Source organism: Nicotiana tabacum, chromosome 22, assembly GCF_000715075.1.
Source record: "Nicotiana tabacum cultivar K326 chromosome 22, ASM71507v2, whole genome shotgun sequence".
Lineage (NCBI taxonomy): Eukaryota > Viridiplantae > Streptophyta > Magnoliopsida > Solanales > Solanaceae > Nicotiana > Nicotiana tabacum.
Window position 1 is genome coordinate 85,831,697 of NC_134101.1, and position 72,089 is coordinate 85,903,785.

General features: G+C 37.9%; 1 protein-coding gene across 3 annotated transcripts; it reads left to right on the forward strand.

Annotated features, from left to right (window-relative positions):
* The first annotated feature begins 18,663 nt into the window (after nucleotides 1-18,663).
* On the forward strand, nucleotides 18,664-47,269 carry LOC107812928 (sister chromatid cohesion protein SCC2). 3 transcript variants are annotated; one of them, XM_016638117.2, is made up of 28 exons: nucleotides 18,664-19,068; nucleotides 33,002-33,111; nucleotides 33,948-34,075; nucleotides 34,145-34,238; nucleotides 34,321-34,577; nucleotides 34,901-35,008; nucleotides 35,154-35,265; nucleotides 36,244-36,337; nucleotides 36,433-36,619; nucleotides 36,715-37,143; nucleotides 37,218-37,750; nucleotides 37,836-38,046; nucleotides 38,121-38,171; nucleotides 38,273-38,431; nucleotides 38,530-38,697; nucleotides 40,443-40,742; nucleotides 40,824-40,976; nucleotides 42,984-43,153; nucleotides 43,284-43,392; nucleotides 43,502-43,675; nucleotides 43,751-43,855; nucleotides 43,917-44,150; nucleotides 44,436-44,569; nucleotides 44,651-44,938; nucleotides 45,054-45,411; nucleotides 45,602-45,694; nucleotides 45,788-45,913; nucleotides 46,660-47,269. In XM_016638117.2, the coding sequence occupies exons 1-28, from the start codon at nucleotides 18,833-18,835 to the stop codon at nucleotides 46,879-46,881; spliced, it is 5,343 nt and encodes a 1,780-aa protein (XP_016493603.2). In that variant the 5' UTR covers nucleotides 18,664-18,832; the 3' UTR covers nucleotides 46,882-47,269. The 3 variants fall into 3 exon arrangements, with proteins under 3 accessions (XP_016493603.2, XP_075099014.1, XP_075099015.1); XM_075242913.1 differs by having other exon boundaries at nucleotides 43,502-43,660; XM_075242914.1 differs by lacking the exon at nucleotides 18,664-19,068 and having other exon boundaries at nucleotides 33,940-34,075.
* Nucleotides 47,270-72,089: the final 24,820 nt, after the last annotated feature.

Below are 72,089 nucleotides of genomic sequence, written 5' to 3' on the forward strand. Positions count from 1 at the left end.
TCAATATGTTTATTATTGATGTTGTTTGGGCTGTTTGGTGACTGTTTTGAATGGTGTGAGGTCATATATATAGGGGAGGTGTTGTCCGTTTCATCGTAAAATAGGTTGTGGTCGATACATAATAGTTATGACGCTTAAATGATAACGATAGTATCGTTTCTCTTATTGTAGACTAAGGAGTTTTGACAATTGCATAGCTTGAGATTGGGGCAGTATATACAAGGTATGTGAGGCTATCCCTTTCCTTCTTTTGCACGACTCCGATTGTACATAATGTAATGAACGAGCTTCCAAAGATACTCTACTCTTAGAAGCTAGCAGTACTTACATTGTTTTCCCTCTTATGGAACGATTGATGTTAATGTTGCTTCTCTTATTCTTATGTTATCAATGTTGTTGGTACTTCCTGATTCTTATAAGGTTCATAGTGAAGAGTTAGTCCTAATAACATGTATAGAGGATACCGACCTTACGTCACTCCGAAAGGTTTAGAATGTGATTCCATGAGTCGAGCATGCATTATATATATGTATCTATTTTACTCTACCGAGCCACGCTATAGTTGGCCGGGTATGGCACCTATTGTGCAACCACTGATCAGTTGGGTTTTACCGAGCTCCACGTGGCCGGGTACGATTCTACCGAGCCTTATGATGGCCGGGTACATTTTTTTTACCGAGCCTATTATGGCCGGGTACGATATGATGATGATGATGCCCACAGAGGCGAATGTTTTAAAGGTTTATGTATTTATACATATGTATCATGCATTTCATGTAAGTAGCCCTCAGAGGTACTAAGATGTTACAGGTTGTATATTCTCTATCCTTACTTACATTACTGATCGTATTTATGGTTCTTTGCCTTACATACTCAGTACTTTATTCGTACTGACGTCCTTTTATTTGTGGACGCTGCATGTCGTGCTGCAGGTCCTGATTGACAGGCAGGTGCAGCTCCCCCACCACAGTAGACTGTCCAGTTCAGCGGTGATTGGCGAGATCCCTTCTCCGGACTTGCCTTGGTCTTGGTATGTAATTTTTGTTATAGACATTATGGGTATGTCGGGGCCCTGTTCCGGCTATGTTGCAGCACTTATGTTCTTTTAGAGGCTCATAGACAGGTGTCGACTCATGTATAGTTTGGTATGCCTTGTCGGCTAGTTTTTGTTGTATAGTCTTTCATAGTAGCGTGGTAGCTCATACCTTATATGTAGTTTCTTGATTGTCTGGTCATCCCCTGCTATGTATGTTCATGCCGTCATATTTTTTTGCTGGTTGTCCATGATCCAGGTCTACCATTTATATTGATCTCGTCATCCTTAAAAGATAATAATAAAGGTTAGATGAAATGTACGTTGGTGCTCGGCAAGTGTGGTCGGGTGCTAGTCATGGCCCTCCAGTTTGGGTTGTGACAAACTTGGTATCAGAGCAAGTCTGTCCTAGGGGTTGTCTATGAGCCGTGTCTTGTAGAGTCTTGATTATGGATGTATAGCGCGCCACATTTATAATCAGGAGGCTACATGACATCTAGGGTTGTTACCTTCTTCCTGAATCTAGATCGTGCGTAGAGTTGAGTCGTAAGTGTTCGTCTCTAATATTCACCTTGTTTTTTTCCAGTGATGCCTTCGACTAGGAAGCAAACGATTAGTAAACGGCTTGATACAACAGCGGGAGAGGGTACCAGTCAGGTGCCCCAAGTTAGAGCAAGACAAAGTGAGGCTCAGAGTGAGATGCCCTCTCATACCTCATCTACTCCATCTCCTCCAGAGGATATTAGAAGGCACCCAGCGCCTCCAGTTCCTCCGTCTGGCACTCCAGACCAGGATATGCGGAGTGCTTTGCAGTAATTGGCTAGCTTGGTAGCTGCTCAGGCTCAGAGGCAGAATACAGGTGCTGCTGAGAAACCAGTTAGTATAAGAGTTCGTGATTTTATTAATTTAGACCCTCCAGTGTTTACCAGATCAGACCCCAAGGAGGACCCACAGACTTTTATTGACCAGGTTCAGGTTATGCATGTTAGTGATACAGAGGCAGTAGAGTTGGCTTCTTATTGGCTACGGGATTTAGCGGTTCTCTGGTATGATAGTTGGGAGAGATCCAGGGGTCCGAACCCTCCTCCAGCTGTGTGGAAGGAATTTTCTGAGGCCTTTCTTCGTCACTACTTGCCAGTTGAGATACGACGAGCTAGAGTTGATAAGTTCTTGAACCTTAGACAAGGTAATATGAGTGTACGAGAGTACAGTATGCAGTTTGATTTTTTGGCAAGGTATGCTCCCCATATGGTGGCCGAGATGAGTGATCGGGTGCATATGTTCGTGAATGGGTTGGGACCACATCTGATAAATGAGTGTACGACAACCTCCTTGGTGTATGGCATGGATATTTCCCGTATTCAAGCTTATGCCCAGACCCTAGAGGATCGTAAGCGCCAGCAGAGGGCAGTTAGGGAACAGGATAGGGGCCAGCATAAGAGGGCGAGTTTTGTAGGGTATTCTGATGACTTAAGAGGCAGCATCAGGCCACAGTTTTCGAGGAATTCGGTGCCACTTGTAGCTAGTGCTCCTCCACAGTTTTAGAGGCCTCGATATGATCGATCCTATTCTGGTCCAGGTCAGAGTTCGCGGGCATCTGGCTCGCAACATCACAGGGATACTAGTCAGATGAGACCCCCAACACCACATTGTGATCAGTGCGGCAAGGCCCATTTTGGACTGTGTCGTCGAGGTTTTGATGCATGCTATTCGTGCGGACAGCCTGGCCATATGATGCGGGATTGTCCTAATAGAGGAGGTGATGGTATGGCTCAGCCGACTGGATATGTGTCTGGTTCTTCCTCATCAGTTCGACCTCCAGCACGAGGTTTTCAGCAATCGACAGGTCGTGGTAGGGGTAGAGGTGCAGTGCCGAGTTCGAGTGGTGCTCAAAATCGAACCTATGCTCTAGTAGGTCGACAAGATCTTGAGTCATCTCCATATGTTGTTACAGGTATTATATCTGTGTTTTCTTATGATGTATATGCGCTGATTGATCCGGGATCTATATTATCATATGTTACACCCTTTGTGGCTAATAAGTTTGGCATTGAACCTGAATTGATAAGTAAACCCTTTGCGGTATCTACTCCGATAGGAGATTCTGTGATTGCTAGAAGGGTATATAGAGGTTGCACTGTGATGATTTGTAGTCGTCAAACCTCGGCAAATTTATTTGAGTTAGAAATGATTGATTTTGATGTGATAATGGGAATGGACTGGTTGGCCTCATGCTATGCAAATGTTGACTGTCGTACGAAGATGGTTAGGTTCCAATTTCCGGGTGAACCCGTCATTGAATGGAAAGGGAACATTGCTACACCGAAAGGTAGGTTTATTTCCTATCTTAAGGCAAGGAAAATGATCTCAAAAGGTTACATTTATCATCTCGTTCGCGTTAGGGATGCGGAGGCGAAACCGCCTACTTTACAATCAATCCCTGTGGTCAACGAATTCCCAGATGTTTTCCCAGATGAACTCCCAGGCCTTCCTCCTGAAAGGGAGATTGAGTTTAGCATTGATGTGTTGCCTGACACTCAACTGATCTCTATTCCTCCATACAGAATGGCCCCGGCAGAGTTGCGAGAGTTGAAGGTGCAGTTGAAGGACTTGCTGGATAAGGGCTTTATTAGGCCTAGCACTTCACCTTGGGGTGCACCAGTCCTATTCGTGCGGAAGAAAGACGGGTCGTTACAGATGTGTATCGACTATCGACAGTTGAATAAGTCTACTATAAAGAACAAATATCCACTTCCAAGAATTGATGACCTGTTTGACCAACTCCAGGGTGCCAAGTATTTCTCCAAGATTGATTTACGTTCAGGGTATCATCAGATGAGGGTTAGGGAGAAGTATATTCCAAAGACGGCCTTCCGGACAAGATATGGTCACTTTGAGTTCTTGGTGATGTCGTTCGGGCTAACAAATGCCCCAACAGCTTTTATGGATCTCATGAATACTATATTCAGGCCCTATCTTGATGTGTTCGTGATTGTATTCATTGATGACATTCTAGTGTATTCTCGTTCGGAGGCGGAACATGCGGGCCACTTGCGGATAGTATTACAGATGCTTCAGGATCGTAAGTTATATGCTAAGCTCTCCAAATGTGAATTCTGGCTGAACTCAGTAGCATTCCTTGGCCATGTGATATCTGATGAGGGTATTAGTGTCGACACTCAGAAGATCGATGCAATAAAGAATTGGCCGAGACCTACAGCACCATCAGAAGTCCGTAGCTTCCTAGGGCTATCAGGATATTATAGGCGGTTTGTAGAAGGATTTTCCTCTATATCATCACCATTGACTAAGTTAACACAGAAAGCTACCAAATTCCAGTGGTCTGACACTTGTGAACATAGTTTTCAGGAGCTGAAGAATCGATTGACATCTGCACCAGTGCTCACTCTTCCTAAAGGAACAGAAGGTTATGTGGTATATTGTGATGCCTCAGGTATAGGTTTGGGGTGCGTATTAATGCAGCGTGGGAATGTGATTGCTTATGCATCAAGACAATTGAAGAAGCATGAAAAGAATTATCCAACCCATGATTTGGAATTGGCTGCAGTAATATATGCTTTGAAGATATGGCGGCACTACTTATACGGCGTCTATGTTGACATCTACACAGATCACAAGAGTTTACAATACATCTTCAAGCAGAAAGAGTTGAATTTGAAGCAGCGTAGGTGGCTTGAATTATTGAAAGACTACGACGTTGAGATATTGTATCATCCCGGTAAAGCCAATGTTGTGGCAGACGCTCTCAGTCGTAAATCAATGGGAAGCTTAGTACAAATTGAGGCAGGTAGATGGGGGTTGATTAAAGAGCTTCATCAGCTAGCCAATATGAGAATCAGATTGTTAGACTCTGATGACGGAGGTGTTACTGTACAGAATACATCAGAATCATCTTTGGTAGCCGAGGTAAAAGCACGACAATATGAAGATCCTATCTTAGTACGATTAAGAGAAAGCATTCAACAGTGTAAAAGTATGGCTTTTGGGATCGGAAAAGACGGGGCACTGAGATACCAGAGCCGATTGTGTGTGCCTAATGTGGCAGGGTTGCGAGAGAAGATTATGAATAAGATTCATCAATCCCGATATTCCATCATCCCGGCTCGACAAAGATGTATCATGATGTCAAGGAGCAATATTGGTGGGATAATATGAAGAAGTCTATTGCAGAATTTGTAGCCCAGTGTCCCAATTGTCAACAAGTAAAGATAGAACATCAGAAACCCGGTGGATTGCTTCAAAATATAGAGATTCCGACCTGGAAGTGGGAGGTGATTAATATGGACTTCATTATTGGATTACCTCGCTCTTATCATAAGTTTGACTCCATCTGGGTGATAATTGATCGACTTACAAAATGTGCCCATTTTCTACCAGTGAAGACAACTTACACGGCTGAAGATTATGCGAAGTTGTATATCAAGGAGATTGTTAGGCTTCATGGTGTGCCCATATCTATTATATCAGACCGAGGAGCTCAATTTACGGCTAACTTTTGGAGGTCTTTCCAGAAGGGTTTAGGCACACAGGTAAATCTCAGCACTGCATTTCATCCGCAGACTGACGGACAGGCTGAACGTACCATTCAGACACTGGAAGATATGCTACGAGCATGTGTTCTAGATTTTAAGGGGAATTGGGATGATCATCTTCCACTCATAGAATTCGCCTATAATAATAGCTACCATTCCAGTATTAAAATGGCCCCATACGAGGCACTATACGGGAGGAGATGTAGATCACCAGTTGGATGGTTCGAAATCGGTGAAACAGAATTATATGGGTCAGATTTGATTCACCAAGCTATTGAGAAGGTGAAAGTGATACAGGAGCGAATGAGGACGGCACAAAGCATGCAAAAATCTTATTTTGATGTTCGACGTCGTGATCTAGAGTTTGAGGTTGGTGATTGGGTTTTCCTGAGGATATCACCAATGAAGGGTATTATGCGTTTTGGGAAGAAAGGTAAGCTGAGTCCAAGGTATATCGGGCCGTATAAAATTCTTCGACGAATTGGACAGGTTGCTTATGAGTTAGAATTGCCATCCGAATTGGAATTTGTCAACCCGGTATTCCATGTATCTATGTTGAGAAAATGTATTGGAGACCCTTCTCGAGTCGTCCCTATCAAAGATGTACAAGTTACAGAGGACCTATCATATGAAGAAGTGCCAGTGGAGATATTAGATCGGCAAGTCCGCAAGCTGAGAACAAAAGATGTAGCTTCCGTCAAAGTATTGTGGAGGAACAAAAATATGGAAGAAATGACATGGGAAGCAGAAGAGGAGATGAAGTCTAAATACTCTTACTTATTCCAGAATGAAGATAACAAGGATGCTGGTGGAAGACAGGATACATTGGAAGGTGAAACGGCTCTATGAGGTAAGCAATAATTTGAGAATACTCCTCCTTAATACAAAATGGTGATATGTAGATAATGTAAATACGCATAATGCTTTGTGTAGCCTTGTGAAGCCATATGTTGGGCTTAATTACTTGCAAGTTTTGCTAGTGACCATTTTATAGGGGAAAATTGATCGGAAATTTCCATTGGAATCCACGATGATTTAAACTCCCCATAAACCTTTACATTCGAGGACGAATGTTCCTAAGGGGGGGGAGGGTGTTACAACCCATATCCACATGTGTTAGTTCATGCCATATATTAGTTAACATAAATCCAAGAAGGAATTAGCTTTGAGATGATAAGAAGTCAATCCTATTGGTCTTAAGTGATACAAGAGTGTATAAGGGTGATTAACCAGTATTAGAAGTTAAATGAATCAAGGATATTGTAACTCATATTTTTAGGCAATCTAGCGGTGCTTAATACACTCAAGAGGTCATTTATTAAGTTATTTTAATCATATAATATCTGTATCATAAGTCTTGAAGTCAAATGAGTTATGAAACAAAAGTCGACAAAAGTTGTCGCAACTTAGGTTCATAATTTTACTTAAACATTAGGTCAAATGTTTCTATTCTTTTATCATAATTTAAAAGGAATTACTGGGTTATATACCAACCAAATTAAAGATCTATGAGTCTAGTTTCCAACGCATTAAACCGTTCATCGATACGATCTCGGATTAGAGAGATATTCACGTTTTCGCGAGACTGCGCCAAACACCTCTCTATGGGGCCCACTAAGGCAGTTTAAGATATTTGGACCTATATAGGATGCCTCCAATCCATTTTAAGTCATTTCTTCTCACTATTTTCATACCTTAGAACCCTAGGAACATCCTCTCAAGGTTCTCTCAAGATTCAAGACCCAAAAAAAGGGCAAACAACACAAATCAAGTATCGGGAATTCCGTGGCGCTAGTAAGTCTCTTGTTCTTCTTGTTGTTGCTCATTTTTGTGTCGTTCCAGCTCGTTTGGGAGGTTGTTTTAAAGGGTTTATGTTCTGTAAATACTCCCTCATGTTCTTAATATCAATCCTAGGTGATTTCAAGCCTTCTAAAGTGATTCTAGTGCCGAAAAACACTAATTGATCGCTAGTTTCGTTTTTTTTTTTGTGGCAGCATTGGAGGGATATTTCATGGAAATTTAAGGTCAAATTGGAGTTGTTCTTTCTATATAAAGGTAAGGAACCTCTTACTCTATATGTATTTAAGATTATCCAAGTTGCGGCTAAGCCATTGAAGCTAGAACTTGTGAAATATATATCGAAAGGCTTGGTAGTAATGTTATTGTTTTGTGGACTGTTTTGCGTTGTTGTTGGGATGCGTATTTTACTACTATTTTGTGGAGTTTTGGAGGAGGAAGTGTGTGGAGAAACATCATATATATGTAGGGTTATGGGCTGATAGTTATTCGTAACATTTCCAAGTTGTTTGACACGACTACGGTGGTCGTCGTATGTATGGAGTGATTAGGCTGTGTGTGGACTATTTTGGGAGGCTCAATATGTTTATTATTGATGTTGTTTGGGCTGTTTGGTGACTGTTTTGAATGGTGTGAGGTCATATATATAGGGGAGGTGCCGTCCGTTTCATCGTAAAATAGGTTGTGGTCGATACATAATAGTTATGACGCTTAAATGATAACGATAGTATCGTTTCTCTTATTGTAGACTAAGGAGTTTTGACAATTGCATAGCTTGAGATTGGGGCAGTATATACAAGGTATGTGAGGCTATCCCTTTCCTTCTTTTGCACGACTCCGATTGTACATAATGTAATGAACGAGCTTCCAAAGATACTCTACTCTTAGAAGCTAGCAGTACTTACATTGTTTTCCCTCTTATGGAACGATTGATGTTAATGTTGCTTCTCTTATTCTTATGTTATCAATGTTGTTGGTACTTCCTGATTCTTATAAGGTTCATAGTGAAGAGTTAGTCCTAATAACGTGTACAGAGGATACCGACCTTACGTCACTCCGAAAGGTTTAGAATGTGATTCTATGAGTCGAGCATGCATTATATATATGTATCTATTTTACTCTACCGAGCCACGCTATAGTTGGCCGGGTACGGCACCTATTGTGCAACCACTGATCAGTTGGGTTTTACCGAGCTCCACGTGGCCGGGTACGATTCTACCGAGCCTTATGATGGCCGGGTACATTTTTTTTACCGAGCCTATTATGGCCGGGTACGATATAATGATGATGATGCCCACAGAGGCGAATACTTTAAAGGTTTATGTATTTATACACATGTATCATGCATTTCATGTAAGTAGCCCTCAGAGGTACTAAGATGTTACAGGTTGTATATTCTCTATCCTTGCTTACATTACTGATCGTATTTATGGTTCCTTGCCTTACATACTCAGTACTTTATTCGTACTGACGTCCTTTTATTTGTGGACGCTGCATGTCGTGCTGCAGGTCCTGATAGACAGGCAGGTGCAGCTCCCCACCACAGTAGACTGTCCAGTTCAGCGGTGATTGGCGAGATCCCTTCTCCGGACTTGCCTTGGTCTTGGTATGCAATTTTTGTTATAGACATTATGGATATGTCGGGGCCCTGTTCTGGCTATGTTGCAGCACTTATGTTCTTTTAGAGGCTCATAGACAGGTGTCGACTCATGTATAGTTTGGTATGCCTTGTCGGCTAGTTTTTGTTGTATAGTCTTTCATAGTAGCGTGGTAGCTCATACCTTATATGTAGTTTCTTGATTGTCTGGTCATCCCCTGCTATGTATGTTCATGCCGTCATATTTTATTGCTGGTTGTCCATGATCCAGGTCTACCATTTATATTGATCTCGTCAGCCCTAAAAGATAATAATGAAGGTTAGATAAAATGTACGTTGGTGCTCGGCAAGTGTGGTCGGGTGCTAGTCATGGCCCTCCAGTTTGGGTCGTGACAAAAATAATGGACAAATGTATGACAAATAAAAAATTAAGTGTCATAATTGTTATAAATTTGGTCATTACTCTTGGGAATGTCGTAGCGATATTGAAGAAAAAGCTAACCTTGTTGACGACAAGAAAGAAGAAAATGAGCCAACATTGTTGTTGGCACTCAAAGAAGAAGACAAAGATGATTGTAGCTTGTGGTATTTGGACAATGCAGCAAGCAATCATATGTATGGATGCAAAGAGAAATTTGTGGAGATCAATAAAATGTTGAGAGATAATGTGTCCTTTGAAGATACCTCAAAGATTCAAATCGAAGGGATATGTACGATTCTGATCTCCTGTAAAGATGGTAGTCACAAGTTAATTCAAGGTATTTATTATATACCAAAATTAAAACATAATATTTTGAGTTTGGGCCAACTTCTTGAAAAGGAATATGACATCCACATAAAAAATATGCATATTTTGTTTAGAGATTTAAGTGGAGTTCTAATTGCTAAAGTTTATATGGCAAATAATAGATTATTTTCTCTGAATCTTAAAACAACTGATGCAAAATGTTTGAAGGTTAACGTGTAAGATGAATCATGGTGTTGGAACATGCGATTTGGGCACTTGAATTTTGAAGAGCTCAAATCAATGGGAGAAAAGAACATGGTGCATGGGATACCATCAATAAACCATCCCAATCAATTGTGCGAAGCTTGTCTTCTTCGAAAACGTGCAAGGATGAGTTTTCCGAAGGAGGCCATGCCAAGGTCAACCAAACTGCTCAGCTTGTTCACACTGATGTGTGTGAACCAATCAATCCACCTTCCTTTGGTAAAAGTAAATACTTTCTGCTTTTCATTGATGACTTTAGTAGAAAGACTTGGGTTTATTTCTTGAACCAAAAACCTGAAGCTTATGCTGCTTTTAAAAAATTTAAAGTACCTGTGAAAAAAGAAAGTGGCTATGAAATAAAAGCTTTAAGGTCTAATAGAGAAGGCGAATTCACCTCAATAGAATGTAATGACTTCTGCTAGTCTCATGGAATTCGTCGCCCTCTAATGGTAACTTATTCACCCCAACAAAATGGAGTTGTATAGAGAAAGAATCGAACTATTCTTAATATGGCTAGATGTATGTTGAAAGTTAAAAGTATGCCCAAAGAATTTTGGGCCGAAGCTGTTTCTTGTGCAGTTTATTTGAACAACAGGTCTCCAACAAGGAATGCTGGAGATCAAACCCCTCAAGAAGCATGGAGTGGAAGAAAGCCTAGTGTCAAGCACTTGAGAATCTTTGGGAGCATAGCCTATGCTCATGCGCCACATCAAGGGAGAGCGAAGCTTGATGATAAAAAGTGTCAAGCACGTGTTTGTTGGCTATGATACGAGTTCAAAAGGCTATAAGCTATACAACCCAAGTAGAGGCAAGGTGGTGGTGAGTCGTGATGTTGAATCTGATGAAGAATTGGCATGAAACTGGGAAGCTCGGGAAGAAACTTCATATGATTTTCTTCCACACTTTTATGATGATGAAGAGCCAGAGATAGTGAAGCCTGTGCAGGATACAACTTCGCCTCCTTCTCCAACCACTGTTGCATCTCCCTCTTCTCAATAAAGTTCAAATGAACACCCTCGAAGGACAAGGATTATTCAAGAGATATATGAGGACACAAAGAAGTTACTAATTTTGATTTTTTTATATCGTCTTTTTGCTGACAAGGAACTAATGAACCTTGATGAAATTACAGACAAAAGGTGGAGATAAGCCATGGAGGAGGAGATCAAGTCAATATAGATGAACAACACTTGGAAGTTAACAACTCTTCCCAAGGGTCATCAAGCAATTGGAGTGAAATGGGTATACAAGACAAAGAATAATATTGATGGAGATGTGGAGATATACAAGGCACGACTTGTGGCTAAAGGTTAAAATCAAAGGCAAGGCATTGAATATGAAGAAATCTAGGCACCTTTTGCCCACATGGAGACAATTTGTTTTCTGATCTTTTTGCCGGTGCAAATGAAGTGGAAAACCCATCAAGTAAATGTCAAGACAGCCTTCTTGAATGGCTATCTTGAATAAGAAGTTTATGTTGAACACCTATTGGGCTTCATAGTCAAAAACCATGAAGATAAAATACTGAAGTAGAACAAAGCTTTATATGGATTGAAGCAAGCCCCACGAGCATGAAGTAGTTGCATTGATAAGTATTTTCAAGAAAATGGGTTTGTTTGTTGTCTCCATGAATATGCTCTTTATCTTAAAGTTCATACTAATGAAGATATCTTGCTTGTTTGTCTTTATATTGATGATCTTATTTTCGCGGGTAATAACCCAAGTTTGTTTGAAGCTTTTAAGAAAGATATGTCCCGTGAGTTCAAGATAACAGACGTAGGGCTCATGTCATACTACCTAGGCCTAGAAGTGAAGCAGATGGAGGATGGAATTTTTATCTCTCAAGAAAGCTGTACAAAAGAGATATTAAAGAAGTTCTACATGCTCGATTGCAACCCCGTGAATACACCGATGGAGAGTGGGACAAAATTGTCCAAGTTTGATGAAGGAGAAAAAGTGAATCCCACATTTTTTTAAAAGTCTTGTGGAAAGTTTGAGGTACTTAACTTGTACCATGCCAGATATACTCTTTGTAGTTGGAGTAGTAAGTCGCTTTATGGAAGATCCTCCCTCCACTCACTTGAAGGTCACTAGAAGAATTCTTCGCTACCTAAAAAGTATGATTGCGTTTGGGCTATTTGATTCTTCTTCTAGTGATTTCAACCTTGTGAGATTTTATGATAGTGATTATGGGGGAGATATTGATGATAGAAAAAGTACAACCGGTTTTGTATTTTTCTTGGGCGATTATGTTATTTCTTGGGGTTCAAAGAAACAATCAATTGTTACTCTCTCGACTTATGAAGCTGAATATATAGCAGCAACATCCTGTACATGTCATACTATTTGGTTGAGAAGATTGTTGAAGGAGCTCAATTTGCCACAAATTGATGCTACAAAGATTTGTGTTGACAATAAATCCGCACAAACACTCGTGAAGAATCCAATGTATCGTGATCGAAGCAAGCATATAGACACATGGTATCACTTCATCAGAGAATGTATTGCCAAGAAGGAAGTCGAGCTCAAATTTGTGAAATCTCATAATCAAGTTGCAAATATTTTCACAAAGCTTCTCAAGCTTAAAGATTTTCAGAGATTGAGATCAAATTTTGGAATGAAGAAGAAAAATCAAAATTAAGGGGCAAATTTGTGGAACTCACTTAAACAAAAAGAAATAAAAGAAAGAAAATGATAACAAGTTGCAATGGGCGGCATAAACATAATGTCACGACCCAAACTACCATGTCGTGATGGCGCCTATCGTGGTACTAGGCAAGCCGACTCTTTACCAAAAACAACACGATATTTCTTTTCAAAGATAAATTCAAGCTATTTAATAATAAAACTTCATAAAGGAAAACCTGAACAACGAAAGTGTGGAAAGAAAAGCCCGACATCGGGGTGTCACAAGTCATGAGCATCTACTACAATCCATCCGAAATACTAAGACTAAAACAGTCTAGAAATAACTGAATACGACTAAGGGAAAATAAGGAGGGAGGAAAGCAGGGCTGCGATCGCCAGACAGCTACCTCGCTAACTCCGATGGATCTGCAACTGAACAATCAGCACTTGCTACCGCGTCTAGAAACGTCTGGATCTGCACACAAGGTGCAGAGAGTAACGTGAGTACGCCAACTCAGTAAGTAACCAAAGTAAATAAAGGCTGAGAAGTAGTAACGATCAATAAAGCATATAAAGTCATGAAATATCAGTAAAAATACAAAAGGCTTTTAAAAGCAGAGTTTAAATCAAATCATTTCTTTTAAGCTCAGCTCCAGTGAAATCATTTGAAGATATTTCAATAGTTCTCAAATGGAGGTTCATTGCAACAGTGAGTAAGAAAATGATGAAATCATAAACAGCCCCTCGGGCAAAACATCACTCATATACAGCCCCTCGGGAAAACCTCACAGTCATTCATATACAGCCCCTCGACCATACCTCACCATCACTCATGTACAACCCATGGGGCAAAACATCACTCACAGTCAGGGTACCTGCGGTCACTAGGGGTGTGCATACTCCGAAGGGGCTCCTTCAGCCCAAGCGCTATAACAAGCCACCTTGTGGCATAAATCAATCAGGCCCCTGACCTTACTCAACCATGAATCAGTAACAACATGTTGCGGCATGCAGCCCGATCCCATAAATATCCTCACCAATCAGGCCCTCGGCCTCACTCAGTCATAAACCTCTCAAGCCACTCAGGCTATCAGTATAAAAAATAGGATACTCATCCCAAAACAATATTTTTATAAGCATCAAAATAGAGTAATAAAGACTGAGTTATGAAATCAATAAGTATAACATGACTGAGTATAGATTTTCAACCAAAAATAGTGAGAGGATAATAAGAAAAAGGCCTCTAAGGGTCCAAACAGTTATGGCACAAGGCCTAAATATGATATTCAACCCAATTTACAGAAACTACAACACATAAGTATCATATAGTTTCAATCAAATACGTAACTTATAGTTGCTACGGGACGGACCAAGTCACAATTCTCAGTGGTGCATGCCCATATGCCCATCACCTAGCATGCACGTCACCTCAAAATAGTAAACGAGACGAAATTCAGGGTTTCATACCCTCAGGACTAGATTTACAATCGTTACTTACCTCAAATCGATCGAAATCCTACTTCGTGATGCCCTTGCCTCTCGAACCGGCCTCCAAAAGCCTCGAATCTAGCCATAAACAATTCGATACAATCAACACGAGCTAAAGACATCAATCCCATAAGAATAGCTTTAGGTCAAAGTCAAAAAGTCAACTCAAAAGTTGGGCCCGGACCCATGTCTCGAAATCGGACAAAGGTCGCAAAATCCAACAATCCATTTGATTATAAGACTGACTATACTAGTTTCACTCAAATCCGACTTCGAATCGGCTTCCAAATCCCAAAAGTTCATTTTATGAAACTTTACCAATTTTTTCAAATTTCATCCCAAATCACTAATCGAATGATGAATTCAATGATATATTCATGATTATTAGCCAAAACCGAGTTAAAATTATTTACCTAGATGATTTCCTAGGAAACTCCCAAAAAATCGCCTCAAACCGAGCTTCCAAAGTCCAAGATGTGAAATAAAACCCTAAACCTCGCTTATATAGTGCTCTCTGAACCTTCACTGCGCGGTCCGCATAAATCCGTCGCGGCCGCACACTCCTCACCGCAGTCCGCATAATTCTGCCGCGGCCGCGGACCCTGAGCCATACCTTCCGCGGCCACATAGTACCTCTGCGGTCCGCACCAATTTTGTGCGGTCCTCACTTCCTACACTAGAGACCAGAGATCTGACAACTTCCAAAGCCAACTAATGATCCGATAACCAGCCGAAACTCACCCGAGGCCCTTGGGACCTCAACCAAATATACCTACATATCCCATAACATTATTCAAACTTAGTCAAACCTTTGAATCGCTCAAAACAACAACAAAATAACAAATTACCCTTGGATTTCAAGCCTAAGAACTTATAAACTTCCAAGTTCCGCAAAAGACGCCGAAACCAATCAAATCATGCCCGAATGACCCCAAATTTTGCACACAAGTCAAATATGATGCCACGAATCTATTCCAACTTCCGGAATTCTATTCCGACCTCGATATCAAATTTTCCATTGCCGACCGATATCGCCAAATTTCCAACTTTCGCTAATTCAAGCCTAAATCTACTCCGGACCTCCAAACCACATTTCAGACGCGCTCCTAACTCCAAAATCACCAAGCGGAGCTAACAGAACATCAAAGATCCAATCCGAAGTCAAATTCTAAAAAGTTAAATTTGGTCAAATCTTTCCAATTTGAAGCTTCTTACCGAGAATCATTCTTCTAAATCAATTTCGAATAATCTGAAAACCAAAACCGACGAGTCACACAAGTCATAATACATCACACGGAGCTACTCATGCCCTCAAACAACCGAGCGAAACACAATTGCTCAAAATGACCGATCAGATCGTTACACATAATTGCAAAACCAACTTATGTAGTTGGTTTTGGACGGTGCAACATGTTTTATATTGTAACAAGACTTGCAATTTCCAAGTTGTAAATTGCAAGTTGCAGAACCATGCAATATGATTGGTTCAATGTTTGGCAGGTTCTCCTATAAATAGGGGCTTCGTTCGTTCAGTTTAAAAACACCAAAATAAGAGAGAAGCAATACAAGTTAGAGAGAATAATTCACAGATTGTAGTCTGTGAGATAAATAGTGAGTGTGAGTAATATTATAGTGAGGTATTTTAAATAAAGAGTGTTATTTCTTTCAAAATTGTAGTAGTCTCTTGACACCACTAGATTGTAATATTATAGTGGTAATATTGCTCTGCTCGGTTATTGTATTTTACCCTATTAAAAGAGTTGATGTCATTGTTACTCTCTTGTGTTCTTATTATTTTCCGTGGATATATTACTGGGCGGAATTATTATTTTTCCCATCAACTTCTATCTTTGTTTTTCTTTCTCCCTCTTGTGAACCATTGACTTAATTTATGTAGTGAGCGCTAGACCTTTCTTCATTCAAGTTTAAGTCCCTCAAACAATAGACCATCTTAGTTAAGAGCTTAACAAATGTCTGCAACTGTACAAGATAATGTCAACTTGGAAAAAAAGAAGTACAAAATAAAGGAAAGGTGACACAAATATAGTTTCAAACTTCAATTGGGCGGCTTGATGATGATGGGAGTGAAATTTCCATATACCATTAGAAGAATAAATATACCATTAGAAGAATAAGAAATATGTCTTCAATATATAAGTAGTGCTAGGGGTGTTCATAAAAATCCGAAAACCCGTACCAAACCAAAAACCAAACCAAATCGATACTTTTTGGTTTGGTTTGGTTTTGGTTTTGAAATTTAAAAACCAATCAAATTTTGTTTGGTGTTGGTTTTAATTAAAAAATCCGAACCAAACCAAATATAGGAGTAGCTATTTTTAAATTTATTATTACACCTATATATATATGTATACTTTTATACAAAGTTTTAAAAATTTTATACTAAATATTAATCGTTTGCACTTTTAGTACAGTTCTTTTCCTTTACATTCTAGTTTAGTTGGTAGTTTTCTTTTGTTATATGTAAGAATCTATTTCATGTTAAAAATAATATATTTTTAATTGAGTCCTTAAATTATTCATCATTATTTGATTCAATTATCATCAATATATCTTGGTAAATAATAGATTTCTCAAAGGGCAATTGATTTGATAGTGTTAAGTTGAAAATGTGGTCGCCGAAATGTGTGTTTGGTAGTGTACGTGTTATATTTAAGAAAAAACCGACAAATAACCGAAAAATCGAAAAATCGGCATAAACCGAATCGAGAAAAAATCGACTTAATTGGTTTGGTTCTAATATTTGAAAAATCGACTTACTTGATTTGGTTTCTTTTTAGGGAAAAATCGATCCAAACCGAACCATGAACACCCCTAAGTATTGCTCTCATGAATGTAAATAATGTGTCTAACTCTAACCACGTAACATCCACGAATCGATATTTCCCCCTATATGTTTGTAAATAATATCCAACATGTAATATTCAGTGTCAGTGTCATCTTTATCCTATTTGATAGTTATTTTCATGCATCAACTTTTATTATCTACAATTTTTATTATGTGCAATTTCGTATTTTAATATTCAATGTTGTCTTTTTCTGATTTGATAGTTATTTTCATGCATCAACTTTTATTATCTACAATTTCGCCATTATTGGGCCCGTGGCACGGGCTATAACTATCTAGTATGGGAATAAGATCTGCTTGTTTTCAATTTTTAACAAAAATATGGCATTATAGAAAACGAAAAACATTATCAATAATTCATTGTTATCTTTGGAAAAGAAATCTCGAGACAACTTCAAAAGGTTTAAAAGATCACGAAAGTATCAAACTTTATTTTTATCTTCATATGGGTCTCCCCACCCCATTTGTGAGACTATACTGAGTATGTTGTTGTATGAGTCTCCCCAAGAAAAAAATGAAAAAAGTATTGATGTGTTTTACTTCTTACTTTCTGTTTGTACTTCTTTTCAAAGCACAAATACCAATATTAAATACTCAAACCCGCATAAAATAACAAGAACTAATCCACCAAAGTACGTATATATATATATATATCTGTCACACAGTAAAATTTATTTACATGTTAATTGCAACAAAAACAGTTTATTTAACTATGTAATGTCCAACCAAATATGACAATGATAATTATATTGTAATTACATTCTGACAAGCAAACATGTCATTGTAATTACTGTACTAAGTATTATTACCTTAATAATTATACACGACTTTTCAAGCAAACCCTATATAATTCTTACCATCTTAATTTCATTATTTAAGCATGCATGTCTAAATCCAATAATATTTTTTTAAAATAATTTCTCAAGAGTTACTTGAACCTTTTTAATTACCGCAAGGGAGGGAAAGGGTGAAAGGGGAAATGGACACTATGTTTGAACTTTGAACTCATTCTACATACCACCAAAACTTATAATTCAGTGATACTGATATAAGTTTTTTACAATAGAATTTAAGTATCATAATTTTCATTCCTTAAAAACTACAGGTTACACTTCGATTCTGCATTACTTTTTCCTTGATCTAACGGATATTAATTTTAATTTTTTTAGCAAACATTCTATTAAATTAGTACTATTACTGCAATAAAAGTTTTGTGAAAAGAATAAATCGTATAGCCTGTTTGGCCAAACTTCTTTTTGGCCAAAAGTGTTTTTTTTTTACCAAAAGCACTTTTGGCCAAAAAATTAAGGTGTTTGACCAAGCTTTTGAAAGAAAAAAAAGTGCTTTTGAGGAGAAGCAGAAGCAATTTTGGAGAAGCAGAAAAAAGTAGCTTCTCTCCAAAAGCATTTTTTTGAGAAGCACTTTTGAGAAAAATACACTTAGAAGTAATTTTTTAAAGTTTGGCCAAACACTAAATGCGATTTAGAAATGATTTTCAAACTAATTAACCAAACACAAACTGCTTCTCGCCAAAATTATTTTTGAGAAAAACACTTATCAAAATAAGCTAATTTTTGCGGCCTGGGGCTATAGTTATGGTACACAACATCCCAGCGTTTTCTGTACACTGAAAGGGTATTTCAGTAACTTACTTTTTCTCTCCGGTCATCCTTTATACAAGAGCTGGAAAAATCCCAAAATTTTCTACTTACTCTTTTTCCCCGCCATTTGAATTTATCCCATTAGGGCTTCATTTTCCTCTCAATTTGAAAAACTTCTTCTGCAAGATTCAGATTCACACTCTCAAATCCAAATTTTGATGTCAATTAATAGTTAAACACAGTGTTAAAGAAGCGTGTTTTTTGCGTGAACTCCGTTAATGGCGAATTTTTCAACTGGCAGTGGTGTACCTCGAGGCATAAGCTTATCGAATACGGTGCACTCCGAAACTGCGCCGTCGTTGCCGTTACCGTCGCTTCCAGTGTTCTGCGGTGCACTCGATCAGAACCTTCGGTTGTTCGACGAAAGCGAATCGAGATCGTTGAATCGGAGTGACGTAATCAGTCACGCTGTCAAAATTGCTGATCTGCTTCGCAATACCGACGTTTCTTATTTGTAAGTCTTTGCATTAATTTTAGGTATTTTAGTGAAATTTGTTCATTTTTTTGGTTTGAGAAATTTATTAATTTTTGGCGTATTTTACTCATTTGTAGCTCGAGATTTTTTTCCTTTTTTTCCTGGTTTGTAAATTGCTTATCTTTAGGCTTTGCAACATTTGCTTGGTAGGATTATACGTAGAAGTATCGCCTTTTACTGATTTTAGCTCAAATTTGTTCATTCATCTTGGTTTCAGAAACTTTACACGCCCGAGGTGTTGTAGGCCACAAGTATATGTTAGTATGTATTTCCTTTGGCATAAATTTTACTCATTTTAGCTTGAGATTTCATTTTTTTTCTATTTTGAGAAATTGCTTATTTTTAGGCGTTGCAACATTGACTTGGTAGAGTGACACGTTAGAAGTGTCGCAGACCACTGATATATCTTAGTTGTTATTTGCACAATTAGGTCACTTAGGTAATTGCAGATAGAATTACACGCTAGGAGTTTAATAAGACCACATATATCTTAGTTGTGAATTCTTCTGGCATAAATTGTACTCATTTTAGCTCGATATTTCGTTGCAGGCTTTGCAACATTGATTTGGTAGAATTATATGTATATGTAGCGTTTTACTCATTTAAGCTCAAATTTTTCATTTTCTAGTTTGAGAAACTTATTAGCTTTAGGCTTTGCAATTTTGACGTGGTAGAATTACACGCTATGAGTTTTGTAGATGTAGGATATATATTAGTGTGTATTTCTTTGTGCATAAATTTTACTCATTTTAGCTCGAGATTTCAATTTTTTTTTTCTATTTTGAGAACATGCTTTTTTTTAGGCTTTGTAACATTGACTTGGTAGAATAATATGTTAGAAGTGTTGCGGACCACTGATATATCTTGTTATTTGCACAATTAGGTCACTTAGGTAATTCCAGGTAGAATTACACGCTAGGAGTGTAATAAGACCACATATATATCTTAGTTGTAAATTCTTTTGGCACAAATTTTACTCATTTTAGTTCGAGATTTTGTTGCAGGCTTTGCAACATTGATTTGGTAGAATTGTATGTAGAAGTGTAGCATTTTACTCCTTTAAGCTCAAATTTGTTCATTTTTCTAGTTTGAGAAACTTATTAGCTTTAGGCTTTGCAATATTGACGTGGTAGAATTACATGCTATAAGTGTTGTAGACCATGGATATATATTGGTGTGTATTTCCTTTGGCATAAATTTTACTCATTTTAGCTCGGGATTTTGTCCCTTTTTTCCTTTCGATTGTGAGAAAGTTTTATAGGCTTTGCAACATTGGCTTGGTGGAATGACACGTTAGAAGTGTAACGGACCACAAATATACTTTAGTTGCTATTTACACAAATAGGTCACCTAGGTAATTGCACGCAACGACCACAAATATACTTTAGTTGTTATTTACACAAATTGGTCACCTAGGTAATTGCAGACAACTCTATTTATTGGCATTGATTGGTAACTTATAATAAATGATTAATAATATTTCAATTTCATTGTTAGTTAAAAAAATTTCATTATGGTGTATATAATTTAAATCGTTGGCTTGGTATAGTTACACGGTAGAAGTGCTGTAAGACCACAAATATATATTGGCGAAAATCGAAATACCCTCTGAACCTAGACCAAATCCCAGTTACACATTTTTTGCAGAGAAAAATCACTTTACACGCTCAAGCTTTTCGGTGTGTGCTTAATACACACCATTTTAGTAATGTTGCATGCGCATGCTACTAAGCGCGTTAACTTGCAAAGTTTATCCAAATTCTTATCTGAATGCTACATGTCAATTTTTTTTCCTTTTTTAATTATTAGCTCCCTAATCCTTCCTTCCCTCCAATTCGGCCCCCCCTCCTCACAAGGTCCCAAAATTAATACCCATAAATAACATCATTAAATCTCTCGATTTTTTTTAACAATTTTGTACTTCTGTTTCACTTCTCATGGTTGCTAATGCTTGTTCAGTTGACCTCAATCCCGCTGATGGGTTGAGCCATTCTCCACTAAAGCCTAAGCTTGAAGATATATTGGGTCTTAATAGAGCTTCTGGGATGCTTCTTCTGCGGATTTTATTTGAGATCCAGATTTTCCCAAAATTACTAGTATATTTTTTCTTAACCCAAAAGGAAAAATCTTAATTTGTTGAAGAGAGTTTCTCTGAACAACAATCTTTAGTCACTTTCAACTTCTGGGTTCTCTTGATGTTTCGATCTTGTAATTCTTGATGATTTCATATAACTTTTTGCTGGTGAAAAGGATTATTGGGTTATGGAGATGGTTTTAATGGTGGGTTGACTGTTGAAAACGGTGATTGGGGAGGTGGAAGCCATGGTGGTATCACATGGGAGTTAATGAAGCTTGGTGGTTATGGAGGAAAATGAGGGCAATTGAATGGTGTCACGATGGAGTTGTTGATATAGTGAAGTCGAAAAATGAAATGAATTTGCTGTTTTTGGGTGACCGTTGAAAATGTTGGTTGCTGGCTTTGAAAGGATTTTTCGGCTATTGGTTTGGGAAGATGAAGTATCTTTTCTAGTCTTTTTTAAGTAATGACACGTGTCAAAATCTTATTAGCTCGTAGTAGGGGTGTTCAAACCGAACCGAAAAATCGCACCAAACTGAAAAACCAAACCAAACCGATTAAAAAACCCGACTAGGTTTGGTTTGACTTGGTTTGGTATTGAGTAAAAACACCCAAACCAAACCGACATATAAATATATAAATTTTATTTATATTTTAAGACTTTATAGTGAATTTTCTTTAGAAAATGTAGAAATATTTGAGATCCTCTCATGTATTAACCTTGAAAGCGTAAATTAACGAAAAATTATTCTTAGACGACTAAGAAAATAATTATCATGTGTTACTAAAAAAATTCTCCCATTAGAATATTTAAATAGATTATATGTTTGTCAATTTTTTTTCCATATTTACCAAACATATATTCACTTATCAAAGCTTTATTTATAATTCTAACAAAGTAAGATTGAAATAATATTCATGTAACAAAAAAACCTGAGAACCCGATAAAAACCAAACCAATCCAAACCGATATAGTTGGTTTGGTTTGGTTTTGATAAAAACCGAACCAACCCAGTCCATGTACACCCCTAGCTCGTAGCTTACGCTTGTTGAGAAAAAGTGGCCTGAGACCAAACTGGCATGTAGTAGACACTCTATGAAAAGGTTGAGTGTGTAAGTTAATTTTCGTTCCCAGAAGATGTGTAACATGGATTTGGTCCCTAGTTTAGGGGGTAAATTATGTATTTTGCCAATATATATTAGTTGTGTATTTTTTTGGGCGTAAATTTTACTCATTTTAGCTCTATATTTCGTCTTTCTTTTCCCCGATTATTTTTGAGAAATTGTTTGTTTTTAGTCTTTGCAACGTTGACTTGGTAGAATGACACACTAGAAGTGTAGCAAACCACTGATATATCTTAGTTGTTATTTGCACAATTAGGTTAGTCAGGTAATTGCAGGTAGAATTACACGGCCTAGGAGTATAGTAAGACCACATATATCTTAGTTGTGAACTCTTTTGGCACAAATTGTATTCATTTTAGCTCGAGATTTCGTTGCAGGCTTTGCAACATTGACTTGGTAGAATTATACGTAGAAGTGTACTTTTTACTCATTTAAGCTCAAACTTATTAATTTCTCTGGTTTGAGAAACTTATTGGCTTTAGGCTTTGCAATATTGACATGGTAGAATTACATGCTATAAGTGTTGTAGACCATGGATATATATTGGTGTGTATTTCTTTTGGCATAAATTTTACTCATTTTAGCTCGAGCTTTCGTCTCTTTGTTTTGTTTCTATTTTTGTTAAAGTTTTTTAGGCTTTGCAATTTGACTTGGTAGAATGACACGTTAGAAGTGTAACAGACCATGGATATATTTCAGTTGTTATTTACACAAATAGGTCACCTAGGTAACTCTATTTAATAGCATTTATTGTAACTTAGAATAAATGATTAGTAATCTGCTATAACAAGTTCAATTTCATTGTTAATTTGAAAAATTCATTGCGGTGTATATAATTTAAATTGTTGGCTTGGTATAATTATACGATAGAAGTGCTGTAAGACCACATATACATATATTAGTAGTGTATATTTTTGGGCATAAATTTTACTCATTTTAGCTCTAATTTTCGTCTTTTTTGTTGTTGTTGAGAAATTGCTTATTTTTAGTCTTTGTAACATTGACTTGGTAGAATGACACATTAGAAGTGTTGGGGACCACTGATTTATCTTAGTTGTTATTTGCAAATTAGGTCACTTAGGTAATTGCAGGTGTGAGAAAGTACGGTAAAAACTATATTATTGATATTCTACTTTTGTGTTTTACAATAGCCGTATTTATAACTATACACAATACACATTCTACTCCTATTCTATGGGAGATTAGGGTTATTTGCATGCCTATCTAACACTCCCCCTCAAGCCGGTGCATACAAATCATATGTACCGAACTTGTTACATATGTAACTAATACGAAGACCAGTGAGGGACTTGGTGAAAATATCTGCAAGATGATCATTCGACTTTACAAACTTTGTAGCAATATCTCCTGAGAGTATTTTGTCTGACAAAGTGACAGTCAATCTCAATATGTTTAGTTCTCTCATGGAATGCCAGATTTGATGCAATATGAAAGGCAACTTGATTTCTATGTGGTTGATCTCACCAAATTTCAACTCCTTGAGCAACTGTTGATCCAAGCTAGCTCACATGTTGCCATAGCCATTGCTCGATATTCTGCTTCTGCACTAGACTGAGCAACCACATTCTGTTTCTTGCTCTTTCAAGATACCAAATTACCTCCTATTAAAACACAATGTCCAGACGTAAAATGCCTACCGAAGGTGATCCTGCCCAATCAGCATTTGAGTAGGGGTGTGCATTTGAATCGGTTTATCGATAAATCAAATCGATTATTTGTTATCGGTTTATCGATTTATCGATTTCAATTTCGAAATTTTCCTTATCGAGTTATCGATTACGATTTTGATTTTGTCCTCTTCGGTTATCGGTTTATCGATAAGCCGATAGATATACTAAAAAGAAAAAAAAATAATTTTTTTTACCTTTATTCTATAATACCCTTCCCTTTACCCTAAGTCCCTAACCCTATTATTTCCTCTACCACATTTAAGGAATGATCATATTTAAAGCTCAAGGGAATGAAGTTCAAATTAATGGAAAACAGAATTAGATGTGATGATATATTTTGTTTTTTTTATATATACCGTTGGAGTGTTGGTGACATACATTTGATCCCTTACTTTAGTTTCGTTGCATGTGCTTGTTGACATAATTTTTATGTTATAAATGATGTTTGTCTTATTTTAGCTTTTGTTTGTCCATATTAGTTAGGCGTGTTTATAGCGATATACTTTCCGTGAAATCCCGCAATTTTTCTTATTGGTGTAATCGATAACCGAATCGATAAGCCCCAAAAATCAATAAATCGAAATCGAAAAAATCGAAACCTTATTGAAACAATAACGATAAACATATGTACAAATCGATAATCGATCAGTATTTATCGATAAGGGTCAAAATCGAATCGATAAATCGAATGCACACCCCTACATTTGAGTATCCACCGCTCATGGTCTCGATCCTCAAACATTAATCCTTTGCTTGGAGCTGATTTTATATACTGAAGAATGCGGACAACTGCATCCCAATGACTATCACAGGGAGAATCCATAAACTGACTCATAATGCTCATAGGTTATATTGCGCGGACTCTTCAAAACAGTTGCCGCACCTGTGTCGCACACACCCATTGATATTTTTGAAGAGTCCGAGCAACATAGCTCATAAGAAAGGAAATGTCAGGTCTAGTCATTATCATTATGAGGTAATTTAATTGTCAACCAGCCGCCTATATCTTGTAGGATTGCTAAGCGGCTCCCCCGCCCTGGCAGAAGTTTAGAATTCAGATCCATAGGAGCGTCAACATGTCTACAGCCTATTATTCTTGTCTAATGCATACTTCCGTTGTGAGATCACAATATCTGAGCTAGACTGAGCGATCTCAATACTCAAAAAATACTTTAATTTGCCCAGATCCTTAGTCTGAAGGTACTGAAAGAGATGCTGCTACAACTTAGTAATGTCATCCTAATCATTGCCGATAATAACAATATCATCAACATAAACCACCAGATTAATATAGAGATTTGAAGCGAAATGCCGATAAAATACAGAGTAATCGGCTTCACCACATGTCATGCCAAACTCCTGAATAACTGTATTGAACTTACCGAACCAGCCTCGAGGAGACTGCTTTAGACCATAAAGTGACCGATGCAACCGACATACAAGGCCACTAGACTCCCCGAGCAACAAAATCAGGCGGTTGTTCTATATAAACTTCATCCTCAAGGTCACCGTGAAAAAAATCATTCTTAATGCCCAACTGATAGAGAGGCCAATGTTGAACAACAACTATAGATAGAAAAAGACTGATTGATGCTATTTTAGCTACGAGAGAGAAATTTTATCACTGTAATTGAGCCCAAATATCTGAGTATACCCTTTGGCTACAAGACAAGACTTAAGTCGATCAACTTGGCATCTGGACCAACTTTGACTACACACACCCACCGACAACCAACAGTAGATATACCTATTATAGAAACAAGCTCCCATGTGCCATTAGTATGTATTGCAGACATCTCTTCGATCATGACCTGTCGCCATGTAGGATGAAATAACGCTTCACCTGTGGACTTAGGGATAATTATAGAGGACAAAGATGACACAAAGGCATAATTGGGTGATGTCGTGATGAGTAATGATGATAGCTCAAACCAATATAATGCGATTGAGATTAAAAGTGGATCTAATACCTTTTCGAAGTGCGACCGATAAACTAGAAGGAGACAAGTTTGCAATAGGTGAATGATCCGATACAGGACGTGAATCATCTGGACCGAATGCTGGACGCTGACGACGATGATAAATCAGGAGTGATAGAGCTGTAGAAGATTGAACTGGACTGGGTGATGGAATTGGAGCTATAGGTGGTGGAGCTGGATAGTGTTGTGAATAGCGTGAAGCGAGGAAAAGCAACAACCCCCATTTCACGAAAAGCGAGAAGCGAGAAGCAAAACGCCCTCTTTTTTGAAGTGAAGCGGAATTTAAAAAAAAAAAATTAAAATAAATACGGCATAGACAACACATGTAATTGTAAGCAAATGTTCAATACTTGAATTAAAAAACTAAAGAGTAACATCAATTAAAGCACAAAATGAGCAAATTGGGCAGAATTTGGGCAGAAACGGGGCAGAATTTTTCTGAAAAAAATTTAGCGATTTTTGGACGTTTAGAAAGAAAAAGAAGAAGAAAAAGAAAAAGAAAAAGAAGAAAAAGAAGAAGAAGAATGAAAATAAAAAGTGCAAAAGCAAAACATACCTGTTGAAACTTGAAAGCTGTTGTTGTAATGTTGAAGAAGAAGAAGAAGAACCCTAGTTTGCTTGAACAAATCGCTGCTTCATGTGAGGAAGAAATCGTTAGTTTTTTGAGGAAGAAAAGGCTGGTTTAGAACCCTAGTTTGCTGCTGAAGAAGTGTCTAAAACAGAAGACTCAACGATTTGGGTCTTTTAATTGAAAAAAGACTCGTTTGGGCCTTTTAATTCAAAAAGCAACCGCTTCTTCCGCTCCGCTCTGCTTCACCGCTTCTCGCTTTTTAGAGAGAAGCAGTCGCTTATGTGTACCTGAGCAACTTTTAGTTGGGGCAGCGACCAGCTCCTCGCTCCGCTTCGCTTCTCGCTTAAAGCGAGGAAGCGGACGCTTTTTTCATCACTGGAGCTGGAAGTGATGGAATTGAAGCTGTAGGTGGTGGAGTTGGAGTTGTGGAGGAAGATGAACGAGTAATAGTGACTGAATCTCCAAAAAATGGAATTGGTAGCACCTTAGAAATATCCAAGTGATCACTTGGACCTGTGAAGTATGGTTGGGTTTCAAAGAAGGTAACATCAACAGATATAACTGGAGGTCGGGTGAATAGTATCGATATTCCTTTTGCATTCTCGAGTAACCCAGAAATACACACTTAAGAACACGAGGAGCTAACTTATCTTTTCCTAGAGTAAGGTTATGAACAAAACACGTGCTCCCAAAGACACTGGGTAAAAGAGAGAACAAAGGTGAGTGGAGAAACAAGACAGAGAATGGAACTTGATTCTAGATAACTGTGTATGACAAATGATTAATAAGATAACAAGATGTGAGAACTGCGTTTCCCCCAAAAACGCAACAGAACACGAGATTGTACGAGTAGGGTATGAGCAGTTTCAATGATATGCTTATTCTTTTTTTCCCATACCTCAATTTGTTAAGATGTGTTCGGACAAGATATTTGATGAATGATCCCATGAGAGTTCATAACTGCTAGAGTGAGGTCGACAAATACTTTAGGGTATTATAATAGATTTAAGAGAGGCTAACCAAACAAAACCAAATATCGAATGAAGATTACCAATGGTAACTTCAAATCAGGCAATTAGAAGTGTGACCAAGTGTTATAATGATCACAAATATTGTCTCCAGTCATTAAACTAGTAGTAAGTTGGTCTAAGATTGTTGCTTGACCTTCAAAGTGTGAACAAAGTGGCCGGAAAAATGACTAGACAACTGTTTCGCCGGAAAACCAGTACTCTCGATGGAATTTGAGAAAAAGAAACCGGAATCTGAAAAAATCATCGGAATGTGATAGGATCTTAATGGGTAGGCTTCGAATCACCTCACGAGCAAGCTGTCTTCAAGGAGTTTTGCTGGAATCTGGCCGAAAAGTGGCTCACGCGCCGGCGCACGTACAAATCTCGATGAAAAAATTCTTCCTCTGTTCGGCGCGTTAGGGCGCGTAGAGAGGAGTTTTCCGGTGATGTTTGTTGGGGTTTGGTCGCGGGACTACGACAGACCTTGTAGTGGTATTGGTTTACGCACAACACTGATAAAAAAGTGACTTTGACGCAACAACTTCTCAAATCACCAGAAAATTGCACGCTGATGAGTTCTTTCTTTCCGGATGTCGTTGGAATGATGCACATTGATTTCTCACCAATGCTTTGATACCATGGGGGAAAGCACGGGAACAAGTATGTTATTGATATTCTATTAAGTGTTTTACGATAGCCCAATTTACAACTATACACAATACACATTCTATTCCTATTCCATGTGGGACTAGGGTTATTTACATAACTATCTAACAACAAGTAACTCTATTTAATAGCATTGATTGATAACCTAGAATAAATAGTGAGTAACATGCTATAATAAGTTAAATTATCCTGATAGTGTAAAAACTTCGTTGCACCGTAATTGTATATAAATTAAATCTTTTGCTTGGTATAGTTACACCTAGGAGTGTTGTAAGACCACGAATATATATTAGTTGTACATTCTTTTGGAATAAATTTTACTCATTTTAGCTTTCGTATTTTTTTTCTATTTTGAGAAATCGCTTATTTTTAGTCTTTGCAACATTTTTACTTTACCTTTTTAGGCTTTGCAACACTGACCCCGTAGAACCACACGTAGAATCTTTCCTCAATACAGACATATATTAGTTGTGATATTTCTTTTTTGGAATTTTAGTCATTTCAAGTTCTAGTTGCTCCTTTATCTTTTTTGAAGCTCCTTTATCTTGTTTGAACAATTTCTTATTTTTAGGCTTTGCAACATTGGCTTAGTAAAAATTACACGTTAGAAATGTTCCAGAACAAGGGTATATCTTAGTTGGATTCTTTGGCCACGAATATCACGGTCGAATTGATTCGCTTCTATGGTTTGAGCAGTTTCTTATTTTTGGGCTTTGTGACAGTGTCCAGGTAGAATTATGCATTAGGAGTTTTCCAATATTCAGACATGGATTTTACTAATTTCAAGTTTGAATTGCTTCACTTATCAGGTTTTAGCAATTTCTTATTTTTACGTTGACTTGGTAGAAGCAGAACAATAAGTATCCTTCAGCTCTGATTTTGCATGTTTCAGATGATTTTGGGTATGAATATGAATGAAAAACTTTCTTTTTTGCCTGGTAGGTATATTCTGTTAAGTGTTTTTTAGTTGTTAATTTTTTGTTTTTTTGTTAAGTTTTTGTACTCCTAGAGCATCCAATTATCGGTTAAGTGATATTTTCACCGAGTATGGGCAGAAAAGTAATACAGCATTCCAACTGTAGAAAAACGCAACCTGTGAAGATTCTAAGGGAATACTCATTATAGATAAACGTAGCATAGCAACTTTTGCACTTAATTACGCTTTAGTGGAGCAATCTGTAGATGGATCACATCTACGAAGTAATCCTGGTCGTAAGACCGAATGAATGTTACTTATCTTATAAACTAGGGCAAATGTTAGATTTTTAAGTTAAAATGGATTATAGCTGCTTTTGAAGTGATCAAGATATCAAAAGTCTTGTCTTCTTCTCAACTAGAAGAAAGGCAAAGTTCTTTAGTCATGGCGTGAAATACTTCATGTTTTGCATTAGAAATTGAAAATATTCATTTTATTAAATAAATTCAGAGACTAAGTGATTATTGTTCATTGGCAATGTCACCTTCCAAGATTCTGGACCAGCCTAAACTAAGGTTTATTGTGCTGAAGAATCATTTTTTTGATAAAGTAAAACAATTCCATTAATGCATGGGAAAGATCCTGTACACTTGGCCTTTTTTTTTACTCATTTGAACTCTAATTTATTCCTTTTTTTTTCTGGTTTGAGAAATTTATTAGTTTTAGGCTTTGCAACGTTGATTTGCTGAATTACACGTCAGAAGTGTATATATTTTGTGTGCGTGTGTGTGTGCATGTGTGTGTTTGCTGTGTATTTTTTTTGGCATAAATTTTACTCATTTTAGCTCGAAATTCATCTTTCTTTTTCTATTTTTGAAATTGCTTATCTCTAGGCTTTGCAACATTGACTTGGTAGAATTACATGCCATAAGAGTTGTAGACCAGAAATATATATTACTTGTGTATTTTTTTGATACAAATTTTACTCATTTTAGCTCGAGATTGCGTCCTTTTTTTGCTAGTTTGAGAAAATACTTATTTTCAAGCTTTGCAACATTGACTTCGTAGAATTACATGTGTACAAGTGTTCTAAGACCACATATATACTTTAGTTGTGAATTTTTTTGGCACGAATTTTACTCCTTTTTTTTTTCCTGGTCTGTGAGATTACTTATTTTTAGGCTTTGAAAACATTGACTTGGTAGAATTAAATGTGTAGAAGTGCTGCAGACCACAGATATATACAAGTTGCGATTCTTTTTCTTTGGCACAAATATAATCATATTGCAATCAAGTTGATTCTATTCTCTGGCTTGAGCATTTCGTTGTTCAAGTTTTGCAACATTGACTTGATTGAATTACATGCTACAAGTGCTGTAGACCAATCACAACAACAGTAACAACTACGCCTTAGTCCCAAACAAGTTGGGTTCACGATACAAATCCTCACTGATCATTTTTTGTCATTAAAGCTCAACTTATGTCATCATCATATCAAATAAAAATAAAAGTTTCGTTATTAAAGAAAAGAAAATTAAGTTAAATATTTAATACTCCCTTCGTTTTAATTTATGTGATGTAGTTTGACTCGGAACAACGTTTAAGGAAAAAAGAAAGACTTTTAAAACGTGTGGTCTTGAAAGTTTAAAGAGTAAAAGCTTTTGTGTGACTTTTAATATGTTTGGCTATAACAACTTCTCATAAGGGTAAAATGGAAACTTTAAAGTTGGATTGTTTTCAAATTTAAAAATGTGTCATTCTTTTTGAAACAGACTAATAAGGAAATTGTGTCACATAAATTAAAATTAAGGGAGTAATAATAATAACAATATTTTATTATTATTTTTGTTATTATTATTATTAAAATGTCTCTATATTTTAACGCGAATATAAATCTATGATAAAGTCAAAATACTCCTAGAAAAGCAATTGTCCAAAACCATCATACTTATAGACTAAAACCTATTTCCAATTGCTTCTCCATAGTTCAAGCCTTTGGTTGAATAGTGAATACCATTTACAAACTAATTTTTGAGCATCAGGAGATCAATGTGTGGATGAATTTCATCAATCTATGATGTAAATAGCTTAATAATAATCTTGGTCGCACCGTCTGCTAGACTTATTGGTCTAAAATCTCTAAGTTCAATGACTCCACTTTTTAAAGGCATTAAGTATTTCAAATTCTCCATCTTATCTTTTAAGAGCTTGGCACTTGTCCTCCTAACTTTACAGGGTTGCAATTTGCAACTGATGTCAATTTCTAAAATTTATTTCGTAAGTTGATCAATATACAATCAGAGAAAATAGGAAATAGAGAAAGCATGAATTGACAAATGCAGAAACGAAAATGCATTATACATAACGACTAACGACTATGCCTCAGTTTCAAGCAAGTTGGGATGGACTATACGAATCCTTAGTGTCCATGCTGCTCCATTTAAGTTCATCTTAGACCCATATTATAGATAACGACGACGACAACAACAACAACAACATCAACAACACCACCACCACCACCAATAATAATAATAATAATAATAGTAATAAATAATAATAATAATAATAATAACAATAATAATAGAAATAAAATAGGTGTCTCTTTTATTTTCTATTGGCATATAAATTTCATATGGGACTAAAAGGTTCCTAAAAAACATAAGACTAAGACCTAAAGTAAACATTTTACCTTACCTTATCAAAACGAAAAAACATAAGACCTAAAGTAAACGTACTAGCATGACTAACAACATAGCCCTGTCTAAGAGGTGGAAATGGAACTGCCTTACCAAAAGGTTATATGAACCTCATATTTACACTTCTTCATGTGCATTTCGTCCACGGTAATCCTTAAATATTGATAAAAAGACAAATGTCCTACATTTTCTCTCACTTAATAGTATAAACTTGCATTGATTCTCATTTTATGATTCATGAAAGCCAAAGCAGGAAATTAATTTGGTGTGAGGTAGTTTATTATTTTATAAGCTTACTCTATCTAAAGGACTAAGATGCCTTGCACTATTAATTGATGATTATGAGCAAATGATTCAAGCTAGTAGGTTTGCTAAGTTTGAGCAACCTTTTCTTTCTTGTTCTTCTTGTAAATAGTTTGGACAGTCAAGTTAAGTGAGTATTTTTCTCTATTTTCCTGTTCACTTACTCTGTTCAGAAAGATTTAATTGCCAGGTTAAGAGGTGTGGGGTAGTTGTACATCAAACTGTATTTATTTTTCTTGGCCTCTTTAAGTAACAAGTATATCCTATTTTTGTGCTTTCAGATGTTAGTGGATGACATATGAACATTGCGTTTATGTTTATATTAGGATTAAAGGTCTGAGATGCCCAAAAACTTGAAGGTCCTTGAGCTGGGAAAAATGAGAATAAGAGATAATTGTGAACTCAAAATTGCAATTGCTTACTAATTGTAATTAAAAATTTAGAAGAACAAGCTCTCTCTCTCTCTCTCTCTCTCATTTTAAAAATGGTGGTGTGGGGGCCAACTTGTGTGTACCTCAATTGTTCCGCCGGGTACTTGCTACTTAACTACCTCCCATCAGCACAAGTATCAAATAACTCTACCTACCAAGGCTTAGGCAAATGGAAAGATATCAGTTAGAAATTTTGTCTTTGTTGGGATTTGAACCCTTGTTTGCTGTTTTATCTAACTTCATTGGTCGCTAGGCTACACATCCTTTGGTGCAAGCACTGACTATTTTCTTCATAAGTGGCCAACCTTCGAGTAAAAGAGAAGATAAAGAAAAGGAAGACATACATGCAGTTGAATATGCTGGGCCCGCATCCTACCTAAAAGGAGACCATAGAACGGCAGAACTTTCTGCTCTACATATTTTTGATTTATAAATTCTTAATTGCAGGAACCTTAGAGCTGATGCGAGTCCTCAACCGTATGGCTTTGTGGGGAATCTGGACCTCTATAATGAAGTGCTTAGATGTAACTCTGAAGCCTTTGCTTGCATAGGTGCAGGTAAAGAAGTCCTATTTAGTCGATTTCATTGTTTCCAATCTCCTATGTTTGATTTCTACCATGTCCAATCGGTGCTATTATATTTTGAGCAAAAGTTTTGGCCCTTTATCTCTTTTGAATTTCATATGGAGATCTCCGAGTTTTGCGATAGTTGACTGTGCTTGTGGATTGTGTTACATCCTTTTGCTAATTCAATGTGTAGCACCAACTAATATTCTACCCATATTTTCTCTTCATTCTTTCGCAAGGATAAATCATTGGTTCTGTGCAAGTTCTTTTAGATGATTTGAGATAGTATTTGAAGGGCGCCCATAGTATTGAGCGACAACTGTATTTGAAAGCGTAGTTGAAATCAACTCACCCCTTCTTTGTGATTGTTAACTCCAATATGAAGTCACAATTGTTTATATTGAATGCAGCTCATGAAAGTCATTAGTTTATTTTGGACTAACATTGTTCTTGAGGTATTAACTTCTTTAACCTAAACCTAACAAGATCTGATTTTACTATTTACTCATGGTTTTGCTTTAGAACAATCTTATCTTTCTTGGCTTTAGATAAAATGTCCTATTTCTGGCTTAGCCCAGTGGTAAAATGTGTGGATAAGCGCACGTCACATGTTCAAACCTTGCCGTGGTAAAAAAAACTTGGTTATTAAGTGGAGAAGGATAGAGGTGCGAGCTCATTATCCACTGAGTTTCGAACCATGCGCCATTATCCGTCTGGGATTTCTTGGTTGTAAAATGATGTCACATTTTTGCAATTGAGTGATATGGTTTATTAGGTCATTTATATTACTTGGCTTTACTATATAGCACATTGTTCAAGTTTCTCAGGCCACATTAAGGGGACTGCACAAAATCGTAAGGCTGATTCGGGTCCTCTTAAGTGCATACCTGCTGTCCAACTGCCACAACGAAGCACTGTAGAGATCCACGATTATCAGCATGACCATGTTACTAGTGTAAGTTTGAAAACAATCAATACAGTGGCTGATTTATTGTATTTACTAAAATTTAGCACTTAATTGCAGGATGTTACCGCATCTTCTAGGAAACCAAAAGTCAAGAAGAAAGGAAGGGAGAACAGTTTACTATCAAGTGGTCCTGATGCTTCTGAATGTCAAGGTTCCCTTTCGGTAACTGCACTTCTAATTTTTCTTGGCTCTAGATAGCTATTTGATGATTTGGGAATATTTCCTGTCCTCAGATGCAGTTGCAGCAGGCTTTTGTGAGATTTTGGAAGATTTTTGTGGCAGAGCAGAAAATTTTGGTGATGAGCGGGATGAAAGAGAATTTTTACCAATGTCTTTAGCAGATCTTAAAGTTGTTCGGAATGAAATCACATCTATCCGAGCAAAGAAAGCACTGCATTTGATTCCAGTTGATACTCTAATGAGATCACTCAGGGTCTTAGATCACCAGATTCATCGAGCAGAAGGTTTATCAATTAATGATTATGAACAGGTAAGTTAGCAATTATGCAATTCATGTTATTCTTTAGACTTGCAGTGCAGACAATTTTCCATTTGGTTTCTTGTATAATTTCCTCTTTGCAGTTAATTCTCGACTTGAGCTCCCACTATTTTCTATTAACTCTCTCAGAAACAATGAGTTACCAGCCTTTTCTTGTTCATTAACCTATGCAAGGTTATTGGGTCATGCTACCGCCTGGAAATCTTTGGTTCTCGTCGACATGCCACACCTGTTAATGATTGTTGTTTTATAATAGTGTCATGACCAATTGACCATAATCAATAACAAAGCTTTGCTTTTCCATTGTTATGCAGGTGGATACAGAGGTTGTGTCATTGATTTTTTGTGCTTTAGAGTCCATTCATGCAACTTTAGCTATAATGGCTTACCGTGGGATGCCTAAGCAGTTATACAAAGAAGAAGTATGTTCTTAACTCAATTTTTTTTCTTACTACATGTATCTTGTTAATTACAAATAAAGATTTCCTTGAGATTCTTCTGTTGGTATCTTTGCATGTCTCGTTTATGTATGTTAACTTTCCAGCTGACCATGGTCTTTGGTACCAGATCATTGAAAGAATCATGGACGTCTCTCGGCACCAAGTAATGAATGTTATATTTGGTAGTGATCCCGTATACCGTGCGCTGCACAAACCAACCGACATAGGGGTTCCTGAAGGTAGGATTCTGAGCTGGACTATTGATTGTTTGTATACTAGGGCTTCATTTGGACATTTATGAAGTCATTGGATAATTGACTTCTCAGTAATTTGTGAAGTCAGGTAAAGGAAAAGGAATGAGTTAGATTGAATTGAAAATGAAAAGTAGAGAAATTCTATAGCTTGTAGAATTTATAGACAGTAAGTTTTGAAGTGTTTACCCCAAGACTTCTTGTGAACCGAATACAAAATGTGAGAAAGTTAAAAGCAATGTTAGCACAATGGCAATCTTAAGATTTTGAAACTTCTTGGTGATGTCTAGAATTGAATGGTTAGCCTGTGTGTTTCTCGGAGATAGCTGAAAGAATCTTTCTGCAGAGCTGAAAACAGGTTGGGAACTCCAGTAAGGAGTTTTGAAGTGTTCCAACCAAAATATGGAAGTAGAGTATATTAAATTAGATCTAACCGTCAGTTTGCAGTGGCCAAATTATTTTTCTCCCTCTTTCAGTTCATATTTTGAACTTCGCCCGTAGCTATTGTCAGGTCTTTTATCTCATCACATGACCTTTTCCAATCTTGGCTTTCTCTGTTTACGATCCGCCTAAGAGTGTGACAACTTCTGTGATGGTTCTGGAATCATTCTAATTTGATGAGTATCTAATTAAATCAGCCTAAAATTGGAGAAGACGTGAAGGGGATAACTTTTGGAATCATTATTGTTTATTGCTTGAGGGTGGCATGGATAACTGGTACAGTAAAACGTTTGTTCCATCAATTACCATACACTTTCCTTGTTCTATTCTTCTCTGGACACTCTGTTTTATCTAGTTTGTGTAGCTTTACAACTGTGAGTTCTGATTCCAATTTTGTCTCTGTTAATTGGCTAATCTTGGAAAAGACCATCTATTATAATTAAACCCTAGTATTGTATTGCTAGATATAGTTCATATTCTTTTACTTAGAGATAAATCTTTACCTATGTTTTCATATGCTTCCAGGTGAAGAAGATGAAGAGGCTGATGGGGACTTTGTTTCACCAAATAAGAAGAAGAGATCTAGGAGTGTGAAACCAAGGAAATCAACATCAAACAAGTATGATTATAAATTGGTGTCCTTGATAATGAGTATTGTTTGTCTCTCGTAGTAAATGGTCCTATCACCTCATGCTGGTGTCTCTACTTTTTTAGGGTTTCTTCTGCTGTTAGTGATATACTTCAGAAGCTTTGTGTGATTCTTGGTTTTCTTAAGGAGTTGGGCACGATAGAGCGCCTACCTGACAGTTGCATTCTCCAGCTTATCAAGACCTGCTTCACAACGCTTGTGGTTGAGAATATCCAGCGTTTGCAATTGGAATCTATAAGCTTAATAAGTCGGGTAATGAAGCTACATTACTATAAGTTTGTCCTTTAAGTCTAAATTAAAAGTGACTGCTTTGGATCTTAATTGTGCATACGTTGTTGAGTGTCCAGATATTTTACGCATACACACAGCATCGTGCTTACATAATGGATGAGGCACTTCAGATTCTTTTGAAGTTACCCTCTTCAAAGCGCATGCCCAGAACTTATCCGCTTCCTGATGAAGAGCAGAGGCAAATTCAGCTCATCACTGGCCTTCTGATTGAAATAGTTCACAGCAGTTCAAACCTTCCGGATGTTTTGATGGAAGCATCTGACAGTCCTTCACTGGAAGTCTCAATTGATGCCAGTTACCCTATCAAATCCTATGAGTCCATCACTGAAGCTTGCTGTCTTTTCTGGAGTCGTGTTCTTCAACGTCTAACGAACACAAAAAATCAAGAGGCAGCTGAGTTGAAGACAATGATTGAGAATCTTGTCATTGATCTGTTGATTACTTTGAATTTGCCTGAATATCCTGCCTCTGCTCCTCTTCTGGAGGTATTAGAGACGCGGTTGTATTTCTAACATAATCCACTTCATTGGCTATATGTTAAAGATACACTTATTTGCAGGTTCTTTGTGTTTTACTTCTTCAAAATGCTGGGTTGAAATCTAAAGATGTTTCTGTTCGTTCAATGGCCATTGACCTTCTCGGCACAATTGCTGCAAGGCTGAAACAGGATGCAGTCCACTGTAGGGAGGAGAAATTCTGGATTGTGAAGGAGTTGAGAAGCGAGGACATGAATGACCGGACTCTTCCCAAGGATGCATGTTCTGTTTGTTTGGATGCCAGAGTTGACAAATCACTTGTTCGATGTCATGGTTGTCAGAGACTATTTCATGTTGACTGTACCGGAATTAGGGGTCATGATGTTCCTAATCGCGGCTTTCATTGTCCGATGTGTTTCTCTAGGAAGCAACTTCTTGTATTGAAATCACATTGCGAGTCTCAGTCCAAGGATGCTAGTCAAAATAAGCGTAACAAGTCAGGAAAGACTTCACAAGTTACTGAGGCAATCACAAATTTGGAGACTGTTCAGCAGCTACTCCTGAATTATCTCTACGATGCTGCGGCTGTGGATGATGGACATCTGTTTACTCGTTGGTCAGTGCTTCTCTGAAATAAATATTTTTATGCTATGAGTATTTTTCTGTTTGATAACCTTGCCTGAGAAGATAATGCATTGCAGGTTCTATCTTTGCCTTTGGTACAAAGATGACCCTAATTCTCAGCAGAAATTCATGTATTATGTTGCTAGATTAAAGTCACAAGCAATTGTGCGTGACTCTGGTTCTCTTTCTTCACTAATGACGAGAGAGTTGGCAAAAAAGCTAACTTTAGCATTGGGACAGAATAGTTCTTTCTCTAGAGGATTTGACAAGATTCTGCAAGTGCTTCTGGTTGGTAAAGTAGCACTTTCTCCTTTTTTCTCGAAACTTAATTTTTTTTATACTCATTATAAGATGCTTTACAGGCAAGTTTGCGAGAGAACTCTCCAATCATTCGTGCAAAAGCATTGCGAGCAGTAAGTCGGTTGCATACTTGTTCTAAAATTTATATCTGTTTTGTTCCAACTTTTGGAGTACTTATCTTCTGCTCCTCTTGTTTGTGCCATAATGAGAGCAGGTTAGTATCATTATAAATGTTGATCCAGAGGTTTTGGGTGATAAGCATGTCCAAACAGCAGTGGAAGGGAGGTTTTGTGACTCCGCTACATCTGCCCGAGAAGCTGCATTGGAACTTGTAGGCAGACATATTGCTTCCTATCCTGATGTTGGTCTGAAGGTATTGAATTTAAATCTATTTGATCCCACAAAACTTGTGGTGATACCTTGTTCAGGATGCCAGTATTTGTCCTCCTAACTCTTCTTTTGGTTGCACAGTACTTTGAGAAGTTGGCGGAAAGAATAAAGGATACTGGTGTAAGTGTGCGGAAGCGTGCTATCAAAATCATTCGGGACATGTGCACCTCAAATTCTAGCTTCTCGGAGTTCACTACTGCTTGCGTTGAAATTATTTCCCGAGTAAATGATGAGGAATCCAGTGTACAGGTAGAAGTAGTCAAATCAATTTCTGTTCCCGTTTAACATTCTAGCCCATTCTCTTTGGCCCAGGTCCGTGGTTAATGGTGATAAAAGCAACATGACCATAACAGTACCTGCGCCAGATAAATGTAGAACTTGTAAGGTATATTCATCCAATGATTGACCATAATTATCATTATACTTTAGACCTGACAAACGGGTTGGTTGGCCCATAAACATCGACTCAGACGAAGGCACTTCCTTGGTGCGGTTGATAGGCCAGTCCCAATTCTAGCAGGTAGGTCCCGAGCCAGTCATTATACAAGTGGGAAGGGGTCCGATCCAGCCCACAAACGCTCCACTTTGGTGGACTGGATAGTAGGCGGGGTTTTTCTAAATTAATTTTGAACTTTGTATAACAAGATTTAAGTATTTAATTTATTGTTAAATAAAAAATGAAGAAAAAAACCTCAAAGGTTATTTGCTGTGAAGAAATGGACCTTGGACCTAAATCAACCCTGAAAGCTAGCTCATAAGGTGAAAATTGTCCAAGACCATATAAGGAGGCAAACAAGCCATCCCTCCACCAGTAGTCGAGGTGCGCTCAAGCTGGCCTGAATAAAAGGGTAGCCCGGTGCTAAGCTCCCGCTATGCGCAGGATCTAGGTAATTTTAGATCATCCATTGACATTACTTATTGTTGATCCCACTTCATACAAAACGAATTGTTGGTACTTTCAGTATTTTATTTATATTTGGCTTATGTACATTTTCTTGAACTCCGTTTCCAGCCAAACCCTGCCAACTAAATTCAGGTAAATAGAGTACCATATAAGCAATAAAGCAACTAGTCTCTCTGTTCAATTCAATTGAGCCAGCACGTTTTAGTCCATGTCTAAATTCTTTTCCCCTATCTCTGGATTGAGAAGTTTTTCATCTCCAAAAACTTGAACAGAAAGCTAGTTACTATTTAATGTTGGTTTTGCTTTGAGGTGATGTCTTTATCACAAACTTTTTTCCACTTTTAAAGTACTACTTTTGTTGAAGCATGTGACCACATCACCTAAAATTTGAAGTGTTAGACAGCAAGCACTTTTATTTATTTATATCATCTCTGCACATTTACTTATTTATTTTAGGTCTTGAACACTCCCTATGTGTAGGTCTGGCTATTTCTTTTGGAGCAAGCATGTGGTTTTTTATTTTTTTTTGGATAATAGGTGATGGTAAATATAAGTTTGAAGCCCAACTTCTACTTTAATGCCATATTGAACTGTGTGACCGCCTTGTCTAAGAAAAAGCTGTTAGAGGGTCACATTTCTTTATATATGTTAGGTTTGTCTACTCTTTAATTTACTTATGCTAGGTCTGCAACAAATTCGAAATCTTTTGGCAACTTATTGTTCAGACTTTCTTTCTTTTCTGGATCTATTTATAAGTTAAGGGGGTTATAGTTTTGGTGGAGGGAGTACTTTTTGTGTCATTGCATCTAAAACATTTTCTGCACCATAGTAAAATGATGGCTGGTAGCATGTTTTGGGTGTGAATGCATTGGTCTCTGTGCAAGATATATTTTGGGGTTTGCCAATCAAGGAGTGGATGGAACAAACAGTCTTGTTCACAATTTTGAGTTTGGTTTTATACTTGTATTGTTTTGCCTGAAGATTAATTCAATGTCACATTGAATAACCTTGATGTGGACAATGCTTTATATGGCTAGAGTCCAGTAGCATAGAAGCAATTCTTAGACGCTGTTCTATTATTTGTTTATAGGACCTGGTCTGCAAGACACTTTATGAGTTTTGGTTTGAGGAACCTTCTGGTTCACAACATCAATTTTTCGGAGATGGAAGTTCTGTTCCACTTGAGGTGGCTAAGAAAACAGAGCAAATTGTTCAAATGCTCAGAAGGATGCCCAGTCTTCAACCTCTTGTAACTGTGATTAAACGCAACATAGCTCTTGATTTCTTTTCACAATCTGCTAAAGCTGTTGGCATCAACCCTGTGTCCCTTGCTTCGGTCCGTAGGCGCTGCGAGTTGATGTGCAAGTGCTTATTGGAGAAAATACTGCAGGTCTGATTTGTAGGATGGTTCCTATTAAATATATGGATTTCCTTTTTATTAAATAGAATCTTCAAGTATCTTCCTCTACAGGTGACGGAGATGAATACTGGAGAAGGAGAGGTGCACATGCTACCATACATGAGGCTCTTGCATGCTTTTTGTGTTGTTGATCCTACTCTATGTGCACCAGCTTCTGATCCTTCTCAGTTTGTGGTCACGCTACAACCTTATTTGAAGAGTCAGGTTGTGCATCTACTTGGTCTTTAAGCTACTCCGCTGTGGTTCTATGTTATTTCTTCTCTTCTTGTTGAGAAAATTTGCTTTTCTAATTTTTGGAGAACAAAAGTTGTATTTTTAATTTTCGTAATGGAGTCGAGTACATCTTTTGTGTGCATATGCATTTGGTGCATGCACTACTAATTTGAGATGTTGTAAGTTGTTAGTCGCTACATAGACAGCATACCAGAAACATGTGGTATAAACAAGGGATAATAGAGCATAGAGCTCATTTGGGTGTCAACAGTGCATTCTGTGTGCTAACTTGAAAGGGATATAGTACAAATGGCTCTTTTGGGTTTGAAGCACAATGCACATATTCAATGTGCAGTTTTGTCTATGTAGCCAACTTAAAGGTGATATAGTACTTTAGTCTATTTAGTTCCAAAAGCAGCATACCAGAAACAGGTGGGTTATCATTTAATACCAACCATGTTTTATACTATTTTCGGAAACCAAGCTATTCAATCTTGTGTTAGGAAGCGGAAAAATGTTAAATTGAGTGAAGAATTGGTTGGGATACATAAGAGCACAATAGATATTCAAAGTTGTATGAACTATAGTGGTATTAAAATTTTGAATCATGCGATTGAATCCTTGGGAAACGATGGTGGTAGAGCAGAGATATACAGTTATTGCAATGGTGGCAAAGAACTAATTAGGATTTATGTTTGGTTAATTTACAACTAAGGTTATCTTGTGGCTAAATATTAATAGATATTAATTTACCAAAAAAGTATATGATAAAATACAAAAAATTCTGCTTTTTTTTGGGTGCCTGAGAAGAAACAAATCTATCAAATATGGAAATGACATAGAGGATATGTATGAGTGAGTTATCTTAGTGTGAGAATAGTAGGAGAAAATGCAAGGGACTTTCTCATAATCGTGGGTTGCACTAAAGATGTGCTTTAGGCCATATTTGTTTGCCGTATATTGATAAGCTAACTAATAGTACATAGGGTGAGGTTCCATGATATATGTCATTTCCAGATGATATTGTATTAATTGAAGAACTTGTAGGAGGAGTCAATTAAAGTTGGATTAACGGAGACAGACAGAATAAATGTAATTTAGTCCTCATTGGATGAGCAAAAGTGAATTGAGTTTGGACGAGATTATGGTGCCTAAAGGCGTACATCAGTAGTAAGCGCGTTAAGACCAGAGCTTTTTGTAGTGCTAGCAGGAATGCAAGTGAATGAATCCCATTCCCAGCGAGTGAAGTTCACCCCTTCAATCTACTTCTCAAAGCAGGAATGGAGGGCAGCTTTCTTAATAATTCAAATAAATAGTTCTGTTCACATCAATGGAAGCTCTTCATTAACGAAGAAGCTAATTGGCTCCAGATGTATAAGCTTAATCTTCTCAGAAAATAGCTTGATTGATGAAGGTGTAGCTCATCGAATTAAGATATAATAACTGAAAGGAGAGAGTGTTAGTGTGTTACAGGAGCGCTATGCAATTGGAAGATACCTAACATAGTGAAAGGTCAGTCTCATAGAACGATTGTGAGACCAACAATCAGTTATGTGGGAAAGAATATACCTCTAAGGCCCAACATATCCAAAAGATTGGTGTCGTAGAAATGCAATGTCGAGATGAATGTACAATCATACAAAATTGGACTAGATTGGAAATGATTGATCATATGGCTCAAGTAACCCAAGTAGATGATAAAATGAGAGGTTGCTTGAGATGGTTTGACTGTGTCCTACCTTGACCTTCCAATGTATCAGTCTGTGGGAGATGGATAGATTGAAAAATGCTTACAGCGTATCCAGTTTGTGTATTAGTGGGTGGATGTTCCTTCATACTAAAATATTATCCAAGATTGGCTGTACCCGCTTGTTAACTTATGGCCGTCATTGCTATTGCCTCCCGATTCCTCCTTTTCTTCTATTGAGTAGTATACTTTTAGAAGTTTGATACTACGGACAAGTTATGATAAGCTTTATTCTTCTGGCTTCTGTGTAGGCTGATAATCGAGTTGCGGCCCAGCTTTTGGAGAGTATAATTTTTGTAATTGATTCTGTTTTGCCTTTATTACGGAAGCTTCCTCAAAGTGTTGCTGAAGAACTTGAGCAAGATCTGAAGCAAATGATTGTTCGGCATTCTTTCTTGACTGTTGTCCATGCTTGCATCAAGTATCTACTCTCATTGATACCCTCTTCTCGCTATATATAGGAACTAACCATTTCTGTTCATAAAATTCTCGCAACTTCATCTTCCATGCTTCAGTTGTTTCCTTATAAGCTTTTGCTTACAAAATTACAGGTGTCTTTGCTCTGCGAGTAAAGTTGCTGGAAAGTGTTCAACTATTATTGAACATCTTATCCAGTTATTCTTCAAACGCCTAGCTGCCCTAGGTTTCAGTAATAAACAGGTTTGTTATACCCCATGAAGTTTCTGATCTCTACTAGGAAAAAACAGATGTTGCTCTTCGTATTTTGTTTTGTGATCTATATGGCATTCTTACATTAGTTCTTTTTCAGAACTTTCAGCAAGTGGGACGGTCTCTTTTCTGCTTGGGTTTGCTAATACGTTACAGTAGCTCTTTGTTATATGTATCTGGTTCCAGTAACAACTCACATGTTGCTAGCAGCATCAACCTGTTTAAGAGATATCTTCAGACCGAGGACTATGTTATCAAGGTCCGCTCATTGCAGGTGAGTCCTGCTATTCCCTTAAAGTTTTTGCACGTATGTCGTAATCATCACTTGTGCAACTTTGTAACTTTCCAGGCACTGGGCTATGTTTTAATTGCTCGGCCAGAATGTATGCTGGAAAAGGATGTAGGGAAAATCTTGGAGGCCACACTTTCTTCTAATACTGATCCACGACTCAAGGTAACTTTTCTGCTTGTGTCATGCTTTTGAAATGCTGTGTACTGAATCATTCGTGGACCAGATGCAATCACTGCAAAACATGTATGAGTATCTTCTTGATGCTGAAAGTCAAATGGGAATAGATAGTGCAAGTGAAAATGAAGCAGCTAATACGGCAGTTGGTGGCCCTAGTGTGCCAGTTGCTGCAGGGGCTGGTGATACCAATATTTGTGGGGGAATAGTTCAGTTGTATTGGGCTAAAATCTTAGAAAGATCCTTGGATGTGAATGAACAAGTGCGTCAGTCTGCTCTTAAGGTAATTCCCTAATTTTTCTTATTTCTGTTCCTGTAAAAACTGATTCATTAAGCTGCTCGTATGTATTGAACTCACTCCCACTTATAGTACATTTAGTCTAAGAGCTGGTCTGTTCACTGCTGGCGTTACATTTCCCCATATCGATCCTCAGTATTTGGAAATTCTATGTAATGCTATTTTCTGAAGCATGGAGTAGTTATTCTCAGAGTTATAGATAGATCCTTTTACCCATTCGAATTATGGGTAGATTCCTATTCTGATCTACCTTTGAATTTGTTCAAACAGATTCTGGAAGTTGTATTGCGTCAAGGTCTTGTCCATCCTATTACTTGTGTTCCCTTTTTGATAGCGCTTGAAATAGATCCTCAGGAGGTGAACTCAAAGCTGGCTCATCATTTGTTGATGAACATGAATGAGAAGTACGCTCTCTGTATTGTTAGAATCTAGAATTATCTCTGGATATTATGGGTTTATGTTAATTGTCGGTGGCTTCTTTTCAGGTATCCATCCTTCTTTGAGAGCCGTCTTGGTGATGGTCTGCAAAAGTCATTTATGTTCATACAAGCCATGAATAAAGGTGGTTCTCAAAGTTTAGATGCTCAGGCTAAAGCTCCAGGTATCATGTCAGGAAAGTCGGACCCTGGCTCATTTGATCATGCAAAGCATGGGGTGTCTAGAATCTATAAGCTCATCCGTGGAAATCGTCTTTCAAGGAACAAATTTATAGCCTCAGTTGTGCGCAAATTTGATACACCAAGCTTGAGTGATTCAGTAGTCTCGTTTTTAATGTATGCACCAATCTGGATTACTGACCCTAACGTTGGTTACCTTTTCCATATTTATTTTGTTTGCATTAATCTGGACTACTGATCCTGAATTTGTTTTTCCCCTCCTCTCTTCCAGATACTGCACTGAAATTCTTGCTTCACTTCCATTCACATCGCCTGATGAGCCCCTTTATTTGATCTATTCTATAAATCGGATTATTCAAGTTAGGGCTGGCACAGTGGAGGCAAATATGAAAGGATTTCTACAGTTTTTACAAGCAGGTAGTCAAAAAATAAATGGAAGTGGGAGCATTCAAACAGAGCCCACTCAACCTATTAAGTGTGAGAGTGAAACAATGGTTACCAACGAAATCCAGGAAGGGTTGGAAAGGGATCGTGGCTGTGTAGATTATGGATCAGTGAATTCATATATGCCCCATCCGGCATCATTAAATCCACATGGCATATCCAATGTTGATTTGCACACGATCCAGGTATGCTTTCTCCATCAAGTTCAGTCTAACCATATGAGCATGGTGTGGTTTGGCATGCAGAGCACGTGAAATATGTCATTATGAGCTTTACTGTCGTCTCCTTTATGGTTCACATGTTACCTCTTAACTTTCCAAGCTAATAGATGGCGAGTACTTTGATTCTTCTGTTTGACAACTATGCATAATACAGGTGGAATGTCTCGCAGCCGGTGCTTTACAGTTGCTTCTGAGGCTAAAGAGGCACCTCAAGATTGTGTATGATCTAAATGATGCCCGTTGTCAGGTTTGCCTTTCTGGATTAACTCTGCCTCTGACTATGCAAATGAATGCCTTGCAGCATCTACCTGGTACTTATATGTGCTGGTTATGTCATCAGGCATATTCTCCAAATGAAACCCCAAAACCCGGGGAAGGTCTTTCAAGGCAAAATCTTCAGTTAAATGTGAAGGAAATTAACATTGACCCCCCAAACAATTATGAAGACTTTGTCCGGAGATATCAGGTAAATTAAGTGCAGTGGTGATGCTATGTATGTGTCCATCGACTTGCATGTTTAATTCTGTATGGGAGTTTTGTAATCCTGAGAGAACACATATATTACACTTATATGTGTTGCGTAGATTATGCCTAGACAATTATTCACACATTTATGGTTTCTAAGCTTATAGTTCTTCCGGAGTATCTTCTGGATAATTTGCCACCCTATGCTTTTGAAGCTTTCATGGTTAAATACGTAACACTTCTCTTTCAGTTCTTGTCTCTTCTAAATATGTTTTTTTTGTTTTATTTCTCAGGTAATTGTTTATTGAAGCTAAATTGCAGGTGTTGTGTTGTGATTGCAAATCTAGGGCTCTCACTTTGTAATTAGCTTTTGTTATGTCCAAATAGACAAGCTGGAATGAACTCTTAATAGCCCATGTGATTAGGCTAATCGCTCTTTCTACGAATGTGATGTTTCCCCTTATTTTAACCATGGCCATTAGGATTTTTTTTGCAATAGCAGGAGGATTAAACAGCATTAAGTAAATGAGTCAAAGTTACTGCGGTACTTGTTTATCTATTGCGTCTATTCATTCTGGAAAGATAGACTACTTTGCAGCTAAACTGAAGTGGCTGTTTGCCCCCCTCCCTCTTCCCCCCTCCTCGCTTTTGATATTTTTACGCAACAACATAATTGGGATGCACTCACAGAGACAAACTTTAGACTAAACATGTGATTTGTTGCATTTTGATTACCATTCTTTGTAGGATTTCAAGAATGCCATGAAGGAAGATACAGTGGACTATGCAGTATACACAGCAAACATCAAAAGGAAACGCCCTCCTCCAAGAAGAAGTAGGAAGTGTGGTCGAATGATGGGTGGTGATGATGAAGATGATGAAGACGATGGAGAATGGGGTAGCGGAATGAGAACTAGTGATAGCGGTAGTGGCAGAAGAAGCAGTAGCAGGTTAAGGCAGCAATACTAAATGTAAATACTTACAGGTAACACTAACATGTACAGTATGCAGGAAGACAGGTAAATGACAAAAGTAGCAAGAACCAAAACAGATTTGTAACATCATCTATAGAAGTTAAGAGATCATAACCTGAGATGCCAGTACTAAAAGTTGAAGCTTGGAGCTCCAGAACGTCGGTGATGTGCTCCATTTAGAAGTCATGATTCTTGGAGGCACAAATTTTGGTGACGACCTCCAACAAGTAGCAAAATTGAAACTGAATCATTTCCTTATTATTTCTTTGGGGGATTTAAAAGGAGGAGAAGAATCTTCTTGTGTAGGTTTCGGTCCTTTTTCTGTACATTCTAATAGATTCTGATCTCATTTGGAAATGAAATCACACCATTGTTTTCGTGTAGCTCTTTTTGAACATCTGTTCTGCAAGTCATATTTTAGATTTTATAGACGTAAAAGAGCAGAAAATTTGTACGGTAAAAACTTTCTCGCATCATGTGTTTACCCAATCTGTATTCTTGTGTACCTACGGGTCATGGAGATATATAGGAGGTGGCTCCCAAGCAAGACCTGTAAATATGCAGAAGTCAGAATACTCTCTTTGGAACAGTGCATTATATGATACAGCAGCAACAACAAAAAAAATCCAGTACGATCCCAACAGGCGGGGTCTAAGGAGGGTAGTCTATACGCAGACCTTACCCCGAGGCTGTTTCCAATAGACCCTTGGCTCAGGAAGGGCAAGAAGAAGAGGAAAACAAGGAAGGAAGAAAGAAGGAAGAGAAGAAAAAGGGAGAGATAAAGGTTAAATAGTACTAAATAATAACATGGAATACAATACCCGAGACGAACAAAATCACATATGTAATAAAAATCTAAGAATATGAACGGACATGCATGCTACAACTAAAAATTACCCATTAACCTTCTACCTTAATTCTCGACCTTCACACCCTCCTACCAAGGGTCATGTCCTCGGTGAGTTGAAGTAGCGCCATGTCCTGTCTAATCACCTCTCCCCATTACTTCTTAGGCCTACCTTGACCTCTTCTCAAACTCTCCATGGCCAACCTCTCACACCTCCTGACAGGAGCATCAATGCTTCTTCTCTTAACATGTCTGAACCATCCTAGCTTCGACTCCCGCATCTTGTCCTCAACGAAGGCTACTCCCACTTTGTCTCGGATAGCTTCATTCTTAATTCTATCTCTCCTGGTACACCCACACATCCATCTCAACATCCCATCTCTGCAACTTTCCTTTTGCACATGAGAGTTCTTGATTGGCCAACACTCAGCCCCATACATCATAGCTGGTCGAACCACCACTCGATAAAACTTACCCTTAAATCTTGGTGGCACATTCTTATCACATAAAACACCGGAAGCGAGCCTCCACTTCATCCATCCCGCTCGATGCGATTTGCGACATCTTCGTCAATCTCCCCGTTCCCTTGATAATGCACATTATATAATGCGATGTGCATTATATGATAGTATTCTGATAATGATGATAAACTGATAAGATCTTGTACTTGATGAGATTTTTTATGAGATCTAGAAAGACATTGCTATCATTGTCGATGTAGCCAATATCACAGGGTGAACTCCCTGCGCCCCAACCGAACCCCCTTATCCAAGGTAAAGGATGGACCTTAAATTGATGGGTTCGGGTGAACGTTTTTGATACATAACATAGATATGTACGTGAAAGATTATTAAAATGTCAACGAGTGTAAAATTCTGAACACAAACAATTTAAAACGTGCGTAGATTAATTGATGAGAACCTTATAAAGTGAACTTGACAAGCTTAAATTCTGAAGTTACCTTTGATGGTGAAAGACAATCTCATATATGTTTTGTTGTAACTTGAAAATTTTCACAGGAAACTATACATTGCTAGCAAAAAGCATCTTCCGTGGTCCAGGCAGTAGAACAAAGGTTGCATGGCACAAGTTTGCTCTTTCATAGCACACGGGGGTTTGACACAAATTTTGCTTGGTGCGTTTTTTGTGGGAAGATATACTAGTGTGAGGATCAACGAACATTTACTTCCAAGTTAGGGAGTATAAAACCTAGTCTTATAGTAACACCTGGCCTTGATTTGGTCTTCATTGGAAAGAGTAATGCAGTTGTTTTCAGATCAAGGCAATTTGTAACGTGTGCAATTGTACACACTACTTTTGACTCGGCCTATGTATGTACAAATGACAGACGCACGGGAAACTGTCAGCGTGCGTGAGTTCTCCTTAAATAAGATTGTAAGTTTTATTTACTAATGGTGTCAAAACTATTCATACGAATAGGTCAATTATAAGGTAATTGAGGATAACTTATCTAATAAATATTAGTAACTTGATAAAATAATAAATAACCATTATAATATGTTAAATTATACTGATAATGTAAAAAATATTTACTATATATATAACTTAAATCTATAAGATGAATCACACTCATGTCGAACCCATTTATTTTGAAGTATGAGTGATGTGTGTGTATATGTATATACATAACCGTATTCAGTTGGAGACTATTTGATTTTAAATTTTAGATTCGCCTTTTACTAGAGCATGCTTTGATTTCTGAACAATAGACGCAATTCAAATCAAAAGCATCAAATTGTGACCGTCGATGATGATTTAAGACTTGATGTTTACACCAAATCATTTGATGAATACATAATTATATGTGTTTGCACATACACTTCTATCATTTAATCCACGCCTTCTTCGAACACTAGAAGCTTTTCGGCAAATTCAACTTGTTTCATAGTTTTTGCCATACTAGAGGCATACTATCTATCTCTTTATCTATCTATAAATTGATTCTCAAATCAAAAGACTTTATTTTTGGGTTCCCCAAAGCCCGAACGGAAAGTGATAAGCCAAGTCCATCTTTACTTAGACCGAGAATGCTCTATACTAGACCTACTTCCATCTTAAAAAATGAAAGAAAGGTAACAACTGTTTATCCGTAAAACGGTACAGTTGAATTTGTAATGTGGTTATAGACACGTGAATTGATTTGACCCAAAAAAAGTTAAGAATAAAATAAAGAAAGCAATTCTATGAATGGGATAGCTTTTTTGTACAGAATATTTCTTGTCTATATTGGATGTTAATTCTAGGGGTGGGCATAATACCGGCCGAAGCGAAAAATCAGTCGAATCGTAAATTTAAATTTTTCGATGTCGGTTTAATCGGTTATTCGATTAGTGTGCGGTTTATAAATTATTAAATTTCGGTATTCGGGCGATTTACGATTTTGGTATTTCGGTTTTTGGTTAAACCGAAAAATTGAAGTTAATAATCGTTGAGTATTCAGAGTTACCTTATCAATTTCTTCTGATGTCTTGCTGATTGTTCTGCTCTTTCTTCGTGCAAACTATGCTGCCTTCAGGAAGAAGTATTATTCCCATACTCATCTCATTGATGTGTTTAGATTGTCTCTTTCTGTTTTTCGTTCTCCTATGGTGAAGTTCCCATACCCATACTCTTGCTTTCCTTCAACAATTGTAAGGTGCTTATGAATCTCAGTGTTTCGTAGTTTTACTCATTTCATGAAAAGTAGTAAGTATTACCTGAGGATAAGGCTGTCCAAAGAGATGGGTCATCCCGTCCCACAGCTGGATTCATCTCCTTTCTGGTTTGTATGCAATAAGTTATCCACCTCGACACTATCAAGGTGGATATCACTGTTAATAATCGTAAAAATTTTGCATCGTAAATAATCGAAAAACTAAACCGGAGATAACCGAACTGAACCTTGAAAAAACCACACCGAACCGTAAATACTTTGATTTAGTTTGGTTATTAATATTACAAAACCGATAAATCGAACCATACTTTCATACTAACCGACCGAACCGACGCCCACCCCTAGTTAATTCTTCTGTTTATAGCTCTATTTAGCGAGACAAGATCCCCAAATCAAGCTCCTCTTGAATGAGAATGAAATAGTCATTGATGGCTGCATAACAGTTGGCTATAAATGCAAATATTCTCTGTAACGACTGATTATTGAATGCTATTCGATATCACCCCTTCAAATCTTTGTTATCGGTTTCCCTATCTTCAAAATTCACACAACACCAGTCACGTGCTTGTACTGGTACCAACTTCTTGATGACTCACATCTTACCTGTCTTCAGTTTCACGTGCCACCTCCTCATTTGTCCAACTGTTATTAACCAATTTTACTGCATACAGACAGTCTCCCTACTTTTCGATGACAATACTTTAGTGCTACCAGGAAGTAGATAAAACCTCTTTGCTTAGCGAGCAAGTTTCCGAATAATTTATGACACTTGAAAGGACGCACATCTCTTCGCATTTAATGACCCGAACATGTGTTACCCCCCGATTATGCAAATATTTTTGCCAGTTGCCGAAGTAATCATGATCACAATTTTTTCCGTCTATAAACTTCTCCACTACTCATCAATTTTACTCCTTATTTTTACAACTCCTTCTTCTTCTTCTTCTTCTTCTTCTTCTTCTTCTTCTTCTTCTTCTTCTTCTTCTCTGATTTACCTTCGAATCCTACTACAAAATTCAATTCTCTCATTAAAATCTTTTTTCACAAATTTCTTACCATCATGTCTTCTAATATTGCTGCCCTGGAAAACTCTGGCCTTCTCTTCGGTAGAGGCCCAAAGAAGAACAAAACAAATCGCCTAATGTCGAGTTTGAACCTCCTACCGTGCGCTCCATCATACCCCTTCAACTTAACACCAAATCTACCCTTCAAGAACAAAAAGAACCCAATAATCCCAAAAGTGACAGACACTGGCCCGTTCATAGGTATCCTTATTCCATTCGTCTTTCTAGCATCCCTGTCGTGAAGGAAGATTGCGAATGAAACAACATTGAGATCTTCGCTCCTAGTAAAGTAGAAAGGGTTACCTTCACCAAACCAGGGTTCATGTATGTTTATACATACCCTTTCACTTTGGAAGTTGGTAAAGGAAGCAACCCAATAATTTTAGAATTTTGCCACTGGTACCAAATTTATTTGGCACAAGCGGGCCCAACCGTATGGCATATGGTGGCTTGCCTCTGCCAATTGTGCTCTGAGACCGGAAAAACCCTAACTCTTGCACATATGATGAACTTCTACACCCCAAAGATCTTCAATGGTCATCATGCCCTCCTTACCAGCATTGACGATGACAACAACCGTGGATGGAATGGTTTATTTTCATTGCTACTAGGGACATCCTACCAACAACAACCCAATAATCTTGCATTTTCCTTATTTCTGCTACTCATTAGGAACCACCACGGGTTTCAAGCTCTGGCCCAATGGGTACAGAAAATTTTTGATATTACTACACCAGAGTCCCGAAGGTGGAAAGAAATGGCTCCCAAATATGGGTGGGAAGCCAAAAACCATGGTAAACAAAAATTCTTCTTCCCTTCTTTCAATCTTTCAATATATCTTGGAAATAATTTAACTGTCTTCTTGTATCACACAGGACTTCTAAAGGGATCTGTTGTTTGCCCTGACATCGAGGATCTCGATGAACCAGAGGAAGATCAATGGGCATTGAAAAATATCCTTAATCGGAGGAGAGCTCATGGATCTACTCTTGCATCCGGTGAAGGTGCCTCCTCCCGGATTCCCCAGTCCAAAGATAAGAAACCAAAGAGAAAACATACCTTTTCGGCTAGGACTTAGGAGAAGAAATTGAAAGGAACACCAACCCGACCGACCACAGTGGTCCTTGATAATGAAGAAACTGATGATTAAGCTACTCTTCTTCTGAAGAAAAAGATCTTCATCAGCTCAACCGGATACTCAGTCGGGTGAACTTCAAACTCCATAGCTTCAAACTCTACAACCAGAATGGGATTGACAGAAAACACTGTATCACATTTTCGAATCGCTGATGTTGCGTTCGATCAAAAGAGTTCAATCCTTGACTTTACTCCACTGCCAACTTCTGAGCCGATCACAACCGCCTCTCCTTCTACTTCGCTGCTATCTCTCCACTGACTCCATCCGAACATATGGAAGATGTTCCTTCCTCACGGTCACCCGACCATGGAAATTTGGGAAATACTTACCCGACACCCACCCAAGACCCTAATGGAATAAGAAGATTCATCCTTACGGTTTTGAATAAGTTCCATGTACTTTCCAAGTCGGTGGAGTTGCCATTTATCTAAATAAACTAGCAACATAAAAAGATTGGAGAAAATGGACTCTTTTTTTTGGGGAGTGCTTGTTAAACAACAACATGCACTGCTTGGCGCAAGTATCAATCTAATCATCTTCCATCCCTTTTCATTTGTTATATTTTTAATTAATAACCTTAGCTTTTATTTTTCCAAGGCTACCTTCTTGATTCCGAAGCCATACAAAGTTTGATTTTGTATAAATAGGCACTTACTACGGAACAAGATTAACTTTTGGCTAAACAGAGTTAGCTTGCCGAGCACCTCCTTGATTTCCTTGCTTCAGAAGCAAGAGCTTCACAAATGGGTGACCTCGAGGCTCGATTGTAGCCATCCGAGCAAGATAGAATAACCCATAGTCAAGAAGCCACTCAATTACATGAAGAACTTAAAGAGGCAAAGGCTACGTGGTCTTACCTGCATGATACCGTGACTGCTGCTGCCGAGTGCGAGTTTGACTTTGTAAAGCAAGTCAATAATTTGAAGGCTAACTTATACTCCAAAACCGAGGAGGCCAATGCTACTAGAAGAGAGCAAAGATGGAGGAAAGACTAAAAAGGTTCATGGAGCATAATCAACTTTATACTACAACAAATGTTGAATTCAATTCCAGGATCAACATTGTTAAAGTGAAAACAATAAGTTCCTCATACAAATTTGGAAACTCCAAACTAAAATCCAAGACCAGGAAGATTCTATCCTCTTCAAAAAACCCTATGCCATATACCACACGAAGAGGAAGACTTTGGAGGAGGCCAAATAAGGCATTACAAGCATCGATGACTGCATTGCCAAAGCTTGTGAACTAGAGACAATTGCTCTCAAGAAGCTCCCTACTCGGTCCGCTGCTTTTGACTCTTTGAATACTAACTCCAAATATTCGGGAACTGAAGAGGAAACTGAAGAGGAAGAAGGCCTCGAACCGCAAGCGAAATAACCTTCTCCTGAAAATGAAAATGAAAACGAAGACTCTTCTTTCCCTTTGGGCTATGGCAACAAAAACAATTGATGTGTATATTTTTTTTATATTTGTAACAATGTCAAAACTTCTCTATTGAGTTTGACATTTTATTTAATGAAAGAAATTTCTTGCTTAAGTGTTGTGCAAAAAATACTTTTTCATTTAACTGACAAAGCTTCGGGAATTCCTTTCATATTTGATAGCTTTTTATTTTGGGCATTAACAATTTCGCAATCTACCCTTTGACTGTGAGGATTTCATAAGAGAGGGCCATTATTTGAAGATGATGTCTCCTGTTCATTCTGGCACAAGCATTTGAAGTTTTAACTAACTTTCAAGCAAAAACATAAATTATGTTATCACTCAGATTAAGAAATAAGATAAAAAAGATTTCGATTTATTCCCTCTAGCTTCAGTTGACCGAGAACATGACCCTTGATAGGAAGGTATGGATGTCGATGATTAGGGTAGTAGAGTAGATAGTCTAGAGCATTCATAACAGTAGTATTGACACGCAATCTCGCTTTCTATTGGTAGTAGGCTTTTATGACTAACCGTTGTTCTCTTTCATTGTTGATCACCTTACTATCTTGTTATTGTTATTCTGTTTTTATGGCTTTTTAGTATTGTCCCTTCTTGTCTATATTTTCATTAATATGGTGCTTATGCTTTCTTGAGCTGAGGGTCTATTGGAAACAACCTCTCTATCCTCACAAGGTAGGGGTAAGTTCTGCGTACACACTATCCTCTCCAGACCCCACAATGTGGGGTAATACTAGGTATGTTGTTGTTGTTGTTGTTATTATTGTAATTTATTCCCTCTATCATTAAAAGTACATGTACATAAACATTGTTTTTCTTAAGTAAATAAATGTGCCAATACATGTGGCTAACTTTTACAACTTACTTCTACGGGGCTGATTATGCAGTTTTCGGTCCTAATAAGACATTGATCCCAATTATAACAGTCCCGGTCTTCGTAACACTTTTAGTATCTTCATAATGGTTTCCCCCAGTGTTTGAATTCTAAGTATGAGATTTAGAACAGTGGAAGTCTTTGTTTTGCCGATGACCCTTTCTTCGTAGTATGCTTTACATTGTTGTCTCATTACAAACCTAGCCAGAAAAAAACTAATTGGGACAAAAAATTAGATGAAACAAAAAATAGTGCAGCATATACTTTTAGTAACAACAAGGGTCTTCAGCAATAATACCATTTGAAGTGAGTCACGTTCCAACTGCATGGCAATTTATGTCCATCTTGATTTTCTAGTTGATATGATCCTTTCCCGGTTATAGTAAAAATCCAGTAAGGTCTTTCCCACATTAGTCCCAGCTTCCCGATGTTAATCTCCTAAGTACTTTGAGTTACCTTTATCAAAACCAAATCCCTGACTTTGAAATATCAAAGATTTGCTCTGCGGTTGTAGTATCTTTCCATTATTTGTTTTTGTGCCACCATCCTCACATATGCCAAATTCCGATGCTCTTGAAGCACGTCTAGTTTAACCAACAATGTTTCATTATCTGCCTCTTCGTTTTCTCGGGAATACCTTAGGGTTGATTCCCCGACCTCCATCAAGATCAAAGCTTCTGCACTGTATACAAGTGAAAATGGTGTTTCACGTGTCTGTTGTTCGATATGCCCACAACACACCCGGTAGCTCATCTGGCCACTTGCCTTTAGCATTTTTAACTTCTTTTTAAAGTTTTGAATTATTACCTTATTCATTGAATCTACTTTTCCATTACCACTCGGGTGGTATGGTAAAGATGTGATTCGTTTGATCTTCAATCCCTCTAAAAACTTTGTGACTTTGGAACCTATAAACTGTGTCCCATTGTCACTAGCGATTTCTTTTGGTATTCCAAATCGACAGACGATATGATCTCATATGAAATCAATCACTTCTCATTCTTTGATCTTTTGGTAGGCACCTGCTTCAACCTATTTAGTAAAATAGTCAGTTAAAACCAAAAGAAATTTTACCTTACTGGGTCCTTGAGGTAGGGGACCGACTATGTCCATTACCACATTTAATGACTAGCCATAGTGACACCACCGAATGGAAAAGTTCCGTTGGTTAATGCACTAACTGTGCACGACACAAACATTTATCATATTTTTGAACAAATGCCTTCACGTCCTACTCCATTCGGGGCAAATTGTAACTTGCCGTTATCAATTAAAGAACTAACGAGTCTGCACCAGAATGATTTCCGCATAATCCTTCATGGACTTCCTTCATCACATAGTCAGCCTCCTATGTCCCTAAAAACCAAGCCAATGGGCCAATGGTACTTGGAAGGACCTCCTATAGAACTGACCGTCAACAAGATAGTAACGAGCTGCTTTAGTCCGTAGTGCCCAGGATGCTTTTAGGTCTTCAGGCAATTTTTCATGCCTTAGATATTGTATCAACTCATTTCTTCAATCCCAAATTAATTTGGTTGATTTAACATCACAATTTCCATCCATGTCCAAAACTGAATGCAATAATTGAACTACCGCACTAGAATCAGATCCTTTCATTTCCGTGGACGAACCAAAATTGGCCAACACATCTTCCTCCACATTTTCCTCCCTTAGAATGTGGATGATTGACTATTCCCTGAACCGGGAAGGTAATACTTGAACCTTGTCAAGTATTGTTGCATGAGCTCTTCCTTGGTGTTAAAAATTCCATATACTTTGTTCACTACCAGCTGGGAGTCGTACTTTATCTCTATCACCTCGGAGCCTAGTCCCCGAGCTAATTCAAGTCTTGCAACCAAATCTTTGTACTCGGCTTCATTGTTGGTTAAAGGCATGATTCTAATGGCCTGTCTCAGTGTTTCTCCTGAAGGAGTTATTAAAATAACCCCGAGATCAGACATACGTAAACAAGGTCTAAACTTCTGATACCGTTCTCCATACCAACACTGATTCTTTAGTAGCTAAATGCATTAATCCTGGACTAAAGTCAACCACGAAGTTGGCCAAAACTTGTGACTTGATTGTAGTCCTAGGCTTGTATTCAATGTCGAATTCACTAACTTTGACTGCCCATTTAGCCAAATGACCCAATAATTCAGGCTTATGAAGGGCATTCCTCAAGGGAAAGGTAGTCACAATGGCTATAGGGTGATATTGAAAATAAGGCCTAAGCTTTCAAAAGGCAATTGCGAGAGCTAAGGCCAACTTTTCAAGGTACGGATACAGTGTTTCTGCTCCTGATAACACTTTACTAACATAGTAAATAGAAAATTGCATACCTTTTTCCTCCCGAACAAAAACGTCACATACCGCTACTTTCGAGACCTCCAAATAAATTAACAATTGTTCACCTTCCTCCGATTTTGACAACAAAGGAGGTCCATAAAGGTACCTTTTCAAATATTCCAATGCTTGTTGGCATTCTGGAGTTCACACAAAGTCATTCTTCTTTTTCAATAATGAAAATAAATGATGGCATTTCTCCGAAGACCTTGAGATAAACATGCTTAGAACTGCCATTGTACCAATCAACCTCTGTACCTCCTTCACACTTGTTAACTGATTCGAGATATCTTCGATGGATTTGATCTTGTAGGGGTTTACTTTGATTCCTCTTTGAGAGAGCAAAAATCCTAGGAACTTACCGGAACCAACTTCGAAGACGCATATCTACAGGTTGAGCTTCATGTTGTATTTTCTCAGAATGTCAAATATTTCTTGGAGATGTTTCAAATTATATCCTGCATTAAGAGACTCTTCCTTGACAAACCTTTTTCTAACCTCTATATCAGTCGTTTTTCCTGCCTTATCGAAGGGAAGTTAGGATCCAAACTCAACTTGCGGACATCCACTTCCAATGGAATACCTGAGTTCGGGGCTCAACCCCGTCCCTAAGTGAAATTTTCTTTCAAAGAATTTCTCGAACAAGGCCACTTGTTCGAGCTCTACTGCGGTTGATTTGGTCATATCCGTTTCCTCTGGTACCTGATAAAATTTCGATGAATTCTCTTCTTTATTATCTTCAATCGAGGTGGAAGAAGGCACCAGTTCATGTAATTGCTATTTACTCGTTTCTTTGCCCTTGCTGCTAGATATGGTTACTGCGTTCATCTCCCTTACAGTCGGTTGATCTCCTTTGATCAGCTTAATCCCTTTCAGTAAGGGAAATTTCAACAGCTGAGGATATGTTGAAGGAACAACCTGCATTTCATGTATCCATGGCCTTCCAAGGATCATATTGTATCCCATGTCACCATCTACCACTTCGAACAGGGTGGTCTTCGTTATGCCTTCGGCATGTTTTGGAAGTAAGATCTCTCCTTGGGTCATTACACTTGTTAAGTTGAACCCGACCAAAAGCTTTGTTCTTGGAACTATGTTGCTAGTTAACTTTGCTTGCTCCAAAACTCTCCATTGTATGATGTTGGCTGAACATCCTGGATCAACCAACATACGTTTAATTTTAAAATCTAAAACATCAAGAGAAATTACCAGAGCATCATTGTGTGGTAGAAGAAGTCATCAACATCCTCTTCTGTAAAGGTGATGTTATCTTCCAAAACTTCTCGGATCCTCTTTTCATGAGTTACCAATATCTTTGTCTTATTTGCTACCAAAAACGTCACCCCATTTACGTCATCTCCACCAAAGATCATGTTTATCGTTATATGAGGTGACCTTGCAGCCGGTTTGATGGTTCTGCGACATCCCAAGTTTTCCCATAGTTGCTCTTAGCCTGGTCACTTAAAAACTCCCTGAGGTGATGTTCAACAATGTTGCTACCTCCTTACGAAGGTGCCGGTAGTCCCCAATACTGTGGTCGTGATTTCCATGGAACTCAAACCATAGATTAGGATCCCTTTAGCTAGGTTTCAGGAACCTAACTTCTTTAATATTCCTCATAACTGACATCTGTTATTCCAAGATGATGTTAAATTTGTAATTGGATAACCTAGGATATATTGAATCTCGGTACCCTGATACCTCTTTCTCCTGCAAAGATTTGTTACTTCGACAACGATCTGCCCTTCTATCGGAAGCATACCTATCCGAAGACTGAAAACCTTTATTAACTCGCCCATCGACCCTTTTATAAGGTTGAAAACAACCCCTATAGGACCTATGATCTGCATCAAAATCACTTTTGAACTTATCTTGAATCCGATCATGATTCTGTCCTTTAGAAGACACCGAAGAACCTAGTTGATCATCTTCTATTCTAATCTTTGACTCAAAGTGATTGTGAACATCTGCCCATGTGGTTTTCTGAAATTCTAGCAAGCTTTCCTTCAGTTTCTAAGAGGCATCGGAACTCAACGGGTTGAGACCCTTTGTAAATGCCTCTACTTCCCACTCATCCGATACTGCTAGCAACAATATTCTTTCTTTATGAAACCAGATCACGAACTCTCACAATAGTTCGGATTCTCCTTGGGATATTATGAACATATCCGCCTTTCTAGCTTGGACCTTTATTGCTCCAGCATGAGCTTTAATAAATGAATCTGCAAGCATATCAAAAGAATCAATAGAATGCTCATGTAAAAGAGAATACCAAGTTAAGGCACCCTCATTAGGGTTTTGCCAAACTTCTTCAATAAGGCAGATTCGATCTCGTGTTGGGCCAGGTCATTTCCCTTTATAGCCATAGTGTAGGGAATGATATGTTCATGTGGATTCAAAGTCCCATCATATTTCAGAATATCTGACATCTTGAATTTTTTGGAATTAACTCTGGGGTCGCATTGGTTTTGAACAGCAGCTGCGTATACTTCTTGGAATCCAGTCCCTTTAATACACGTGGCACTTCCCGTATCTCATGAGCTTGATTTTGAAAGGGTCATTTGCATTGTTGTCGTTTCCAGATCCACTACCGGTACCTCTTGTCTCATTAAAACCGAACTCCTCTCTTGGAGCGTTATTACCGGTTCTTTGAATTGTTTTATTTGTAGGGATGCTGGAAGGAATCTGATGGATTCTTCCATTAGAAATATTGGAAGCACCTGAAAACTCTTTTTTCAACTTTGTAATCACTTGATCTTGTCTTGAGAGGGGATCCATAATTTCCCTTTATTGCTCTTACCATTTCAACAACATGTTCATCATCCGCATCTTTAGGAGTTGGACTCCTCACACGTCGAGGATTTTGACCTTTGCGATCTGGAGTTGTTTTATCTCCTTCATTGTTGATTTTACTAGTTGAATCATCACGTTGGAACATATCTTCATGTTCATTATGTGCTCCAACATTATAGGAATTGTTGACATCGTTAGCTGCCATATCTGAATTTTCTTTTGCTAAGAAAAGAATCAAATTTGTTAGTAACAGATGAATGGATCAAAACAATTACATAATTGTCTATGCTCCATGGTGGGCGCCAAGCTGTTTACCCATAAATTAGTACAGTTTAATTTGTAACATGGTTTATAGACACGAGAATTAATTTGACTCAGAAATATAAAATAAATAAGAACAGAAATAAGATTATGAAATAACTTTAAAAGAAATACAAACATGGCTAAGTATTTAGCTTCTCCGATAGCAGTAATAGGAGCAAAGTTAAGAATAAAATAAAGAAATCAATTCTATAAAATAAAAGCAGATTGTAACTTTATTATACAGAATGTTTCATGTCTACCATGGATGCTAATTCTCCTATTTATAGCTCTATTTAGGGAGACAAGATCACCAAATTAAACTCCTCTTGAATGAGAATAAAATCGTCATTGATGGTTGCATAACGGTTGGATATAAATGCAAATATTCTCTATAACGACTGCTCATTGAATGCTATCCGATATCACCCCTTCAAATATTTGTTATCGGTTCCCCTATCTTCGAAATTCACACAGTATTGGTTGTATGCTTGTACCAGTACCAACTTCTTGCTGACTCACATCTCACGTGTCTTCAGTTCCATGTGTCACCTCCTTATTTTTCCAACTATAATCAACCAATTTTACCGCATAAAACAACTTTTCCTACTATAAAACTACTGCTTTTTTCTCGTATAAAATCTCACAATAAACATATAATTGAAGAAAAAGAAAGAATAAAGACCCCTTTAATACCAGTGACGAGAGATTAACAAGAATATCCTCGCATTAAGTTGATCTTAGTCGAATGTGCCTAAAATTGGCGGAATTTAAGAACTCCCGGACCCGCACACAACCCTTCAGGGCTTTCTTTGCCGGAGGAAATTGTTCATCGAAGTCTCCCAATTTTCATACTTTTCCTCTTAAGGATTTTTCTATTGGATTGGTAAAATGATGTGATTATTACTGTACCTATCTATTAAGTTATTCATCGAAGTCTACCCATTTATGACACTTTAGATCTTTAGGATTTTTCTACCGGATTGGTAGAGTTGATGCTATAGTTACTCCACATATCTTTTAAGTTATTCATCAAAGTCTACCAGATTAGCATACTATTTCTCGGTTATTTCAAAGTGTTCTTCGAATTTGCAACTTCAATTTCAGTCAAACCACCCCAAATATGCTCTAAATGATCTCAAGTTTGAAACAAACTTTCAAATACCAACATAAATAATTCTAAATCGCTAATTTGGTCAAATAACACCAAATGAAATGACCCACTATGTCCTTTTCAATACTTTCTAAGGTCCAAAAATGGAGGTTTGAGATTTTTATAGTAAATTACCAAAATCTATATTTGAACTAAAAATTTTAAGCCCAAATTATCAACATCCAAATAATTTTAATAATAATCGATTATTAACTTCTATTTTCCATCACCAAACAAGAATTTTTAATTTTAAAAATTAAAGAATTATGGTATTCAATACAAAATCAGAGATATTTTGTTAACACCAGTCAAAACATAGACATTCCACCAAGACCAGTCCCTTTGGGGGACATATCGTGTATATATTTTCCTAATGAAAAGAAAAACTGAACATTGCATATGTATTTGTACCTCGTAATCCATAAAATATTTTTTTACTATTATTAGTGGATGGAAAATGATAATTCAGTTTTAACAAAATGCGCTCTATGGTAGGAGAAAAATTAAGAGATAAGCCAAACTGTATTGGTAAAATCTGCCTTCGACAGGTGGATAGATTATATAGAAACTCGACACTGCTTGATGTAAGTTTTATCTCGAGGATAAAATATCAATGGAACTTTATCCCTGTAAAATGTGTCTCCGATCCAATGACTCTTTCCTGGGGAGATGAGAGCCGTGTCTCGGTAAAGCACCTCTAAGATAGTTCCGAGGATCCATCGATGAAGTAATAACTCGAAATCTGAATTAATCTTCAATCTTCCCTGAAATATTAGGGATTCACTCATATCCATTATGTAAGATACTTCTCTCAGAATAGGCGCATATCTCAGCAGTCACCAACCACCTGGAGCAGCATGCGAAAGTGGGGAGGGACATGTGAACGTTAACTTAGGCTATAAATATTCCCACTCCCCTTACTTGTGAGTCATTCAGATACTATCAAACTTACTCATTACTAAAGGCTATTATGTTTTTTCTAGGCAATCTCTCTTTACTTTGCAAGTACTGTGGCTCATAACGAGGCTCAATAAGATTATTTTTTCTTTTGTTTTCTTACTTTTATTGCTTTAGTTACTGCTTATTTAGCCTAACTCTGCGATTCATTCATCTAATCTATGATTCTAACGATTACTAGTGACCTTATTAAATATAAATTTAATTATTTTATTCTTGAATGATTTTGGTTAAACAATTTGGCGCTTAATTGTGGGGTCATACTAATTGAGTGTTTGATTCAAAGTTCGGGTTATCGTTCTTAGTACGGGGCTTGCCTCTCACTTACCTATCAATTTCCTTTATACTTCGTAACTTAGAATGACTAGAAGAACATTGAATCAATTAATTAGAACAAGAACACCATAGCTTAGTAGACAACCGAGGACTCTGTGAATCCCTAGGGAAACAGGTACCGCCTACATGCAAGAGATACCGGCTAGTAAAGAAGTAGCACCCATCAAAGGGGCTACGCTTAGTAAGTACGAGTCACATCACAAAGACTTGCCCTCCAACATGGACTTGCCAACCCACAATAGATTGGGGAATTATCGGAGGGATACATCACAAAGAGATTCCTTGGATTAGCCCAGTATAGAGAAAACCTTGAAGTCCTTTATGTCTCAACAACAGAGTTTAGATGCCCAAATGGTCATGATGTTCAACATATTAACAAGCATTAAAAATTAAAACAACATGCCAACCCGCAAATATGAGTGTCTTTGGTCATAGGAACCCCTAACGCATTGCTTATGGCTTCCAGATTTCCTGATAATTTTGAAGCTGAAGGGTCAGGTACGTATGAAAATACTAAATTACAGAATTTAATACTAACCCTATAATTACAGGTCAAGGAACAAAATGACAGGATTGAACAGATCCTAGGAGTACCGCCCATTGTCAAAGGAATCGACATAAGCAAGTATTCTCATATCAAGGATGGATCCGCTAAAATACATCTTGCAGAAACCCATGCCTACGGGTAAGTTAGTAAAGTGGCAAATATTTTTGAGTGAGTTTGACATCGTCTATGTAACTCAGAAGGCAGTCAAAGGGAAAGCATTGGCGGATCATCTAGCATAAAATTTGATCGACGGAGAATACAGACCATTAAAAATGTATTTTCCAATGAGGAGGTGTCATTTGTAGGAGAAGATATCACCGAGGCATATGATGGTTGGAGGATGTTCTTCGAGGAGCAGCAAACTTCAAAGGCGTAGGTATCAGAGCTGTCTTAGTATCAGAAATTGGCTAACACTATCTGGTATCCGCAAAACTCAGGTTTCCATGCACCAACAATATGGCGGAGTATGAGGCCTGTATCTTAGGACTCAGGTTGGCCATTGACATGAACGTTCAGGAGGTGCTGACAATTGGAGATTTAAATCTTTTGGTACACTAGGTTCTAGGGGAGTGGGCTACAAAGAACACCAAAATATTGCCATATTTGCACTGTGTAAAAGATTTGATTAAGAGGTTCACAAAGATAAAATTCAAACATGTTCCGATGATCCAGAATGAGTTTGCAGATGCGGTAGCTACTCTATCTTCTATAATACAACACCCAGATAAGAATTTCATCGATCCTATCCCAATAGGGATTCATAAGTAGCCAGCTTATTATGATCATATTGAAGAAGAAATTGACAGAAATTCGTGGTTCCACAGCATCAAAGAATACTTGGCAAAGGGAGAATATATAGAGCACGCTACCGATACTCAAAAGCGCACACTTCGAAGATTATCCAACCATTTCTTTCAAAGAGGAGGAATTTTGTATAGAAGGACTCCTGACCTAGGATTGCTGCGGTGTGTCGGTGTCAAGGAGGCATCCATATTGCTCGAGAAAATACATGTCGGAACCTGCGGACCGCAAATGGATGGTTTCATTTTATCCAAGAAGATACTAAGAGCAGGGTGTTTTTGGATGACTATGGAAACAGACTGCATCAAGTATGTTTAGAAGTGTCACCAATGCCAGATACATGCTGACATGATACGAGTACCACCCAATGAACTCAATGCTACAAGTTCACCCTGGCCTTTCTCCGCTTGGGGAACGGATGTCATCGTCCCAATCAAACACGCTGCTTCAAACGGGCATAGGTTTATTCTGGTGGCCATAGACTACTTCACAAAATGGGTTGAAGTTGCATCTTATAAAGCTATAACTAAGAAGGTTGTAGAGGATTGTTACGCCTCGCAGTATTACTATCAAGACAAGGATTTTCCACCGTCGGGATCGTGATGGCGCCTAACTCTTGAATGCTAGGCAAGCCAACAACTTATAGTTTTAACACATTAGCAATTAACCCAAATAGAAATAAATAATAACTAAAGCTAAACAGATATAAAGTGCGGAAGTGTTACAATAGTTCAAACTACTCCAATACATGTCTACCCCAATGATCTGGTGTTACAATTTCACGAACATCTATGGATTTCTACAAATATTGGTTTAGAAAGAAAAATACAACTATTCTCGAAATGAAATGAGACAGGAAATATAAAATAGAAGGAAGGGGATTCCGGGGTCTGCGAACGCCGACATATCTACCTCGGGTCTCCTTTGGACTGAAGGCAGCAACCTCAACACCACTCACGCGATCCAGCACCGAAATCTGCACAGAAATTACAGAGTGCAGTATCAGTACAACCGACCCCATGTACTGGTAAGTGTCGATCCTAACCTTGGCAAAGTAGTGACAAGGCTAGGACACGACAACCATATAAACCTGTGCAGTTAAATCATATTACAATAATAAAGTAATAAGTGTACGGGGAGGGAAGGGAAACATGGGAAGGGAAACATGCTGAGGGGAATATCAAATTCTGACTGTAATAAAGTAAAGAAACTAGGTAAATGTCAACTTTGAAACAACAGAAATAATAACACAGTAACAAGTGTACGGCATCGCCCTTCGTGCTTTTACTCTCTTCCTCACCATAGAAATCAATAGAAACGACACGGCATCACCCTTCGTGCTTTTACTCTCTCATAATCATGGCACGACATCACCCTTCGTGCATTAACAATCACAGAAATATGACATGTCATCACCCTTCGTGCATTAACACTCATTGAATATGGCACTGTGATCACGTGATTTTTGCCCTACATGAAATACTCCCATAAATTCAACACAAAGTAATTTCGTTTCATTATTTACAATTTTGTCGATTTTGTGGCATTTGCTGTTAATTATTTGCATTTTTGTCCGTGCATTTCATTTGTTAATTAATGAAAAATACAAAATATGCTGCATTTGCATTTAAGATTTAATTTTTTGCATTTTTGAAATAATTAGTAATTTAGTGTTTTATAAAAATGGAAAAATCACAAAAAAGTTCATTTTTGCACGTTGATTTTAATTTCTCGAATTTTGTTAGCTTTCTTTAATTTGGTATTTAATTAGTTATGGTAATTATTTTTAGAGTTTAATTAGTTTAATTTGATAGGATAATATTAGTTTTAATAATTAATTTAGGTTTTATTTCTAGTTTTGAAAAGAAAAAGAAATTTGGAAATTGAAAAAAAAGAGAAAAGATTCAAAAAACAAAGGGAAATTCGAATTTGGGCCATTAAATCTCCTTCAGCCCAATTTCCCCCCAGATCTGTACAATTCTAGCCCAAACCTGCCTCTACCCGGTCCGGGTCCCCTTCAAGCGAAACAATGCCATTTTGACCAGTGTCAATCTGAGCCGTTGATCCCCACTTGATCGAACGGCTCGGAACATAAACCTAGGGAGTATATATATGTCCGAACGCACCCCCCTCATTTCATCGTCCCGATACCCCCGACTTCAGAAAACTCCCCCCAAACCCTAGTAGCCGCCACAGAATTCCCCACCGTCCGGTAGCGGCGCCGGCGTCCAATCGTTACCAAAATTACACCCTGGATCCCCCAAGTCCCCCTCATTCCAAATCCCCACTTAGTTTCCCTCGAATACCCCTTGAACTCTTTAAATCTTAGATCAGAGATGAACCCTAGGAATTCCAGGTCAAGTTTTGGTGAAATTTCATGTCTAATCCGATGTTATTCGTGTGTTCTTTGTAAGAGCACCCGATTAATATCAGATTTGGCCGAAAAATCAGAGGATTTGAAGACCCAGGCTACTTCCTTCGTTTTCTGAATTTTTTTTAGGTATGTCTTTTCTTCCTTCTATTTAACCTTTTCTTCATTATTTTTTTGTTTTTGTTTTCTGCTTCTTCTCTTTTTCTTGAATCCTTTTCATTTTGTTCTGGAGTTTATGTGTTTATGCATGAGTAAATGTGAGTCTTTTTCTTAATTATTGTGGTTAGCTATAATAAGATTAGTTCAAATTGTTAGTTAGTAAATCATTTAGGCTAAAGTTTTAATTGTCTCATGTTATTTGGTGATTGGATAATTGCTAGTCTGGGCCGAGTAGATTTCTGATCCCGTGAGTTGGGCTTTGGGTCCATTCCGACTCATTTGGGTTTGAACAATTGGGTCAACATTGACCCATGATCCGTTTTGGTTCAGGGTAATTTCAGGGGTTGTAGGGGTTACTTTGGGAACTTTAGCTTAGGGAATCTTTGGTAACTGCCTAGGGAAGCTTCTAGGAAGCTAGGGGAAGGGGGTATTCTGTAATTCTGATATGAGAACTGAGGTTATGTGAGCAAAATCAAAAATTGAATAAGGGCCTAAGCTAAAATCAGAATAAAAAAAGGGTTTCATTTGAAAATCTAATTTTGGAATAGGCTGCCCTAATGCCTTGCCTATAAAGGCATCAAGACTTGCCATTCAAGGCAGAAAGAAAAAAGGGTTGAAAATAAAAAATTAGAGACGGCTAAAAAAAATACAAAAATACTGTTTCATTGAAAAATCATTGGGAAATTCTTGTGGTACTCATTCTGTGACAAGTTCTGAGCAACTGAAGTTTAAAAAGAGCTGAATATGTTTGGTATACAAGTTTTTGGTTCACTCTTGGGTGGATTTTGGTTCTGAGCTTTATGTGATATCATTGTGGGTTCAAAATTGGGCTAAAATGGTCTTTTCTCAATCATTTCTGGGCTGATTTTGTTGCTGATTCCTGTTCCTGCTACTGATTCCATTACTGATTCCTCATTTCTCTATTTTGCTTTTCAACTTCCAGGTATTTCCTTCAAACCTTGAACGGAAATGAAGCTTTTTATGGCAATTGTGCTTGAATTATGTAGTTCGAGTTGAAGAAATTGATCGCTGCCCTTTCCCTATTTCTTACCAGTTGTGATGTTTATTATGTGTTGTCTTCATGTTTCTCCTAGGCTCACATATGTTATTTAGTTTATTGTCATTACCTTTTAGATTCTTTATGGTGTTGTATAAATGTTTCCCTTTCACTCGCTTAGCTTGAATGTTTGAAGGGTCTTGATCATGCGTAGGAGAAGTAGAGAATTATTGCAAAGAATTTTAGTAGTATCAAGTGTATTTCAGGTCTGTTTTGGGTCTGTTGAGACCAGTGTTGTTGGATTGAATGCATGTTGTCCAGTTTTCTTTAGTTCAGCTATACACTTGCAAATTGAGGCCTATTTATTAGACATACATTGTTTGCTGCTGAGGAGACTCGATATCGAGTCTTAAATCTCCCAACAGATTACCTTGAAATCTGGCTTGGGCTCGTTGGGCCCAAAGTTCATTTTTCTTGCGAGATGGCCTTGTGAGTCCAAGGCAAATGTGGGCCTGAGGCGCAGACATGATTGGAATTATAAGTTTAGTTGCTCTATGTTTGAATAATTAAGGGAGAAAAGATGTTGGTTTAATCACTGCTCAACATAGTTTTAGCTGATTGGTATTCAATAAAAAAATGTACAATGCTGGGTTCCTGTGTATGATCTACGTTGGAGCTTGCAATTGGGCCTTTAACGTTGGCCCCACGCCTTCGATGCGCTATAAATTTCATTCCAGACTTCCGTTGTACTTTGTGATTTGGGCCTGTAGTTAGTTGGGTTATATATTAATAAGACATTGTTGCATTTCGTTATGTCATTTGTTTACTTAGATGGAATTCAAATCACCTTAGACCTTTAGTTAACTAATTAGACCTTTTAAAAATGGGTTGAGGCACGCCCGACTAGTCAAATGCATAACTTATGGCCTTCCAAAGCTCAATCTCGAACTTCTTTTAAGAATTGGGAACGAGGTGTGCCATGCCGAATAAAATCTCAAGTGCATGGCCCTTGTTTTAACCCACTTCGTTTTGATCCTTAGAATTCGAGGCACGCCATTTAGCGAATTTTCATGGCCCTCGCGAAGTTGCAAATTCGTAATTACTTTAGGCTCGTTAGTTTAATAATATTACCTTCTTAAACTCAGGTGTGCATTTCATGTGACCCAAATCAAATCCCAAAATGTTGAATAAAATATGTTTAGAATTGCGGGTACATTTCATGTGGCGTGATTCAAAGATATGTTTTAAACAACGTTCAATCTTCTTTAAAAATTAAATAAAAGCGGTTAAAAGTAAAAATGCACGTAGGTTCATAATTGTTTAAAATAAGATAATTAAGCCAAATATAGCAGTTGAGCGACCGTGCTAGAACCACGGAACTCGGGAATGCCTAACACCTTCTCCTGGGTTAACAGAATTCCTTACCCGGATTTCTGATTCGCGGACTATTAAATAGAGTCAACCCTTTCCTCGACTCGGGATTTGAACCGGTGACTTGGGACACCATAAATCTCCCAAGTGGCGACTCTGAATCTTTTAAAATAAATCCCGTTTCGATTGTCATTTAATTGGAAAAACTCCCTTTTACACATCCTTTTCCGGGGATGTAAGGTAAAAAGGAGGTGTGACAGCCCTGGCGACTTTGCTGGGGAGCGAACCCAGAATCTCTGGTTCAGGGTTCAAGAATTCGAGCTTAAAATAATTGTTATAGCTGGCTTTATCCATTGTCTGAATTTGTTACATGATTTGGGACTAATGTGCTAGTTGATTGCTTTTACCGCTTTGATATTCCGTGAACTATATAAATTGTTACGAAATCCCTCTTCTCTCCGAGTCTTCTAAATCATGAAGAAGTGTGCACTTCGTGTGACTTCTTTTCTGTTAGAGTCATATCCCAAATTTAGAACGAGGTTTGGACAAGTTGAAAAGCCGGTGAAGCTTCTGTATTCCCGATACGCTGCCCCCCCTCGGCTCGAGTTGTCCGCTCGGGTAAGCCAGGTCTAGAACAATAAACCCAGGTTTGGAACCTAGAATAACTCAGCCTCATGCCGAATCCCTAGTAGGAACGTTTGTTTGCATCATGTGCATTTTGACTTTGGAGACTCAACACAGGGGTTGGGTCTATCTAGGACAGGTGCACCCGAAACAAAAAGACCATCCTAATGCATCCTACTTGCTACTTGTGCATTTATTTGCTTCGGACCTGCATGCTGACCGGCTTATGAATATTGGGAAAGGTTGAGGAAATAGAAATGACAGTACGAGGGTTAAAGAGAGTTAATCGCCTGTTCTGAAAAAAAACCAATGTCCAAATAGTATCGAAACCCTGCCAAATTTTCGCGAAAAATAAAAAGCAAAATAGATTGTTTTGTTTACCAATGAAACGAAAAAAAAGAAAAAAAGAGAAAAAGTTTTGTTTTCAAAAATAGTTTTATTTGCCAATAAAAAAGAGAGACTCTTGTTTTCAAAAATAGTTTGTTTTATTTGCCCGAACTACGCCAGTTTGATTCTCGCAGGGTGTGAGATACGTAGGCAACCCCCATCGGGTCCAACTTCCTTTTTGCAAAAATAGCCCAAAAAGCCCAAAAATTTTACTTGGATTTGAAAATAATTAGGGTGATACCATTCTTGTCAGAAATAGCCGAATGTCCCTAAAAGGGCGCCGCAAGGCTATTTTTGCAAGAACAACCACTTTTGTCACTTTTAGAGATTTTGGCCGGTTAGCTGACACATCCTTAAAATCTTCGTTTTTGAAGTGCTGAAAGGCCGTATTGGCAAGGTTGGATGTTTTATGGAAATTTTGGAAGTGGTCATTTCTTTTAAGTCAAAACGAGTCATGGTCTTCTTTTACATTAAAATCACCTCAATAAATGTGCAGGATGAGCACAAATCAAAATGAACCTTTCTCAGTACGTGAAGAGATCCTTTTGGAGCTACATATGTGGTGGCATGATTTGGGGGACGACAGCAGAAAAATCGTGACAAAAGCACTGGGCGGTCTTATTGGGCTTTTCAAGGTCAAGTCCAGAAAAGGCGTGATTGAGGCCTTAATACCATTTTGGGACCCAACACATAATGTGTTCCACTTTGCGGATTTCGAGTTAACTCCTATGCTAGAAGAGATAGCAGGCTATGCCGGTTTCGAAGGGAATCTCAGAAGTCAATACCCGGTAGCACCAAGAACAGTGACCCCCCACAAATTTTTGGACTTGTTAAGCATCAGACGGGATGTCCGAGACAGAAATTTGGCCAAAGGATTTTGTACCTTCTACTTTCTGTACCGACGATACGGGAATCCACGTGGCTTCGAAACACCAGATATTGGTCTTACTCATGCTGGGAATCAAGACAAGTGGGAAGCTCGGAGAGGATTGACTTTCATAGTGGCGTTCCTGGGTATTTTGGTTTGCCCGAGAAAAGATGGGAACATAGAGATGGGATTAGTAGGTATAGCTAACTTTATGGTGAAGAAGGCAAATGGGACTATAGTGCCGTTGATCTTGGCAGAAATTTACCGAGCTCTTACTCGTTGTCGAGAAGGAGCAAAGTTCTTTGAAGGGTGCAATATGCTGTTACAAATATGGATGGAGGAACACCTTTGCCACCGTCCCGGATACTTGAATTGCGGTATGATTGGCCTCGAGTGCATTGAAAAACATGAAAAGCGAGTAGAGGGTTATGAGTTTCCAGATGGTACGGAAGCATGGCATGCTCATTTGAGATCTTTGACCGCAAATAAGATCGAATGGACATTCGGATGGCTCTCGGTCAACGAAGTAATCTATATGTCGGCTGAGGTGTGTTTTTTGCTGTTGATGGGTCTGCGGAGTATCCATCCTTATGCTCCGCACAGAGCCTTGCGTCAGTTGGGCTGGTTCCAGACCATCCCACACAATGAGGATTTGAGTCAGCAAGTTATTGAGTTAGATTCAAAAGCTGCCTTCCCAAAAGAAAAAGTGCGTCGGGTTTGGCATCAGTGTAGATTCTTAGGGCCTAACACGCAAGTACGAGACCTATCCAAAGAAGAGGTGGAGCCCAGTTATATTGCTTGGTATGGTAAAAGATCCCGAGTTCAACATGAGCCTGACAGGCCCGCAACGAGACCCCATGTCCAGCAATTCACCGACGAAGCTCAGGTACAATGGGATTGGCTGACCAAAGAAAACGAGTACAGGGCTACCATTAACAAGTTGGAAAAGCAAGTCAGAGAACTGCAATTTGATAATAGCTTGCAAGTGGCGGCAGATGAAGGAGAAAAGAAAAGGCTAGCCAAAGAAAATGAAGCCCTTCGAGCTCAAATTCAGAAATTGAAAGTAGCGGCGGAAAATCTAGTCCGAAGTAACAGAGATGAAAAGCTCATAGCTAACCTAAGGCAGAAAGTGAGTGACTACAATTTCGATTTGAAT

Excerpts from the sequence above, each read along its gene's own strand:
- LOC107812928 (XM_016638117.2), top strand. The coding sequence starts at position 18,833 with ATGGCGAATTTTTCAACTGGCAGTGGTGTACCTCGAGGCATAAGCTTA. Across the intron at positions 36,338-36,432 it reads AGGAAATCAACATCAAACAA|GGTTTCTTCTGCTGTTAGTG; the intron begins GTATGATTATAA and ends CTACTTTTTTAG. Across the intron at positions 43,393-43,501 it reads TAGGTTTCAGTAATAAACAG|AACTTTCAGCAAGTGGGACG; the intron begins GTTTGTTATACC and ends GTTCTTTTTCAG.